Genomic DNA, 72,089 nt, shown 5'->3' on the forward strand with positions numbered 1-72,089 from the left:
CACAATAATCAATTTTCCTGATCAAGAAAGGGGAGAATTACAGTGGATCATTCATTGAGTGCCAATGGTTCAATAAGAAAATGGCAGTGAATGGCATTGGTAAGAGCCATGTGAACTTTATCAATCTGTCACCTCAACTACAACTTTATGCCTGTTTGGATAATTAATGAACACATCCTAGGCAACTCCTGGAGGACTGGTAGTTGCCCAGAAATGGATGTTGAATTGAATTGAATCATAAATTGCCATATGTGCAGAACAACAAAATATTCAATGACATTCTCATGGCTTTTAATAATTAATCACACTCCATCATCATATTCGATCCACAGCAAAAATAATCACAAGACAATCAAGATAATGGTAGCAGTCAACTTTAACATTACAGGCAATTCAAATTTAATATTTAAGTAATTTTTTTTTAAAACTCTGTCTTCCTGCTGGGAATCTGCCCAACCATTGCCCCAGAGCCCTGTAACTATCCTGGCTCTGTATTGGGCTCTCTCTGTTTACACCTGTGTGTTAGATTCCATAAAAATGCTTTTACCATCTTGAAGCAAAATATTACCCTTAAAGACCTCACCTCTTCAACTTTCTAAATACACTATTAACCACCATAGGTATCAGGCATGGGATTAAACCAGTTATGACTAATATGTGAAGCATGTATTTGTTGCACTTCTAAAGATTCATTTACTAATCTACATCTCTGGAACTTTTTGAACTGAAAAATCAAAAATTATCTCAAGTTTTATTTTCCAAATTTGGAGTTGCATTAACAAACCTTATGACCTCATTCGAATGGGACAATTTGATATTTCTGGAGTTGTAATTATTCACCAAAGAAAAATGTGTTGAAGTCATGGCAACCTTACTGATAAACATTCAACTACAATTAAGAGACTTATAAATAATAATTTTATTATTGCAGTTTTAATAGGCTTTGTTTTGGCAGCTTGTCTGTGTTGTGGTCCAATAGATGTTAAGCAAAATTATTGTTCCTGCATTTAATGCACTGAAGTTGTATTCAAGCAAATACATGGTAAGATATTATTCACATTGCAGAAAATTTCATCAAATCATTGTGTTGTGTGAAAGACAGAAATAAAATTGGATATAAGTAAAAGGAAATTGTATTTTATTTTCAATTCATATGACAGAAATATACATATAAAATATTCATTTAAGTGCTTCACAGAACCCTAATTATATTGTTCATGTGATGCTCATTGTTTTCTAACTGGAAATCAATCATCAGTATTAATAGTTGCAGACACTTTCCTTTGGTTTGCAGGAAATGTGAGTTGAAATTTAGATGTTGTCCTTCTGTTTGCTCATGAAATATCACTCCCAGTAACATCTGATCAATAAATGAGATCCTGAAGACTATTGTCCAAAAGTAGCAGGCCTTAATCAAACCACAAAATAAAAAGGTGTCCATTTTTATATAAGGGCAGAATGCATTCAACTTATTTACAGATAGATATGAAATTTCCACCACAACTCAAACCATTTTCCTCAGCAAGATTACCTGGCTTTGTACATTTTGGCCCATATTGAATTGACCAATATCTTTTTTTCCCCCACATCTTGATTTGTAAGCAGAAAAAGAGATGAAAAGAATTGGGGAAAAAAAGAAATGACTAAGGAAGTCATCATTATTGAAATGAGTGAGGGATCAAGATGTTATGCAAATATATACTATGTATATGAGTCATTTTATTGATCATTTTATAGTAACTGCAAACCTTGTTTCTCTTACAGGTCAGCAATTGAACTTCACATGCCATTCTTTATTCAGTGTGATCAACATTTAGTTACTTATCAAGATCTGAGAATCATTCAGGAAGCCAATCATTTAAATACCCACATTTGCTCTCCATAACCAATATAATTTAGATATCTTAAACAAAAGGTTTATACTAACAGAAGAGATGTATGATTCAAGTTACATTTACTGCAAAAATAAGTTCATAAATTGCTAAGTTCAGGTGGTCCCTGACTTAGGACCATAATTGGGACCGACGAATTGGTCGTAAGTAAGGTTTGCCCATCATGCAACATTAAAGAAATTATTTTAAAGATTTTTAACAAATGAATCTTTAATGAAGAAGGTAAAAATATGTACAGTACAGTACCTTCATTAAAGATACTCCCCAATCCCCATATGAACTTCTAGTATATAATAAAGTAATTGGACTCGAGCGGGGACTTAGGGCTGCCACCGGGAGTGGGGAGTTTAGGGGTGCTGTGGAGAGTAGGGACTTCAGGATTGCTGCCCGGAGCGGGGACCACTGTATACAGTACTTTTATAACAAAAATACACTTGCACAGTAGTTTTAATAAAGATTTTTTTTTAAATTTGATTGTACGTAACTCACGTAGGTCAGAAGTTGAGGACTGTCTGTACAGAAGAAAAAAATTAGAGAAGCTGCAAGTGTGTGCAAAATGTAAAAATAGGGTGTTGATTAGTTAAGCTCTTAGAGCTTCACTCAAAAATGGCATATCTCCAAGGAATTTGCAATTCCATTGCGACCTGAGAGAAGATGTGCACACAGCTTCCAGCTGAATCAAACCAATGTGTTTCATGCAGGAAAATGACTTGTTAATCTACTGTTCATTAATAGCTTCAACAATTATTTCTTTTGAATCCAATAGCTTTTACCATAGCTAATCAGATTCCTGATTTATTAAGTCATGCAATATCCTTATATTACACAAATACCTGCATTTATTTATTAGCTTATTACACTACATTGCCTTAATGTGTTTCATGCTATATGATACCTTTGATGGAGTGATGATTATTATGCAAGCAAAATGTTCAATTTACTTATTTCATTGCTGATCAGAAAACAATGCGGGGGGAGAAAAAGAAAAAAAAACAAAACAATAACGGAAGAGGTGCATTATTTCTCAAATTATTTGGCAAATAAAGAGGTCATCCAAATGAAATTAATGCATTCACAAATAATATGTGAAAAGTCTATGTCTCATATCAAAATGTCCAAAAATTGCAAAGCTGATTATAAACAGATGCATTCATAGAAACATTGTATAATGTGTAGGCATGTCTCAGTGGAGAGAAACAGATCATCTAGCCTTAAAAATTCAAGCAATCTCTAATGCCGGCCTGCGATAGTTATTTCTTTTCCTTCCTACATTTTTGCACTGCCTGGCAATCTCAGTGTAACCTCGTGGGACCTTGCTCCATGTTGGCCTTTTCTGCAAATTCTGAAACATTTCCATAGCTAATGCTCTTCAACATGTAGTTTCCTGTGTGAGGAGGAACAGACTAAGAGCAGTTGCCAGGATGGCAATCATTTTGTGGCTGTACTGTCACACATCAACTGCAATTTTACCTAAGCCTTATGCACTCCTGACCTGCAGCAACAATTTTGTACCTGCACAAGGCCAGTCACCCCCTTTTCCATGAATCGTGCCAAGATTTTTACCAGTTTTCATGAGTGGATAAAACCACTCAGGAGATTATGACACTCACAGTAGTGGGCTCAATGACTGATCAAAATGACCTGGGTGCATAAAAATGATGGTAATTATTTGCTGCAAATGTGCTGCATTGGAGATGGAGCGAGTAGAGAATGTACTTTTATTCTAAATGTAACTTTTTGAGAGCTTTTCAAGCAGTTTTAGATTTTTACTCATGTTTATTCAATATGAACTGTTGGCACTGATAAACGTTAATGATTCATCTCTCTTTTCTGTTGCACTATTTTGATATTAAATATAATTTGCAGCATATATATTAAACAGCAGAAATTGTTTGGATAGAAAATTCAGGGTTTTTAAAGGTGAAATGGATGCTTTACAACTTTGGAGTGGTTTTTAATATATCTGCTAAGTTGTGCAGAGTGCACTCAAAGACTTCATATCAATTTGAAAATGTTCACTAAAAAAAGCTGTTTGGTTTCTCGTAACTACGTTTCTTTGACAGCATTAATCAGTCAAGTTTCCTTCTTTCATTTTATAACCCACAATGGTTTATTGAAACAGAAAATAACAAGTGAAAAGGCTACGCTTAGTATCAAAATGTCAGGTTTGTACTTACAGTTGTATGTACGTCGACAGGGTCAAGAGCCTCAATTATTTGTATATGTACACAGCAGTATTACATGAAAGGTTATGTCACCTCCAGCTATTTGCCAGCAGATTTAAAGCAGGACAGATATTCAACTGCACAGTCAGCCACTGACATGGAACTTCGGCTATTTTCAAACACGAACTAGGATGTCAAGATCTGAAATGAGAATTATTTGATTGAAAGGCGTGGCTTAGGGCTAGTCTATACTTTTTAGTTAAGGTCTGTCTTGAATTATTTTCAGGAGTTGACCCCCATTAATAAAGTTGTCAGATAGAATAATCCAAAGGAATACAAATGCCATTATTCTCTAATTACAGATGCATACAGCAAAGAAAAAAAAACTTCTCTTTTCTAAAATGTTAGCTCTTGCTTTTTAAATAAATAAGTGAAAGGATCTAGAATGCTAATTAATTTTAATACATTTGGGATCTACTGCAAATAATATGATAATATTCAAATACTCTGTTGTGAATTTTGTGTAATTTCCACTGAGTGAATCAGGGAACAAGATTTTTATCCAATAAAATTAAGCAACTTTATGTGTAATCTTTAAACTAAAATTTAATTGATCCATGAAATGTCAGATTACACACAAAAAGGACAGTGGAAGAGCCAGTGAAAGCATTGCACTATGCCATGATTGCCAACACTGCAGAGCTCAATTAACTAGTGGACCTACACGAGCATGCCTGGATGCTGTGATATAACTTCGGCTGACTGTACCATTCTCCAGTGAAGGCATTGTTATTTGAGAGGGAATAATTTACAGGACTATGGGGAAAGAGCAAGGAATGAAACTGACAAGAATTCTCAGCATAAATTTGTTAGGTTGAATGACCCCCTTCTGTACCAAAACAATTCCATGATACTGTGATTTATCAACATAAGTGAATCCAGATCTGAATTTTTTTTCAAGTAAAAAGAGATAGGAAGTACGCAGAAGGTTAATTGGCATTTGAAAGGTAAACATCCTCCATTTGAACATAAAATAAACATCAGTGAAGCTTGTGGCTAAATATTCCTTGAATCTATTGTGCAAATCACTCATTTTCTTTCCTGGGTTTTCATAGTATTTACTTTTTTTAAATAGGGAGTAGTCAGGGAATGACTGAAATTCGGCAAAGTAGTTCCTCAAAAAAGATCATAACTTGGTAAACCAGCAAAAACTCAACTGGAGGAAAGCAAGGAGATTTCCGGCCGTTCATGTTAATCAGCTGCATTAGATACTTTCCGGAGAACAAGTATTTTCATTTATTGATGAGTTTTTCAGCACCATCTAATATGATTCCCAGCCCACGCGGCCATACTTGGATATTTTTTAACAAAAGAAAATAATCTTCAATTGACCTTATTGAGCTCTAAATTAATTTTGGAGCCAATTTTGAGAGATCAACTTTATCTCCAACTCTCACAAACACAAACCGGCGTATTCATGCTAAAATCAGGGAGGTTTGATGAAGTTATAAGGTACTGCTACAGCCAATTTTGCTCAGAAGAAGCTCTTTCTGATCAACCTGATAGGTTATATGTAATAGGAGTCAAGAAAAGAATTATTTTCTCTTTCTCCCATTCCACTGCACCCTTCCACTCCCCCCACTCCTCGTTTAGTAAGTACATCTGACATAAACCAGCTCATAATGAGTCCAACAATGCTTCCATTCATGACCCAATGATTTTCTTTCACAACGGATCTTAATGGGTTACTTTCCATAAAATCAAATCATAGGCCCTCACAAAACAACCATGATCTGCACAGAACATACTGTGCTTTTGCAACCAACAATTCACATGTTTATTGGTTAATTTTTGACAGAATATAAATGATGTACAGCCACTTGGCATTTCAGCTGAAAAATGACTTTCTGCTTCACCTGTCAGGAGCTCAGTTCTCATCAAACACAGAATAGAAGAAAAATCTTTAAAATCTGAATTTGATGATCACTGTAGCCTCATTCACCAATTCTATACACATAGAATGCTGCATTTTTTGGCATTCAGGAAATGCAGAATCCTGCATATCATGACAACAGGTTTTTGTTTAAAGGTACAGAAAACACTTAAGAGATCCAGTCACAGCTTTTTGTTCACTGAGAGGTTGAGGAAATGTATTAAATAACCATGACTGATTAAGCATATTGAATGAATTCAGATTAAATTACCACAGCTTCTATAAATTACAAATAATTCAAATTATTCTCATACTATTAGCAGAGAAATTGGAAGCTTCCACAAAGCTAAAACAATTGCTCAAAATTAGGTTGCAAATTAACTCTTTCACACCCTGGCTTTATTTGCACAGCTGTGTTGAGTTTGTCTGATCTGCTCCTCCATGTGCAATGAACCCTTTTATTGTATTATCAGGTTGAAAATCCCATGCGCATAGGTCACAACATGAGAGGTTTTCTTTACTTCGATGTGAAAATAAACCTTTCTTGTTAATTTAAATATGTTCAATTTTTTTAAAAATCTTGCCATCAGGCAAACAGACGAATTTTCAAAGTGTAGAATGTGACGTTCTCCAACAATTGAACAGGTTAGCAAGTGGCTGCCTTATCTTCGGCATCAATTCTGTTGTTCGTCATCTCAGCAAGGCACCCTGTGTCAGTATGAGCAGGATTTCATTGTTTAACTAAAAGATAATGCCCCTCAATATTTATAATAAATTAATAAATCAAATATGCACGCAAGGGAAACAGCAAATCTTCACACAAAATGGCCAGGTCAATGTCTCACCCAACATAAAATGAAACATTGACAATTGGACTGTAGAAATTCTGATTTCATTCTACTGCAGATTTATTAGAATAATTCAACCTTCTATTTAAATCAAACACCACATAGTATACATAGCATTGTTCACTGTACTATTGTGTCTGTTTGTCACACTGAAAATGAATCATAAAACTCCAACGTGCAAGATGCCAACTGTGCTACTATGATATAATCGTGAATGGATGGATGGATGTCTGCCCACCTCCAACCATGTACATGTAGACAATCGCAGAGAAACCTCATTGCAAATTATATGAAACAGGATAAAGGCCACACATTGCTCAAAATTAGAAATGATAATGAGGCTTCATCCTTGAGTATAAAAATTCTATGTAGTCTTAACTTTTTCCTTTGACTGATCACATATCCACAATTATAAATTACAAAAATGGGCCAGAATTGTCTTTTAAGTGCAACAGCCTTCAAAAAAATAATTGTCCATATCACTTGAGAGCTATAAGGGAAAGGATGCACCATACACTCAACATCTGCAAGCTATCTATCTGTCCCCATGATGCATATTGCTCTCTAGCTATAAGGACTTAGTCAGACCTTGAGACAATGAAGCCACCTCCAGCCAAATCAAGCATCAGTGATCAAATTCAGTGGAGAAGAGTGAGCAGAGAGAGGAGCAAGGAAGGAGGAGGGAATGGGGAAGAAAGTGGAGGAAATAAGATGAAACGTTAAATGAAAAACTACTCCATAATTAAAGTAATTTGTTTCTAAGGAACAAAACACACATACAAGGAGGGAAACTTGTTACTTATTTATTCAAGTTTTAGGATGTGGTGTCACTGAATGGCTAGCTTTTATTCCCAATTAAGAAAGTGGAAATGAGCCAACTTCATGAACTACTAAAGCTGTTGTGGTGAAGGTACATTCACAATGTTGTTGGCCTGGCAGATCCAGGGCTCAATCCCAACAGTACTAATGGAACGATGATACATTTCTAAGTCAGCATAGCGCACGAGTTTGAGGGAAGCCTATTATTCGTGAGGCTCCCACGAACCTTTTGGCATTTGTTTTCTTGGTGATAGTCTTCAGATTTCAGATAACCTTCAGAGTGGCCTGAGCAAGTAATTGGAGGGCATTTTGTAGAAGTTAGAACCTGCAGCCATTGCGACCAATGGAAAAGGGAATGAATGTTGAGAGGGTTATATGGGGTGCTAGGCACTTTTGCTTGAATGGTTATCAAGCTTTATAAGTGTTGCTGGAGCTGTCCAAAGGCAGGGGGAGAATATTCCATCAGGTTTATGACGAGTGCCTTTCACGTGGTAGAGCAAGTTAGAAAGTGAGTCATTTATCACGAAATGCCTCATACCTGATCTGTTCTTGTCATCACAGTACTTAGATGGTTGGTCTGATTTGAGTTTCTGGTCATTGATCATCTCCAAGGTGACGATGATGAAGCTCTTGATAATGCTAATATCAGTAAGTGTCAAGCGTCAACTGCTAGACTTCCTGTTATTGAGGATAGTCATTGCTTGAAATGTTGGTTGTACAAGTTTTACTTGCCTCTGCTCACCCCATGGCAGGATGCTTTTTAACCAGCACCCCCCACCCCCCATCACAAAGAGCGATAGAAACAAATGAGGGTGAAGGGGGAGCGATGATTCTTAGTGTACCATTATAGCAAATAAAAGTGAACAAATTTTATGTATACATTTATTCAAGTTTTAGGATGTGGCCTGGTTAAGGCACTTGCACAATGTTGTTGACCAGGCAGTTCCAGGACTTGCTCCCAGCAGTATGTATTATGTACATGAGAATGAAAGAATTTTGGGTGATAATTAGATTAGATTATTAGATTAGTTTCAACTTAATTGTCATTGTGCCAAGTAAAATACAAAGCCAATGAAATACAATTAGCATCCAACCAGAAGTTAAAAAATAGCGCTATATACAAATAACTACGTGTGAATTTAAAAAAAACTCATTCAACAAGCAAACAATTATAAAAGTACTGACAGTACAATGTGAGTGCAGTTCCCATCAGTGCTGTGATTTAAGGTTCAACAGTCACAACCTCAGGGGTAAAAAGCTCTTCTTGAGCCTGCTGGTTCAAGAGCTCTTGCAGCACCTACCGGATGGAAGAAGAGTAAAAGGTCTATAGTTTGATGCATCCTTGATGATGCTCTTTGCCCTGTCCAAACAGCATTCCTGATAGATGTGCTCAGTGTTAAGCAATTGAATGCTGATAATGCACTGGGAAGTTTTCATCACCCTCTGAAGTGCTTTATGTTCCAATACGAGACAATTGCTATAACACACTGAGATGCCATGGGTAAGTATGCCCTCGATGGTACAGCAGTAAATATCTATCAATACCTGGGACAAAGGTGTAATTTCTTCATGCTCCACAGAAAATAAAGGTGCTGCTGTGCCTTTTTGATCAGGATGGAGGAGTTCAGGGACCAGGATAGGTCATCGGAAATGTGGACACCAAGGAATTTAAAGCTTGACACATGTTCCACCTCAACTCCATTGATGTAAATAGAGACATGAGTGTGGCTTTCAGCATGCCTGAAGTCCATAATGACCCCCTTGATCTTCTGAACGTTAAGTGCCAAGTTGCTGTTGGGTCACCACGTGGCCAGGTGCTGGACCTCATCCCTATAGGCTGTCTCATTATCCTCTCTGATCAGGCCAACCACCGTGGTGTCTTCTGCCAACTTGATTATGGAATTAGAACCATACACAGGAACACAGTCATAGATGAAGAGGGAATGCAGAGAAGGCTCAGCGTGCAGCCCTGGGGCACGATGGTGTTCAAGGTGAGAATGGAAGAGAAGAGATTGCCTAACTTACAGATTGGGGTGTTTAGTCAGAAGGTCCACAGAGGGTTGAGCTGATACCAAGCTGCTGAAGTTTAGTGATCAATTTGGAGGGAATCATGGTATTGAATGCTGAACTAAAGTCAATGAACAGCATTCTGGCATAAGAGTTGGAGCAGTCCAAGTGGGTCAGGGCAGAGTGAAGTGTTGTGGAAATGGCATCCTCAGTTGACCTGTTGATAACGATAGGCAAATTGATGAGAGTCCAGGGTGAAGGGCAAAGAGAGTTTCATCTGTGATAAAATCTGTCTCTCAAAGCACTTTGCAATGATGGGGGGAGTGCAACTGGACGGAGGTCATTCAGACTCATGGTGGTGGGATGCTTCGGCACTGGCACGATGGTAGCAATCTTAAAACTCATGGGAACAATTGCCTGGGCCAGGGACAGACTGAAAATATCCATGAAGACCCCAGCCAACTGTTCTGCACAGACTCTAAGCACATGGCCAGCTATACCATCCTAACCAGCTGACGTCCATACTCAGGGTGGCCCAAACGTCACAGATGCAAAGTGAAAGAGACAGTTCATCAGGTGGAAGATCCACTTTGAAGGTGACCTCCTTGTTCTCTTGATTAAAGCGAGCGTAGAAATAATTAGGCTTCTCAGAGAGGGAGGCACAGCTTGAAGGGGCACAGTACCAGGTGGTTTATAGTCAGTAATGATCTGTATGCCATGCCACATGCACCAGGGATCCAAGGAGTTTAAATGTTCCAAGATACAAGAATTGCCGTACACAAGTTCTCAGCAAAGACAGAACACTTGGATATGCTCTAAATGAGTCTCTATTGATTTGATTATCTCGGCTTGTGACTGTTTTGGTTCTGGAGCCTGCTATTCAGCTTTTACAGGCATCAAGATTTGCATTCATGGTCAAAGAAGCAACAGAAATCTTTTCATGTACACGTCCTTTTCAATTTTAGTATCTGTGCTTTTAACTTTGCTTCACTGTAAGTTCAGCTTTGATACTGGTTGTAACAATTAGATGTCCTAAATTTTTTTATTGACTTCACCTTGGTAGAGATACATGGGCTCACTCTGTTAACTCTCAATCCAAAAAGGTCACACTGGAAAATTCCTAAGTGGGAGAGATTTAAGATAGAGTTATTGCTTGAGTGCCTTAACACTGATTTCAATAACTCCATTCAGCCTATCACAAATGTATTTAACTCTCTGTACTCATTTTTCTTTTCTTTCCTGAAAGTCAATATTCACCTCTACGCCTTGTAAGGTAAAACATCATGAGATGGGAATGTGTAAGGAGTTACCCTGTACAGGGCTGTAACAAGATGTGAATGCATCCTTGTACTTACAAGATAAGAGAGACATTGACGGATTGAGAGGCAGGAAGCTAGCAGGGAAAGGATAGCAACAGTTTTAGTCATTGGACAAGTAATGATATGATGATGTTCTAAGCACGTATCCAAGGGTATAAAAAATCATCATTTTGCTGATAACGGCAGAATGCATTCTCCGACTAACATTGTTAGTTGCAAGTGTTACAATCCGGTAATAAAGAACAAAGAACCCTGATTTCGACTCAGTCTGGTGTTTGTCTCACTCATTCATGAACAAAGCAGACCTAACAGCCTTTCTTTCAATTTAATTTCTGGACACTTTAACTTTCCATATCATTGCCAGTCTACCCACTGCTCTTCCCAACTTGGCACCAGCTCAGCCTCAGAAACAAATGTGCCATCACATCTCAATGTTTATTTAACAAGCGAGATTCTTCAGGCACTTTCTGTTAAAAACAATTCCTGGAGGAGATTATTCCATTAAAAAATCTCATTCAGAATCTCCAAAATGAAATGCTTCTGGCCAAAGAATGAAAGATCATAATGATTTCATGGAATCAAGATATGGAATGGAATGGAAGTCAAGTTTATTGTCATCTGATTGTACAAGTACAACCTGACAATACAGCGTTCTCCGGTCCTCGGTGTAAAAGCATGCAGGCATACAATCAGACATAACACACACATACAGACAAAATAATACATATATCTAAAAATAAATATATAAATATTGTTTTGTACAAGTGAGAGTCTTGGATATTTAGAGTGAGCTGTTCCTTTGTTTGCACTCTCCCCAATTTTTTAAAATACAAGTAATTCCATCAAGATTGTGATCTAGCATTGTAGATAATATGTTGCATCATCTTTTGCAATTTTCAGTCATGAGGAAACTGTGCTCACCACTACTTTGTGGGGAATCTTGTCTCAATAATAGACAGTACTCATGGTAACACAGAGCTTTAGACCGATTGGTCAACTACTGTGAACCAAAGGTATTTCCAAACATGTTGATGATTCCTATTACAAAGAGACCCCGTCATACATAGACCTGGAACGTAGCACTTAAATTTTTTAACCAAAATGAGAAATGCATGCTGTAACATTAATACCAAGAATATTCAATAAAAATGATCTTTTATATGAGTATTTCTAAATACTAAAGTCAGGAGAAAGACTGTCTCCATTTAGTAATACAGTATGCTAAGTTTTCACTGGCATAAGGCATATTATAACAACGTCACATATCTAATGATCCTACAACTCAATTTTTGCCTTAACCCAAGGGAAAAAAAAAGAAATACCACTATGTTTCGTTGAAGGAAGAAAACTACATTTGCTCTAAAATGTCCCTAAAAGCAGAAAGTAAATTGCCAATAAAGACTAGGTAATTATATCAGCACATATCATAAGGCATTTCTCTGAAGAGATCAAGCTGTCTTTATCTCCCAACTTTGAATGTCACTACCCGGGGTTTGGAAACGTTGGAGACTACAACTCACTCATTTTATGCCTGCAGTGTTACTGTTACACTGAGGGAATTGCCACTGGTATGAAAGCTTTCTTTAAGTGCGTTACAGCATCATTTTGTCTACATCTACTACATTCATTTTGTCTGTAAGTACCATTGTAGAATATGAAGGACACACATAAGAGTACTGCAGCTTGACAGGTGTTCACAAGTGGCTGCTTAACTTGAAATATTTTTGTACTCGTACTGAAAATTTTATACCTTATACTTCCTGGGAAATGGAATATTTGACATTTAAATGGTTTTAACAGTATAAATGTTTTGATGTGATAAAACATTTAAGAACTGGTTAGCAATTGCATAAAATGAATAGGCTTAGGCCTTTTTTTGGACTGTTTTATTATTTCAGATTTTAAAATTTATATCTCACTATTTAACCAAAGTAATTAAGATTTGAAGATAATTATCATACTCTATTTTTGAAGGAAGGCTGCATTAGTATACACCATTTGAGCTGCTGTTCCAATCTTCCTTGTATGGCAATGCAAGTAGTTGCCCCCCTGTTGAACCCATCCAGTTTACATCTGCCAATCTTGGGGTGCACAGGATTCCTAAAGGTCCCACTGCCTCTTAAAGGATGGAAGCAATGATCAACTCACTTCATGTTGGAGATTTTTTTACATGAAGTTTCTTCAAAAATCATCCACCATCCGCCTTGGAGATGCCTTCAATATGCCAAGCATTTCAATTCTGTGCCATGCTCCCAGGCCAACATGTCTGTCCATGGCCTCATGCACTGCCACAGCAAACCCACCCGTAAATTGGAGGAGTAACACCTAATATTCCGAATGAGCACTCTCCTACTAGATGGCATTAACGTCGACTTCTCCTGTTTCTGCTAGACCACTCACGGTACTCCCTCTCTTTCTTATCCCTTCTGTCTTTCTTTCCTCCTGCTCTTTATCCTCTTCACTCTCCATTCATAGACCACACCCCCTCCCCTTGTTTGCTGTTGTGCCCTACCTCCCTTATCCACCTCTTGCCTGTGAGCCTGTGCTCCTCTCCTTACCCCTCTCAATTTTATTCAGGTGCCTGCCTACATTTAGCTCATACCTTGATGAAGGGCTCAGGCCTGGAACTTTGGTTATGTATCTTTATCTTTGCTACCATTTGACCTGCTGAGTTTCTCTTGCATTGTGTTTTTACTTCAATCATGGCACCTGCAGACTTGCATATTTTACTTCCATATGGGTGGCCTACCTCTGGAATAATGGCCCATCAGCAGAATGAAGTACCTTTGGAAGAAGGACTGTAATGATTTAAGGATCAGTTTGCCACCACCTTTTTAGTTCGGGTGGTGGCAATAAATGCTGCTCTTGTCTTCAAGTCCCAGATCCAGAAAATGAAAAATCCAATAAAACTCTTACTTAGTTCACTTCCCCTTACAGCAGTCTCTAATGACATTTTGTTTTCACCTAACAACAACAGTTCTGCTGACTGCCTTTACATGTTGCATTGGAGTCAATTTCTTTCATGAGCTCACTTCACCATTCTGCTCATAACTTGCCACTTCTCCTTCTCAGCATGCACCGTATGAAGTTGAAACAAAACAGAAATACGAGAAGAATTCAGTCAGTCAAGCAGCACAGATGCAGTTTTTATTTGTTTTCCATTACTGTATGAAGCTGCCTTAATTTCTTCCATCCTTACAGCCCTCTGATATATCTGTGATACTGTAGTAGCAGATTCTAACTCACTCCTGATATTAGTTGCTAGCAGGGAGCCTTCATCTGCCAAAGCATCACATTATGAATTTGCCTCTCACCATACAATATTTCTATCTCACAACTTCTCTTTCATCCTCTAAGATGTCCCTCCCAACATTTGGGTCTTTCGATGCTTTATAAATGTTGCCTGATGGATCTTGGTGGAGCTCCTCCACTTGCAGAAGGCACCATGCCAATCGTGCGCATCAACCTCAGCATCCCCACTACTCCCAACTCGATCTGCCCTAAGAAAATCCTTCCTTCACACAAGTGATGGCTGCAGCTGAGTTTAGCCCTCTCGGGGGTTCTGGTCGTCACCTTGATTTTGTGAGCCAGTTCCCCTTACAGAAATGTGGGGAGTATCACCTTGTCCTCAAGGAATCACACATTCAAATGACCTGTCAACAGTGTTCCCAATCATTTACTTAAAGATTGCTTTTCTTTGTCAACCTGACCAGTGTTCTTTCCACAAGGAAGGATCTCCTTCTGCCCATAGATGATCATGTTATAAAGCCATAGAGCCATACAGCATGGAAACAAACCCTTTGACCCAAATTGCCCACACTTGGCAAAATGTTCCACCCACACTGGCCCCACCTGTCTGAATTTGGCCCATATCCCTCTGAACCCATCCTATCCATGTATCTGTCTAAATGTTTCTTGAACGTTGCAATAGTAACTGTCTCAACAATCTCCTCTGACAGTTTGTTCCATACAACGCACCCCCCCCCCCCAAACCTGTGCGCCAGGGTACGGACCGCTGGAGATTGGTTCAAAGTGGCTCGAGGAATATCAGGCATTGGATCCACGATGTGAGGGGGTGCTGAGGACTCTGAAGGGTCTCTGATCTGGGGCTTGGGTTGCCAATGGTTTGGACTGGACTCTGAGTGGCTGCGGAGGCTGCGGAAGGTTGTGCAAAGTTGACCAGAGCTTTCAGAATGTTGAATTGCATGTGCAAAAAGGTTAATGCAGACGATTAGACAAATAAGGAGCTGCTGGTGCAGAGCCAGGAGAGTGGGGAGCAGAGACACAGTGCTGCTCTGCAGGATCTTATTGCTTAGTCCTGATGCCTACAGCTCCGTACAGGCCTGTTAAAGGAGCCGACTGTGTTTTGTTTTAAGGACCCTTGCAGGCTGAGGGCTGCTGGTGACCGGTTCATGGGAACCAGGTATTGGAACGGGATTCAAGAGAGTGCTGAGGGCAAGAAGGGCTCCTGAAGGGCCTCTGGCACTGAAAGCTTCCTGATCACATTGGAGATTTGGACCTGGAGTTCAGGTAGCCAACGATTGAACAGGAGTCTGTGTGGCAGTAGAGGCTGGGGGCGAACTGGAGGCGAATCCATGAACACTTAGTATCTCTGAAGGGACTCTCTTTGGCTTCTCTTTTTCTCATTGTTATGGGCACCAGGCAATGCTCATGGTGACTTTTTGTTTGCATTATGGGAGGCAAATGTTGAAGTATATCGTGTATATTACATTTTTATGCATTATTCCATGACAATAAAAGAAACCTTGAAGAGTCTCCTTGGCTCCATGGATGCCTCATTTGCTGTTCCCTCTCAGGGTGGCAGCTTATCTGCTGCTTTGTCATCCATTCCACTGGTTCTTTAGTAGTGTGACACAGCCAGCAGATAACCCAGGTTCATGACGAGAGGCTCCCAATGCTTAGGGCACAAATTTGTCCTTAGAAGAATAACATTTTGGTGAATAACCACGCTGCACTAACAAGCACTATAGTTCACTCCTGTCCCCTGATCACCAACATAAAAACCGGATCCGGTCAATCAAGGCTAAATCTGCTCACGGTCACCTTGGTTGTATGAAATGTGCTCAGCAGGTACTCATCTTCTAAATGATAATTTTAGAACATTCAAATCTGTACACAAGATTGGAATGAGAATTTCTATTTACTGATGTTACATATTTGACACTTATTCACAAAGATCATGAACTAAACTTAAAGGAGTGAAAATGCTTTCTACCTGGTCCCTGAAATTTAACTCCATTAATGTCAATGGAAGTAGAATGCTATGCCCTGCTACCATTAGTGTTCCCAACCAAGGCATGATGAACCATCCCAGTCTGCCTAATTACTATTTTGAAGTATAACAGAGAATATTTTTCAATACAAGTTTGTTTTTGCAAAGATTCAAGATTAAATTTATTGTCATAGTAATAAAATAGTGTCCAATAGGACACTTTTTGCCTGCTGCAAGGCAGACTGATTTGCCACCGGCAGAAATTGCCAAAATGCCTCTTACATTTCTTACAGTCAGACCTACAGCAGGCTAACAGTCCCTCCAGTGTCACAAATTGCCCGCAGATACACCTCCAGCACTTCCACAGCCCCCACAGCCACCCAGAGTCCAGTCCAAACTATTGGCAACCCGAGCCCCAGATCTGAATCTCTGACGTGGTCAGAGACCCTTCGGAGCCCTAGGCTCCGCTTCACATCCTGGTTCCAATACCTGGTACTCCTCGAGCCAGTTCGAACCAATCTCCAGCAGTCCGTACCCTGTGGCAAGTCTCCTGACAGAAGTCGCCAGCAGCCTGCAGCTTCTGTGGGGTCCTCACCTCAAGCCAACAGCAGCCCGTTGCTTGCACTAGTCCCTAAGCCGCAGTCTCCTCGCTGGACCACATGGGTCGTCTCTCCCACTTCACCTTCTCAGACGGGGATATTTAATTGGCTGATGAGTAAAGCAAATACTACTTTTGATGAAATGCAAATAGTTTTAAACAGAAACTAGATGGAAATTGCTGAACTAGTGTTTCTTTGAAGATGGATATGGATAAAACTGTAGGCCCAGCTGTTCAGTAGGCAGCCAAATATCATGTCAGACATAATTCAATCAGAAAATAAACCACAAGATGCACGGGAATTAATCGGCTAACTCAAATGACAAGCCAGCAAATAAGCCATAAATGGTGGACAAACCTTTTCAATAGCATTGCTAATAATATTACGGAAGGATCTTCCTGCCATTTAACACCAGGGGCTGCTGAGCAAATTTGTCATGTGACAAGTTCATCCCTGCGGCAAAAAGAAAATCAGAGAAAGACCCCATAACAATAAATTTGCACTTTACCTGTGAGACTATCATCTTGCTGTTTGGTGAAAGGTAACTGAAGCAGTCAGTGTTCATCTCAACAACCATATGAATCACAATGTTTCGCTGGAAGTATTTTTAAGACTTCACAAGGCAGCTAATGCAAGTAAATCATAAATTTCCTTCCCGATCATGAAGTGGCATTGAAAGCATAATCGACCCCCACATTGCAATGTCCACACGGAGATAAAACAGACAAATAATATTGGACATGCATAAGATTTTCAATACTTTCAGTTTCCTTGCTGTCCTTGCTACAGATTCTGTCTACATGGACTTTACCATCATGCTGTCAGTTATAGAGTGTGAAAAGTGGATATAAGAATATAGGAAAAAAAGCAGAGAAAGGTATCCGGCCCCTCATTCCTGCTCTCTCAAGGAGCTTAATGATAGATTTGCATCACCTTCATTCTACATGCACTGTTCTTGATCTACTTCCCTTCTCATCCCTTATTTTGAGCCTGTAGTTTTGAGGATGATTAACATCCACCAAGAGAGGAAAAGTCATGGAGTCATCGTCATCGAGTCCAGGAACTAATACTAATCCAGGAACAACCTGGGTGAACCATAAGAACTGCAGATGCTGGAACCTGTGAGCAAATAATGAGAGGCCGGAGGGTCTCAGTCAAGCAGCATCTGTGGAGAGAAAAGGCGAATCAAGGCCTTTAATCGAGATTGAAGCTGGAAAGCATTGATCCCATTTTTATTATTCCCATCAACACAGGGATGATTTACAGTGAAACACAAAAGTCTGCAGATGCTATTATTGTATTAAGAATACAAAGATGCTGGAGGAACTCAGCTGGTCTCGCAGCATCTATCAGAGGTAAAAATATATTACCGATGTTTCGGGCCTGATCCCTTCAACAAGGTATAAGTTTTTTTTTAAAAGAGTCTGTAATCAAAGTCCGGGGAGACAAAAGGAAGAATGAGAGGGGGAGGAGTGCAGACCAACAGACAAAGGTGTTAATTGGATATAATAAGAAGATAGGAGAGAGGAAAGATGAGAATTTGAAAGGAGATAGAGGGAAAAGAGAAGAGAGAGAGATGGAGACAGAGCTAGAGGACAGGAGACAGGTGCAGTGAGGAGGGGGGACAGTCTAATGGAAACTGGAGAAATTGATGTTATTCCCATCCAGTTGGAGGGTGCCAAGACAGAATAATGAGGTGTTGTTCCTCCAATTTGTGGGTGGTCTCAGTCTGGCAGTGCATGAGACCACGGACAGACATGTCAGCAAGGAAATGGGGTGGGGAATTGAAAGCCATTTAACTAACCAACCTGCATACCCTAGGAATGAATGAGGAAACTGGAGCACCTGGAGGAAACAAATGTGGTCACAGAGAGAACATGCAAACTCCACACTGCACCCGAGGTCAGGACTGATTTCAGATTCAGATTTCATATTTTTTGTCAGAGGGTGGCAGGGTTGGCGTGTTTGTGTGGGTTTTCTCCGGAGGCTCCAGTTTCCTGCCACCATTCAAAAACGTACCGTGGATGTAGGTTAATGAGGTGCAAATTGAGCGGCACAGACTCGTGGGCCAAAATGGCCTGTATCTCTCAATTTAAATTTACAAACGTGACATCACATACAACCCTAAGATTCTTTTTCCTGTGGCCCAGTAGTGTGGTAGTGCAAAAAAAAAACTGTACAATGTGCACATGTAAACAAATAAAAATGACTGACTGTGCAATACTGAGTGGAGAAAAAAAAAGACAAAATGCAGAATTGTCCTTAAATAAGTCCCTGATTGAGTTTATTGTTGAGGAGTCTGATGGTGAAGGGGTAGCAGCTGTTCCTGAACCCAGTGGTGGGAGTCTTGTGGCACCTACACCTCTTTCCTCATTGTAGCTGCGAGGACAGGGTGTGTGCTGGGTGGTGTGGATCCTTGATGATTGCCATTGCTCTTCAGGTGGCAGCATTCCCTACAGATGTTCTTGTTGGTGGGAAGGGTTTTGCCTGTGATGTGCTGGGCTGCGTCCACTACCTTTTGTAGGGCTTTACACTCAGGGGTATTGGGGTCCCTATACCAGACCGAGATGCAGCTGGCCTGCATACTTTCCACCACACATTTGCCAAGGTTTCCAATGTCATACCAAACCTCTGCAAACTCCTGAGGAAGTAGAGGCACTGACGTACTTTCTTAACAATGCCATTAACGTGTTGGGTCCAGGAAAGATCCTCCGAGGTAGTGACTCACAAGAACTTGGGCCTCTGGTACTATGAGGTAAAGCTAAGGTGAGCAGCCAAACACTTTTTATTCACTTACAAAGCACAAATAATTATTTAAATATACTCACTAGATTATGGCCAAATTGTGAATGTTAATAAAATTACCTGAATTATTTCAGGCCCACTAAAGCAGTGATTATGGTTTAGTGTCCCCTTTAATAATGCACAGATGCCATGCAATAATGTGTTAAAAAAATTTTGTAGCATATGGAGGACAGAGAGTTCCTGACAGCTACTTTGAGCTTTCCACCATGTTAATTTATGCATGCAAGGATGCTGAACAGCGTAATGATATTGGATTGATAATTTCCAAATTGGCACATTATTTGGGATTGGTGACTTGGACATCATATCAATTCCACCTACCAATGTTATACAACATCACCCTCTTAATGCCTTCACCTAGTTGCTTATGCTATATCAGCTTTATTTTGAAAGCAGGCTAACTGAGAAGAAAGATAGAAGCAACACACATACAATTCATTATCAATGATTGCAGTGGAGTTAAATTTCAGATGTGCTGAACAACACAGTATTATTTTGTGCCGTTAGCATAAGCACCAGGTATAAATTTCTGCCCCAATGTATCGCCTCCTTTCTTGATTGATTTTTCACTTGGACATCTATTGCAGGCAATGATGTGTTACTTCATTATAGCAAACCATTCAGTTTCACTAAAATGTGGAGTTCTGCATGTATGTTATACAGACACCATTTTTTTGTTGCCTTTCCTTCCAAAGTTCAATTGTCTCATTTCCTCTTTTACAGTGGTCTCGCTGAATAACATCAGCTTACTTCCCATTAACTCTCTTAAATTACATGTGGGAGTGGAATTGACAGCAGCACACATACCAACTTACAAGACTTGGAAAAGCTGACGAACAGCTTCAAAAAGAGCTGACAACTCAAAAACCAATGCACAATTGAAAAGCAGCACCAAATAAGGCCCTAATACCAAGGCAACTGAATAAATTAAATGTCTTGATATTGCATTGGAATTCAGGATTTTTATTAGTATTGTACGGTTGAATCCTCCAATTCAGATGCTCTTTCTCCGTGAATATTAAATTCTACTTGGTGTATAAAAAGAAGTAATCCATATGGGGTTCACAGTGGATGCGCACACCATGAACCTACACACCGTTATTTGAATTATTCAAGTCATAAAGAAGTACATATGATAACAAGTTTTAGCAGCAGAGGATTTAAAATTTTTGAAGGGAAAAATGAGCTCAATGGGCAAAACTGTATTTCTGAAGAGAAACCTTAGGTTTTCTACTTGAAATTGTTGATGCATTTTACGGATTTTGGACAAAGTCTTGGTGGGGGTATCTCTGTAAGTAATGATTTTAACCTGTGTCAGTTTTGTTCTGAATGTTGATTTGCATTCTGAATGACTCAAAATCTTTACAGGAGTGATCTGTTTTTCTTTCTAAGTGTAAAGTTCAAAGCCAGGTCAAAGTGTCGTAATTGACAATAAGAAATTTCAACAGGAGCAAGCAAAAAAAATCAAATGTCTCTTATCTTCGAATTTTCTCTTCCCTATTTCTTTGATAATAAAGATGCAAAGAACTGGGAACTAAGGGGTAAACAGCCAATGGCTCATCCACAAAGCTACAAGTGATAAGGACCAGAGCAAAGAGAGATGGCCAGCCTCCCAGTGTCTTCCAAATGACCTGTGATCTGTTGGGTTCACAGATCATGACACAAATCAAAACTACTGGGAGCAACTGTTGGGGATTGTAAGAATTATAGGGCGAACTTGCCAAGCAGTTCATTTCTCAGCCATATCATAATATTGCCAGTTTCAACACCAGAGATATTCTGACCCAATGGATTCACATCATCGCTTCAGCCAGTGATGATAAGGAGTTTATTACCATCTACATTGGACAATGTGCTATGCACCAAAATTCTTACTTACTGCAGCTGAACATAAACTTCATAAATAAACAACTACAAAACAAATAAAAGACAGCTACAATAATATACTTAATTGAATTAAAAAAAGAATAAATACAAAAAAAGATGATATTCATGAGTGCAGAAAAGGGATTTAGCAATAATGCAGGGAATCCTTTTGTGGTGTCAGAGCAGTCCCTGATTAGTATAACAAGGGAGGTTCCAGAGCCTGAGAGCTGTTGGAAAGAAACTCTTCTTAAACCTAGAGGTGCTGGTCTGGGTAATGGGGCCCTTTATGATGTTAGCTGCCTTCTTGAGGCAACATCCCACATAGATGCATTCAATGGATGGAAGGACGAAGCCTGTGATGGACTTGGCTATGTTTGTTACTTTCTGGAGCCTTCTTGGTTCTGGGCAGTTATATTCCTAAACCAGGCTGTGATGCAAGTAGTCAGTATACTTCCCATATTTCATCTGTTGAGGTCTGATAGAGTATTTGATGACATGCCATTATCTTCTCAGACCCCTTAGAAACATACACATGGAGAAGTTGCCTCATCCTGAATATTCTAAATTAACTAAATTTCAAAGACTTTGTTGCCTGTGCATGTTCCTTATGATTTATTTTTGCTTACAGGTTTTCACACATCTTAAACCATGCAACAAGACACAATGTCTGTCACATGGCTAAATGATCTTTGCTCATGTTTCTGCACAACTGATGAAAAAGTGGTAAAGATTTCTTTCAATACACATAAGTGCTGGAGAAACTCAAGAAGTCACACAGCTTCCAAAGGAAGTAAAAGACAGTCACTATTTTGAGCCTGGCCCCTTCATCAGGAATGTGGAAAAACAAGCCGATGCCTGAATAAAAAGGTGGGGAGAAAGGGAAAGAGAGAGAAGAGGAACACAGTTTAACAGGGAGGAACTGGTGAGCTCCTCCAGGATTTTTGTGATTTGAACTAGCCCCAGCATTTGCAGATTTACTTGTTCACCATTTTTTCATTTTATTTTCAGTTTCATTTTTTGTTATGATCTCCAACATTATAACTTAGCAACACAAAGTTCCTTCAAACTAGAAAGATCATGGACCATGGTTTTCTAAGTTTTTCTCTATTGGCTGTTTGAGCTGCTGTCACAGACACGAAAGTCTTTTACATTCGAACATTCTCCTTTACTGCCCTTGCCCAGAAAGGTGCTGTGGGAGGGACAAAGAATGATTCGGATGAATGAAGAGGAATTAGATGTCACGGAGGTAATTGTCCCAGTGGAATGCCATAACTGGAGGAAAAGATATGGCGACAAACATTATGGGAGTTAATCTGTTGAAAGTGAGTGCCATTTGAGAAAACCCGTCCTAACTCCTTACTTACCTTGCTTTATCCACAGCACCCTCCCATTCATTCATAGAAGATGCCTAATCATTCCTTTCATCTCCTCCTTTCCCATTATGTAAAGACCCAACATGACAAAATATGTAGTTGCGTTCCTTTTGCTTTTGTACATTGAACACAAAATTAGCAATACATTCTCATCTGCATTTGAAAATTCTATATTGAGGGCGGATGACAATTTTGAAAGAATATCCATTCAGTCTGTAAGTCTGAGCCGAATCTTTCAGTGCCCGTCACTTTAATCTGTGGCGTCACCTGTTGATTTTGTCGACTTCAGCCTCCTACAAGGTACAGAGAGGATCCATGGAGTGGGTGAGGTGGGAGCATCAGTGGTTCAGGAAAGGTGGCAGGCCTGGTATCAGACATACATTGAATGTCAAGTGGGAATAATTTTAAATAATCAGATAGTGGTGGCAGGGATTTTCTAATACACAATCATGGCAAGGCCTATGAAGGGAAAGTAGACACACAGTGAATGGAATGGATGGGAGTGACTACTGGAGAAAATAGTTAAAATATGAAGTGGACATTTTTTGCCTCTACACTGTTGGACAAAGCAAGATTTCTCCCTTTTAGTTGAGGTGAAAGCAAGTGTCATCTCCTCCTGTTCAGGCATACTTTGATACGATTGTCATATGCAGTTCACAGGCCTAACACACACAAAGAATTTCCCACAAGCAGTGTCAAAGTGTGTGTACTGTATGCCACATAATACCTACATGATGCCAATTTCTGCCATAAGTAAATGCTTCAATAGCACGGGGGAACCTGATTCAATTTACAGAGGTGTGAAGATCAAGTTTGAAAAAGATGCAGTCACATTATGACTGCAAACCTTTTCTCATGTCAAATCAATGGTATAAAATGGTGAGTTATCCCAGCAAAATATGTGGTCAGACAGCATACCTAATAATCTCAGATATTATTTTGTTGCTGAACATTCAGATGGACTGCAATTAATTTACAATGTGAGCTAGGGAGGTGAATCAGGGCATTGTTTTCAAAAAAGGGGAAGGGCGTCAGAAGTTCAGATGCGCAGGCGGCCGGGGCATCCAGAGTTCGGATGTGTGGAAGGCCGGGGCAAGGATCCACAGTCAGGTGTTATATGTACGGGCAGCCAGTGCAAGGATTTGCGGTCGGGAGCTCGGATGGGCGGGTGGTCATGGTGAGACTGGTCTTGGTGGTCGCCATGTTGTATTTGACGAACGATAAAACAAATACAGTGAATTTCCAACTTACGTCCATTTCCGGTTGATCAGAACAGAACACAGTTGCAAGTTGAGGACTACCTGTACATTTAAAATTCTTCTTTTTCAATATTTTTAGTGGTTTTATCAAATAAATGTTACATAGATATATGACAATAAAATAAAGTATTAACAAATCTTATAGAGCAATGCAAATAATATTGAAATCTATGTTACATGAAAAAAAAGAAATCAAAAAGAGAACCACTATATTAAATATCAATCCCCTCCCTTTGGAAGCCACTGGCTTAATGTACACAGTCCACTACTAATAATAAAAACATTGGGATCAAAAACCAGAAACAATTTCTGTCTTTCTTTATCTCTTTTCTTTCCTTGTTTCTTTCTTCCTATCTATTTCTTTCTTACTATATGGGGATATACTATAGGGGGAGGCGGGTTGGGGGTTATTACCATGTGTATGAACTGATATTCATATTTGATTACTGTATTTAATTAAAAAAATTGAAAAAACAGAAACTAGTAAACCTTACAAATTTTGAAAATAATTAAGAAATGAACCCCATAAAGAAACAAAATTAGGATTCATTTCAGTAGTAGAGCATCTAATTTTTTTCCCCAAAGTCAGACATGCCATCGTATCAGACAGGCATTGAGTATGAGTGGGAGGGACAGCATCTTTCCATCTCATTAATATTCTTAAGCAAAAAGAATTGCAAACTTATTTCATCTCTTTGTTTGCTGGGAATTTCCATTGTGCAGGAATAAAGTCTGATAAAACAGCAAACACCTTTCATTGCCTTCAGAAGTAAAGGAGTAGTGTAGCGGGTGGCAAAACATTTCTTGTCAGTTTAGAATCAGGAAAACCATGCAGGGCACAGGTGCAAACAACATTATTAACTCCAGTATCTTTAATATGGAGAATAAATAGGGCACAGAATTGCACTGGCGATATTTTAATTGTCCTGTGATTAAAAACTAACAGTAAAATAAAATTTAATACTGGCATATGTCAGATTAAAATATGTAGGTTCATAACTAGATTGTTAGCTTTGGTTCATAATCTAATCAAAGTAATTATCTTTCAAAGCAATTGTATTTATAATTAATCTATTCTGCAAAAAAATGTCATTAAATATATGAAAATGCATACACACAATAAATATACATGTTTTTTTCTGGGGAAAAATGGCCAGTTTTAATGTTAACTAAATTAAAATTTGGAAATCCAAATATCATTCAATTATTTATCAAATAATTATCAATTTTTTTTTAATCAGAATATTCATTCAACTGAAAGGAAATGATACAAAGATCTTTGGTGCTCTACATTAATTAGAAGGTTTCTAAAGTTGGAATTGAGGAGAGGGCGGAGCAACCCCCTGTTAAACTGTATACATTTGTCCTGCTTTATCCTGGAACTTACTCTGTGTATTGTAGTAGCATATAATTGGCAGAATGTGACATCTTTGTCTGCAAATCTCTCGATAAATGGAGCATATTTCAGCCTTTATCTAGTGACGGCTGTTACCTGAGAGAATCGCAGGGCCATCTCTGAGGGCTTGTAGTGGCTAATTGTGCCTGTTAGGACTAGCAATTAGTGGAGAATATCTTGCACTAGGCAGATCCAACACCCACTAGCTTTCAGTTCCTTTCATCTAACTAGCTCTGCCTAATACAGAAGACAAAGGACAGGTGGGCAGGTCTTAAGACAGCACTGCACAGTTTCACCAAATAGTTGGAATAGACGAGGACAGGCAGAAAGAAACACAAGGACCCAATAATGAGAGCAGACAGAAGCAGTGCGCCGGCACTTCTATTCCGTGCACTTTGCCAAGAATAAAACCTGAAGAATATGTAAGTGACATGGTACATTTTCTCAAGCACCAGATGATACTTGAAGATGTGCACTGACTCACTCTCAGCAGAAAAAAAAAGAAGGTACACAGCAACACGGCCAGTGGTGGTTTAAAGGGCAAAACTTTGAGGATGACAAGGTGACAACGTAGAAATCCACAGAAGAAAGAGTGTAATGATATTTAGACATAGAAGGAATGATTTTCCACATTACGTCTACAATTAAAAACTGTTATACATAAAGTATTTCTTTATATATTTAATATACATATCTTAATATATATTATGAGGAATAAAGCATTCCTTTTGTGAAAATTGTTTCAATTTCTTTGGACTTAACAGCCAATGCCAGCAAAGACCTGATAGCTATGCAGTGAAAGAATCTGGACCTCAACAATATGTTATTTTACTAACTGGTGTTCTGGGTGTAATGTAGTATTACTATGCAAAGGGACAATCAATACTGGTAAGTTCCATTTTCATTATATAGGACTTTCTAAACTACCACAGTTGACCATATGTTCTCCAAAATCGAGAACAAACTGACAGATAAGCAGGAACACAGAGTACTCGGTGTAAGGCTCCATATGCAATGTGTTGATTTGAACTGTTTTATTTGCAGCAGTCAGGGATTCAAAATCAAGGCCATCAAAGCCGAACATATGGAAAGGCGGGCTTTAAATGGTCATACTGAAGAAGGCAATTGCTCCATCGGCACTGCATCCAGGTGTTTTGAGTGACTATCTTATTAGTCCTATCTGCTAAATTCCTACTTGATGGGATTTTAGTACCTGGGGCCTGACTAAGAATAAACTGAGTGGAACAAGAGCCTAACTGCAAACTTGTCCATAAAGCAACACACATTTTTTAAACAGCAAATCTGCATACTCAACTGGCATATTTAAATGAGGCTGCTTCAGATCTTCAGTCTTCCCACAGAAGGTTAAGGTTAAATCTGTAGCAACCTGCTTCAGATCAACAATTAACAGCTAATTTACATTGCCACTGTCTAGTTTTCAAACAACGTCTCAGTCCCAGATGACACAGGTTGATTGAATGAATAAAATTTATCAGAAGAAGAATCTCTAAATTTTAAACTACATTGAAATTGATAATTTAGTAAAATCATTTTAATTATATATTTTCCAAAATATTTCAGAAAGCATTCATTATATTTGTGAATGCTTGAATGATATACAATATCATTGCATATCAATGCTATAAGGACCTTATAGCGTTAAGGGTCTTGGAGACTTCATTGCACTGCAGTTATTCAACATGGTTACTTCACCACGATTCTCAAACTGTGAAAAGGTTTCTGACTTTGTTGCAACTAAGTTATCATAAGTCATCAGGGTACGGCTGAGGGATTTCAGCGGGACAGTGTGTTGGACATAAACTTCTTCAGCTGCTTCACCAATGGCTGAACATGGTGATTAGGGGTGATAATGGTGTATTTAGAGAACAAGTGTAACAATGTACATTGATGGGACTATCTAGATATCATTGGCTCTAAGGGCATGAAAAGACTTTGAATGTATTTTTTTTGTAAATAATTTATTGTGAAATAAGTATATTTTGAACAAAAATGATTTGAGAGAATTGCATTCACTTAAAATGATTTGCTACATAGGATATTAGTGACAAAAGACTGAAAATTCAAGATACATTGGATTTTGAGATGGCTTTGTTAGGGTACTGCAGTATTAGATGAGCTACATTATGTTTCTTTTTCTGTGAGTCTTCTCATTGTATTACTAACAATATGACCATCCTTTAAGTATTATACTGGTTCTGTTCAACCTTGTGCTTGCTGTTTAGATCTTAGACATAAGGAACACTATATTTTAAAATATTGTTGGAAAATTACACTGCAGCAATGAACTTGATTCACATTGTGAAATTGCACTATGATGTCATTGAGAGTTGTTTGTTAATAAGTCAGGTTCTCATCCCATTTCATACCTTTTTATAAAGTGGGAGGATGGATTTATCAAATGGTATAAAGCAATGGATTTCAAAGAATTCTAAGCATCAGTTTATGATCACTGAGCACACTTCATCAAAAAGTAAATGATTTACATGTGCCACACAGAATTCAAGAATTTTAGATTATGATATTGGTGAAGTTTCAAATTCCTTTTTGCCCCAGACTCTTTGTCTTGGGAGAAACTCTTGGGTTATTTGGGGATAAATACTCTCAAAATGGTAGGAAGACAAATCATACTTAGAGGTTAGAAGAATTTGGGGGGGGGGGGGTGGTTTCAGGAGTTGGTCTCAGAAACGGCCAGATTGGCTGAGTTTGAACACATCTAAGTCGGCTATTATCTTGATACTTTTTGCTATCATGTTTGTTTCAGTTTTATGGATAAGTTTATGTTTTGTAACTTGTGATGTACATAACTTTAACACTGACTCAAGGGTTTTGGGAAACCTTTTTAAAGAACTCAGTAAAATTTTAAATCATTAAAAAAAAGCAAATGATTGTGGGGGATCCTGAAGAGAAGTTGTTTTCATTACTTTAGTGACATAAGATTATCCCAGACTGAAAAGTTGATGTGTCATGAATTGGGATATAGATTTTCTACAGGGTAAAACACAAAGTCTGCAAACATCATGACTAAAATAAAAACACAAAGCTGGAGAAACTCAGCAGGTCAAACAGTGTACTTTATATAGCAAAAATAAAGATACATAACCAACTTTCAGACATAAACTCTTCAGCAAGGTGTGGAAACACGTAGGGATGTGTCTGAACAAAATAGGGGTGAGGGGAGGACCGCAGACCTTGGAAAAGGGAGGGCAGAGCAGCAAGCAGAGGGAGGAGGGATGGCTCTGTGAATGGAGAGGGAAAGGGTATAGAGCTGGAGGAAAGAAGGGAAAGGGAAGAGAGGGAGAACAGAGAGTAGGCTAGCAAAAACCCAGAGACGTCGATGTTAATGCCAAGGGTGCCCTTGGTGGGACAGTACATGAGGCAATGGACAGACATGTCAGCTTGTGAGTGGGCGCTAAATTGAAATGGTTGGCCACAGGGAGATCCCTGTCACTGATGTGGACCAAGCAAAGGTGCTCAGTGAAGTGATCACCTAGTCTGCCCCCAGTCTCTCCGATGTAGAGAAAGACACAATGGGAGTACCTGTTACACAAGTGAAGTGTTGCTTCACTTGAAAGGTCTATATTTTCTCCATGATGCTTAGCTGGTAAATTTGCAGCCTGATGATAGTTTGGAAGAAAATTATATTTGATGTTGAGAATACCTGTTGATATCTTTATCAATTATGTTCAATATCTCCCAAGTTAAAAAAGTTTTTCTTTAGTAACCCTGTAAGTCACAAATGCATCATTTCTTTGTGTTTACAAAACTGCCAGTACATTTAATTAATACAAATCATTTATCAAATCTAATTATTTAATTGGTTATATTACTTGTACATGTATTCTGTTGATGTAGAAATCAAATGAAATATTTTGCATCATTTGAAAGTAGAGTATGCCATATGAATTTCAATATAAAATGTAGAAGAATGCATTAGAATAAGAAAGTTTTCAACACAAATGTCCAAATAATACTTTGCACTTTTAAAAAATTATTTTGTGGGCTATGGGTGACCCTGGTAAGACAAGCACCCATAATTGCCCTTAGAAAGGAAAGGTGAGCCACCTTCTTGAATTATTGCAGTTCCTCTGTTGAGGACACTGTCATGTTGCTGCTGGAGAGAATGACAATGAAGGAACAGTGATATATTTCCAATGGTGCACAATTGCACTGACCTACAGTGATTGTATTACCATGTTCCTGCTCCCTTTGCCCTTCTTGGTGATCTATGTTATGGCGTGTGGGAGATGTTGTTGGAGCAACCTTGATTGGCAACTGCATGTAATTTGTAGATAGCCGCCATGTTGTATCAGTGAATATTGGAGGTGATGAATAGAATACAAGCAGCCTCCTTTATCTTGGATGGGTTTTAGCCTTTCTAAGTTCCATTAGACTTGTACTCATACTGTTAAGTGGAGAACATACCATCACATTTTTGGGAACATTTATAAGCTTTGTGAAAGGAGGGAAATCTCTCAACTTTTTGATGTTCACTTGCAGCCATAATATTTAATATAATTGGCCAATGGTGACTCCGGAATTCCTTGTTGAAATGTAGGCTTTTAAACTGATACACAGGAGTAATCATGAAGGAGGTGAGAGAGACTGAGTGACCAGACTTCTGAAAACTTATGAATCCTTGTCAAGTTTCTTCCAGAGAAAAGATCCTTTCGTCTGAACAGTTGTAACAACTCCACTTTTCCTTGTGTAGGTGAAATGAAATGAGTGACTTCCACGATACATCCAAAACCTAGGTACGGGTCAATCAAAGTGAGCTTTCCTTTGGTCACAGTGTGATTCAACAATTCCCCTGACAGGGAGAATCAGCCAAATTGTCCATTTCACACAGAGTCACTCCACCTCAGTGTTCCATGACATGACTGGTGATCAATAATGTCCTGTTTTTTCAGTGTTTCACCCACATTACTCACTCACCACCTGTGTCATTGAAAAAAATTAACAAATGTTCCTTCTCCTCTCCTAAGTAGTGAAGTTAGGTCCAGTCTGCACTAGTTGTTACCACCCAGTCTCCCCACAGCTGTGAATGGTTGCAGCCAGTACTAACCCTTAAAATAATATTCACACTAAGTGAAACAGGAGCTCGTAATACCTCCCCCCGATAAAGACATTTTTGAGCTGTAAGAGCAAATTTTTAACTGAAACCTACAGGCTGGTGACATAAAATGGCTTTCAGTTTGTCAAATGCTTCCTTACAATGTTCTGTCCAAAAAAACCTGACCCTTCTTCAGAAAGTTAGTCAAAAGAAGCGTAATATCAGTAACATTTTTACAGAACTTTCAGTAATACCCTACCATTCCAAAAAACTCCACAGCTTTCTTACCTGTGGGAACAGGAAACTCAAAAATCATCTGAACTTTCGTCTGAACAGGTGCCAACTTGCCTTGACCAACAACATAACCAAGATAAGTCACAATACCTTGGCAAAATTCACTTTTGGCCAAATTCACTTTTAACTAAATTAACAGTAAGGTTTGCTTTTGAAAGTTTTTCAAACAATTTCTCTAACTCAGAGATATATGCTTCCCAAGTATCATTTCCGTTAGCAAATGATCAATTTAAGCTCTAAACCTTGAATCACAGATCTTTTTTTGGAATGTCCCTGGAGCATTTTTCATTCCAAATGGTAAAACATTGTATTCATAGAACCCTGATGAGGTCACAAATGCAAAATTTCCTCACCTCTTTCTGTTAAGGGAACACACCAGTAACCTTTTAATAAGTCCATCTTAATAAGAAACTTAGCCTTTCCAACCTTGTCCACACAATCATCTACCCTAGGGATAGGATAAACATCTGTCTTTGTTACCACATTAACTTTTCTATAATCAATCCAAAATCTAACCATCCCATCTGGTTTAGGCACCAGGATACAAGGTGAATCCCAATTTGAGGTGGAACATCTAAAACTATAATTCTTTAACATATATTCGATCTTACATTCTGCACCTCAACATTCATTCAATATGGATGTTGGTCGATAGGTTTTGCATCTCCAACATCAACATCAGGACAAGCTATTGGGATTCTTTTAGGCACATCAGTAAACAGGTTCCTAAATTTTAAAAGCAGCTGCTTCATTTGTTCTTTTACCAGGGGCTAAAGATGACCCAATTTAACATCAAAATTCTGCAAAACAATTTCTATTACACGGATGAACTGGGCCAATGTTTTGTTTGAAGTGGCCCACAATAGAGTCACCTTATACCATCTTATGGCCCCTAGACTCCTTAGTTCTATCAATAACCAATACCGCTGGTGAAGGCTGTTCCTTGGTAAAAACCAAATTCTCAAAATAAGGTTTTAACATATTGGCATTTTATGTCTCCAATCAGGTGTACGAACTATGTCGCTGACTTCATTCCCTTTGATTCTATCTCACATAGGCTTGTACATTTTGCCTTAGGGATTGGAATTTGTTGGGAAAAGGATTAACACTTTATCCCCTCATTTAAAAGTTCTCACCCTCGCCTTTTTATCATACCAGACCTTCATCTTGCCTTGAGCTATTTTCAAATTCTCATTTTTTTAAATTTTATTTAATTTTTTTCCGTACATGTAATCATAGCCAGATGCAAAATAGAGTAGTCAAATATTAGTATCAAATCTATTAAACATGATGGTATAAAACCCCAATCCCCTTATCAAAACCCCAAGAAAATAAATGAAATTAAGAAAAATCACCAAAAAGAAAGATAAAGAAAAGTAAGAAAACAAGATCAGAAACCTGGTTGCCGAAAGGCACCCCTCACCACACAGTTCTAATCATTTATAACTTCAAATATTTCCAAGGAAGTTAATGAGGTTTGAAGATGTGGGAAAACATCTATAAGTTAGTTCCCTCAATTTGTAAATATGGGTGCCAAATTTTGAAAAATGCATCATATTTAATTCTCAAATTATAAGTAATCTTCTCAAGAGGAACACAGCTATGTATTTCTGTGTTCCATCGCTCCATACCTAGGAGGGTATTCAATTTCCATATTTCTGCTACTGCTAAGGCAATCTTTACAAATTCTTTTTGATATATAGATATTTTCAATTTTGGTCTTATTGCTTCAATATAACCCAGTGAAAATAACATTGTGTTTTGTGGGAATTTAATTTCTGTAACCCTTGCTAAAACAAAATCACCAAATTTAACCAAAAAGATCTCACTTTAGGACAGCACCAAGTAGAATGTAAAAAAAGTATCTGTCTCCTGACCACATCAAAATACAAGTCTGATAAATCTGATTTCAATCTATTTAACTTCTGTGGTGTGAGATACAATTGATGTAAAAATATTATCTAACATTTATAGTCATGCTATTTCAACATAGATCTGAACAATATTGTTCATTAATGTTAATATTTAGATCCATCTCCCATTGCTGTCTGGACCTATGTATCCCCTGTTTGGAGTCCCCTTCTGCAATAAAGTGCACATAACTGAGAAAAATTTCTTTATATGTCTATTGTAAATCAGCATTTCCATATCACCACATTTCGGTAATAACATTGTTGGACCCAATGTATCTCTTAAATAAGCCCTTAATTGATAATAACAAGAAAATGTATTATTTTGTATCCTGCATTTATTTTTTAATTGTTCAAATGACATTAAATTCCTTCCTCCATAACAATCTTCTATATATCTAATTCTTTTCTGAGACCAAATATTTAAAAATTGATTATCCATATAAAATGGAATAGGTCGATTCTGTATCAAAGGCATTTTAGGTAGGACAACCTTCCTCGTTCCAATTTAGTCATTTACCTTATTCCAAATATTAATTTAATGTTTCAACAAAAGTACTTCCCTCTCACTAGATATTAATTTAAATTCCCATTTATATATAGTCTTCTGATATTTTTTCTCCTAGTTTATCAAATTGAAATTCTCTTGAGCTAATTTACAGACTTTCTGCAAACAAACTTTAAATTTTGAAACATAATCTGACAAATTCAACTGTACATCCGTATTAACCCATTGTTCCTTGAAATAATAGCCAACTGGCACTTTCTTAATTTCATCATCAGAGAGACCCTTATCTCTCACTTCAGTAAGATCAGGATCTTTGTTCTGCCCCATTATAAGCTCTTTTCGGGATAATGACAAATCTTTACACTTGGGTTTAACATCAGAACTCTGGTCCAATAAGGAAGGAGGTAAAGGCTTTGGCAGGTCATTACAAACTGAATGTCTCTTTGTACTATCACAGATTCTGGTCCCTGTGAAATAAGTCTGCACAGCTCCATCTGCACTGGCAAGCATTTTAGCCAAAGCCCGAGTCTCTGCACAGGCTGGATATATATCACAACCTGTCTTTGTCTCATCGATGACTGGCTTAGTAGTCCGCAATGCAGGGACAACTTTACTCTCTGCAAGATAATTTACTAATAACAACGTAACTCCCTATACTGATAAACTTAATCGATCCCTATCATAACAGGTTTATCAACTTATGCTGATTTCAACACTATCCTGTGCAGAGGTATTGACTCCAGATTACCCCCAGACCTCGAATCAAATTTATTTCACCTGTGGCAGTCTCATCGCCAAACTTCAAAACACTGTCCAATATGAGTGACTGGGTGGCCCCAGTATTGCAAAGGATTTTCACTTTCATTTGTGATCCTTCCTTTACCAAAACTAAATCATCTGACACAAAAGTTTTGAATTCACCCCTAATGAACCTTGTTGATTTTTATGTTTTTCATCTCTTTGAATATATACATCTGGCACTGCCTCCTTTTCTTTCTTTTTTTCTCAGCATGAAACAATTTGCTATCACGTGACCAGGTTTCTGACAAGAGTAGTAAAAGGGAACCGAAGGTTTTTCCTTTACTTGCTTCTCTTCATCTTTACACCCAGCACTACTTCCCATGTGTTTTTGAGCTCACTTGGATAGTTCATATTACCCTTTTGGAAGGGTCTACTTGGTACAAATTTAACCTTGTGAGGTAAAGCATACTCATCCAATAATTTATCAGATTCCTGCCAAGTTCCCACTCTCTTTTCATCTAAATATGCCTTTATGCCATTGGGAGTGCACCTTTTAATTTCCTCAGCTAATACCAGCTCTCTCAACCTGTCATAATCATCATCTATTTATCTATCTATCTATCTATTTATTTACTGATGTACACCATCAGTCAAACCACACAGTTTTTTAAAAAAAATATCCAAAATCCATAAAAGACTGCTTCACTGATTTCTTCAAATTCCTTATTTTTTTCCCTATAAGCTTCTCGAACCAATTGATAAGCTTTAAGCATGGTTTGCTTTACTGACTCATAATCTGCAGCTTGTTTAGTTATAAGGGCAGAGTAAACCTGTTGGGCCTTCCCTTTAATCACATTTTGTAACATGAGGGACTAATGGTCTTGTGGCCACCTTAATTTCTCAGCAACTTTTTCAAAATGTTCGAAGTATTTATTAATTTCAGCCTCATCACATGCAGGAACTAACCTAAACTCCCTGCTAGTCACAAACTTCTCAATAGGACCAGAAGGTGGAACTCTGTTTCTATCCTCTCTCTCTCAAACTGCCTTTGCTTCTCTGTTTCCTCCATCTCAAATTTTTCTCTAACTCAAATACACATAGCTCAAACTATATTCTCTCTCTGCCTCAAGTCTACGTTTTTCTAACTCAGTCTGTTACAACATTAACTGCTGCTCAAGGGATTTACTCTAACTTCTCCTCTCCAAACTTCCCCACTGCTATGTAAGTTTTTACTATAATTCTCTGGATCTGCACCTTATTCATAGATGGTTTTATCACAACAAGTCCCAACCTTAGGGCAATAACCATCAAACTCATCCTTTTTAGCCTTCTGCAAACCCACAGAGGATAGAAATTTCAAAAACTCATCAGTCTCCATGGCTGCTGTTTTCCCCACACACACAAGCCTTTTAATTGGCTTTCCAGAAGGAATTCAATCAATCAAATCAAAAATCAATCAATCAATAAGGTTCAATTTTGGTCATATCCCGGACAAGCCCACAATTTATTACATCACAGAGGAGCAGCAATGTAAATTTACCAAAGCAATGTTATATTTGTCTTTTAAAACACTATTTTTATTAATAACTACTAATATCATGCATTAGTCAAATCAACCCCAACTATGCAAAAATGTGTGTGTGTGTGTGTGTGTGTGTGTGTGTGTGTGTGTGTGTGTGTGTGTGTGTGTGTGTGTGTGTGTGTGTGTGGAAAACCATTATAACTTGTGCACAATTCTGGAAAGTCATTCTAAAGTTCAGTCTTAAAAATCCTTTGTAAAAAAAAACAGGCTTTTAAACTGATGCACAGAAGTAATCATGAAGGAGGTGGGAGAGGTTGAGTAAATGGACAGCCAAAAACTTATGAATCCTTATCAAGTTTTTTCCAGAAAAAAGATCTTTTCATACGAACAGTTGTCGCAACTTCACTTTTCCTTGCCCAGGGGACACAAAACGAGTGTCTTCCACGATGTATCCAAAACCCAGGTATGGGTCAAAGTGACCTTTCCCTTGGTCACAATGTGGTTCAATAATTCCCCTGACAAAGAGAATCAGCCAAATTGTCCATTTCACACAGAGTCACTCTACTTCAGTATTCCATGAGATGGCTGGTATCAATAACGTCCTATTTCTTCAGTGTTTCACCCACATTACTCATGCACTACCTGTGTCATTGGAAAAAGCAACAAATGTTCCTTCTCCTCTCCAAAGTAGTGAAGTTGGGTCCAGTCTCTACTAGTTGTTACCACCCAGTCTCTCCACAGCTGTGAATGGTTGCAGCCTTAAAGGGATACTCACACAAAATGAAACAGGAGCTTGTAATATTATTAACATTACTAGATTTTGCACTGTATCCCTTTGTGTATGTATCAACATGACAATACAAATTGTCTCAACCCCTCCCACCTCCTTCATAACCTAACACTGTACATATATATTTTAATGTGAATAAATTTTAGTTTGAAATAAAGAAAGATCCATAACAGATTGGGTCCAATGGGTGACAATGGGTGTACCAGTAACTTGAGAAGAGAGGCAAGGGCATACCCAGCATGGCTCTCATCCTAATGACTACATTCATGTGTGGCCCTATCAATCTGTGTACGAAAGTAAGGTGTGATGGCTCAAGTGGCATGAGTTACTGAGGTCCTACTTGTCCCAGGTCTTGCGAAGGATTGGCGAAGGATGGGCCTGGCCTCGTTGCCATAGAATTTCTTAACAGTTTATCAGCTGGAACAGATCTTGAAATTAACTTTGCCACGTGCTCATCATTTTCCATCTCCCACCTTCAACAAGTTGCCGGGCAGAACACATTAAATGGGCCAAGACCATTCTATTTAGTAGCATGTGGCATGCATTGATATGCTGCATCAAATGTGGAACTGAAGAAATGTAGATTCAAGCTGATCATTAATTGGACTTGCAACACCACAAGCAACTGATTTGCTGAAAATATCAATAGGTTGGTCAGGGGCAGAAAGGGGGCAACAAGAATTCAATGCAGAGAAATGTGAGGAGGCAACATGAGGCGAGAAATAACACAGCACATGGCGAGATGCTGATGGAAAAAGAACAGAGGATCTTAGCTTGTCTAAGATCGTAAAGGAAGGAGGATCAGTGGCTGAGAATGCTTACAGGCTGCTTTTCTTTGTTAGGTGAAGCATGAAATGAAAGAGCGGGGAGGTCATGCTTAAATGATATCAAATGCTACATACTACAACTTGAGAACTGTGTACAGTTCTGGTCACTAACTATATTATAAAATATCTGTAATAGCTCTGGGGCAGGCACAAATGAGATTGACAAGGATGTTGCCAAGACTGGAAACATCCTATTATCTTGAATGGCATGGCTTGTTTTGAAGCAGAAGAACCAAAAAAGAGTGTTAATTGGGGCATATAAACTTTTGAGAATTTAGGACTAATTAGGAGGACATATTTTCCTCAGCAGGCATAGGGAAAAAAAGATTTAATATATTTGGGTAGAAGATTTCAAGGAAGTTAAGGACAGCCACTTTCAAGTTGAGAATGTTGGGAGGATAGAATTTGAAGAAATGGTGGGAAAAAAATGAATCCTCTTGAAAAGTATCTGCAAATGCAATATCTTAACCTACGAGAGTGAAACATGATAGGCTGCAGATGCTGTGATTGTAGTAAACAGACCAAAATCCTGGAGGAACTCAGCCGGTCTTTTCAGCATCTACTGGAGACAAAGATATTGTGCCGATGTTTCGGGCCTGAGCCCTTTTTCAAGGAAAAATCAGAAAAGGCAGAAGCAGGATACATCAGAAAGTCTCAGAATTCAAACAATGGGGGAGGAATCCAGACCAACAAAAGGTGTTAATTAAATATGATAAGGGACAAGGTAGAATTGATCATGTCTGGGGAGAACATGAGAACACAGACAGACATGTTGGTAAGGGAATGGGATGGAGAATTGAAATGGGTGGCCACTGGGAGATTCATGCTATTGCGGCTGCCGGAGCCGAGGTGCTCAAAAAAGCAATCTCCCAGTCTGCTTTCTATCTCTCCGATGTAGAGACCACAGATGGAGCACCTGATATAGTAAATGATCATTGCAGATTCACAAGTGAACTGTTGCTTCACTTGTAAGGACTGTTTGCAGCCACGAATGGTGCTGAGGGGGGAGGGGTGGGTGCCAGGTGAGGATCTCCTGCGGTCACAAGGGTAGGTCCCAAGGAGATGATTAATGGGAGGGAGAAGTGGACATGGGTTTCGGAGGAAGCTGTCCCTGAAGAAGACAGAGAGGGGAGAAGGGTTAATATGTGCCTAGTGGTAGGATTACTTGGTCTTGTAATCCGCCAGGGCCGAAGTGGAGACGCAAGTGGGGACTCCTCAAGGTGAAGTTTCCAATCCTTGAGGATGCCAGTTGTGTGTAGAATTGGCAGTTGAATGTCTGGATCCAGCAGAGGATGAAGTGTAGGTCTGTGGCAGATTGTGGTGTGAGGAACAGAGCTGTGGTAGTGAGAGAACAAGGGTCTGCTGATACCTGCACATCGAGGTGAAGGCATTCCATAGAATACAGTGGGAGAAGTGAAGAGAGCAGGAATCAATGGAGTGTAGGTACCTGAGATCCTGGTGGGGGGCAAACTGGAAGTCTTGGAACTGGAGCTGGAATCCATGTGGCACCAGATGGTAGTGGAGGCAAGTAACCAGGAAAGATACATGTTTGGGTGGTTGTAGCCCCTGAGATCTGCAGGCAGTGCAGATGGGGAGCAGTTAGAAAGAGACACTCTCGCAGAACTCTCTTCGAAGAGAGGAGGAGAAGGTCTTCAGGGCAGGCATCTCTTGAAGAGATTTCACAGTGGATCAACTGAACTGAGTGAAACACAATAGGCTGCAGACCCTGCATGTGGGTTTATACTGGATATTTTCTCTTTTAGCCAGGAGGGACCAAATTGTCTCCTTCTATTTCCACAATTTCGATGGTTGCATAACAAGGTGGATTACATATTTAACCCTGGCTGTTACCTAACATTATAAACAAGATACTTGGCTCAAATTTTCCATCAATAGTGAAGATGCAACACTCCTGTAATCTGCAGAAGTATTACATTGTCAGACACAGTAACTAAAATCTATAAGCTCGATGGCACCTGTCACATGAATAATATTTAAAATGAGCACGAATAACATTGATCATTCCTGTAGATCTGCATTCCTCTGCCCTTGGTATCAATCTGACTGCATCTTTGGAGGAAGAAATTCAAGTTTTCTGAATCTATTTCCACAGATGCTGCTAACCTGTGAACATTTGCCCCTTGGGTAATGTTCACCAAATATATTTTAACCTGTGGCACCAGAAGCTTGTAATCTGAACCAAGGACAACTCTTGCACTTCTTTCACTCCTAACGCCACTTCCCACCTTTTAACCAATTTCTTCTCATTCCATTCTTCCAACAACAATCTCTTTTACAACTGAAGCAATAGCCTTTTTGTTTGTACGTTTACACAAATCCTTAAAGACTTTCATTCATCCTTTCCATCTGTCATCATTATCAAAATGTGGGTTTAAAAATCCCAATAAAATTTTGATTTTTATTTAATGGCTATTTCATTATTCCAATCTTTGGCTTGGCTTCGCGGATGAAGATTTATGGAGGGGTAATGTCCACGTCAGCTGCAGGCTTGATTGTGGCTGACAAGTCCGATGCGGGACAGGCAGACACGATTGCAGCGGTTGCAGGGGAAAATTGGTTGGTTGGGGTTGGGTGTTGGGTTTTTCCTCCTTTGTCTTTTGTCAGTGAGGTGGGATCTGCGGTCTTCTTCAAAGGAGGTTGCTGCCCGCCGAACTGTGAGGCACCAAGATGCACGGTTTGAGGCGAGATCAGCCCACTGGTGGTGGTCAATGTGGCAGACACCAAGAGATTTCTTTAGGCAGTCCTTGTACCTCTTCTTTGGTGCACCTCTGTCACAGTGGCCAGTGGAGAGCTCGCCATGTAACACGATCTTGGGAAGGCGATGGTCCTCCATTCTGGAGACGTGACCTACCCAGCGCAGTTGGATCTTCAGCAGCGTGGATTTGATGCTGTCGGCCTCTGCCATCTCGAGTACTTCGATGTTAGGGATGAAGTCACTCCAATGAATGTTGAGGATGGAGCGGAGACAACGCTGGTGGAAGCGTTCTAGAAGCCGTAGGTGATGCCAGTAGAGGACCCATGATTCGGAGCCGAACAGGAGTGTGGGTATGACAATGGCTCTGTATACGCTAATCTTTGTGAGGTTTTTCAGTTGGTGATTATTCCAATATTGAATTGACAACTCCATACCTTTGGTAGGAGAATCTAATGGCTGTAATTCCATTTCCACCATATGGTGTTGCCTGTTAGAAGCAGGAGTCAGAATCAGAATTTATTGACATGAACGTGTGTCACAAAAATCATTGTTTTATGGCAGCATTACTGGGGAAAAATTGCTATAAATTACATTGAAATAAAATATAAATTGCTGCAAAAGAAAACTGAGGTATTATCTGTGGTTTAATGTCCATTCAGAAATCTGACGGCAGAGGGGAAGATCTTGTTTTTCTACCATTAAGCATTCATCTTCAGGGTTCCAGTACTTCCTTCCTGATACTAATGGTGAGAAGATAAAATAGCCTGGGTGGTGAGGGTGCTTGAGGATAGAGAAGGCTTTCTTGAGACAATGCACCTTGTAGCTATCCTTAACGGAGTGGAGACTGGTGCTGGTGATGGCACTGGTCGAGTTCACAGCTCTCTGTAACCTTTTCCTGTCCTGTGCATTACCAGACAGTGATGCAACCAGTCAGAATGCTCCATGGTATATCTGTGGAAATTTGCAAGAGTCTTTGGTGACAGACTAAATCTCCTCAAACACCTTACAAAGTATAGCCATTGGTGAGCCTTGTTTGAAATTGCATCAACATGGAGGTCCCAGGAGAGATCTTCAGAGATGTTGACACTTAGGAATTTGAAGTCCTTAACCCTTTCAATTGCTGATCCCCCAATGAGCACTCCTGACTTCCCCTTCCTGAAGACCACAATCAGTTCCTTATTTTTATTGACACTGAATGCGAGGTTGTTGTTGTGACACTACTCAACCAGTTGATACATCTCCCTCCTATACGTTTCTTCATTGCAGTTTGTGATTCTGTTGATGGCCATGGTGCCATCAACAAATTGTAGAGGGCATTTGAATTATGCCCAGTCACACAGTGGGTTATGAACACATCCTTTAGGTTGATGGTCAGTGAGGAGGAGATACTGCTTCTGATTTGTAGTGACTGGTGAGGAAGTACAAAACACTTAAGTCTGCAGATTTTGTGAATGCAGTAAAAACACCACAAAATGCTGGAGGAATCAGCCAGTCTTTCAGCATACAAAGGAAACAAAGATATATTGTTGACGTTTCAGGCCTGAGGCCTTCTTCAAGAAATAAACAGATTGAGCAAAAAAACAGGAAATCTCAGAATACAGACAATGGTGGCTGGAGGAGGATACGATAAGGGATGAGGTGAGAATTGATTATGTCTGTGCGAAGGAGACAAGGACAAGGGAGAAAGACAGAGCTGGAGGAAGGCAATGGGATAAGAAGTGGGTGGGGGGGTTGCAGTTTAACGAAAGCCAGAGAAGTTGATATTTGCAACTGGATCCTGGACTTCCAATGAGGAAGAGGGAGGTACAGAAGCTCAGATTTTGAAGCTCACTGACCTCTGATGGTTTGATGGCATTGAAAGCGATGATGTAGTCAATGGAAAGTAGCCGAATGTACATGTTCTTGTTGTCCAGGTGATCCAGGGCTGAGTGGAGAGCCAGTGAGATTGCATCTGTTTTTTAATTTATTTTGGAATTTCCTTGACTATGTTGGCCAAGGCTATCCCAGTCAATTATGAGGCCAACTTAATCCTTTAATTCGTTAGCAAAGAAACATTAACATTGCCATGTACCCTTCAGAGATATAAAGGTCACATCTGGCTCATTTCATAGTACTCTTACTGCTAACTCAGACATCTGTGGAATAATGACGCTCCATAAACTTGAGGTCAAAAGCAATAGATGACACTGAGAGAGAGCTACAATATCAGTGGGGTCATGTTTCAATGAGATGTTAAATCAGGGTCTTGTCTACTCTTGCAGATGGACATAAAAATCCCAAAATGCGTTTCTGAAGAAACAATTTCCTGATCAAAATTTAGCCTTCAACAAGCATCACTAGAAGTACATCAGTCATAATTCAAATGGAAGAGCAGTCTCAATGGGCCAAATGGCCTAATACTGCTCTGATCCCTGTGGTATTATGGTCTAAATAGATATTCATATAATTGTTTGTGGGACTCTTTACAAATTATCAGTCAAGTTTCTGACAGCGCTAAAATGACTACACTTCAAAATTACTTTATTGGTTGTAATATTCTTTATTCTGGGAACATGAAATGTGATATAGTAAACCCCTGGTATCCAGCACTTACGGGGATTGGCAGATGCTGGATAAGTGAATTTTCTGATTGCTTAAGATTGCATGTTGCAAACTAACAGCGCGATGCACCAATTTTAAACGTTCACATTTTCTCCAATTTTTTTGCCAGTTGCTTGAAATCTAGATAACAGGGGTTTTATTGTATATTAAAACAAATCTTTGATTTTTTTTCCATCCAGAAGCCATCAGACTTGAGCTTGTCATATCATTGATCCAAGCACACATGTAAGCAGTGAATGCCCCAATGAGGTGGGTGTATCAACTCCATACCTAGGCAGGATAAGACTGATTCGGATACTAAGGAGTGCTTCTGAATTTAAGGAGTCAAGGCTGCAACACAAAGGAAGACGATTGTGGCTTTTGTATTTCAAGTGTTGAAACATGAGCCTAGTAATGGCGCAACACCTTTACAGCACCAGAAATCAGGACCATGATTTGAATCCTGCGCAGTCTGTAAAGAGTTTGTGCGTTTTCCATCTGTGCATTCTCCAGCCGGATGGCATTAACATTGATGTCTCTGGTTTCTGCTAATCTACTTTCCATTCTCCATCCTTTCCCTTCCCCTGGCCTTCTTTCCTTCAGCTCTCCACCCCCTTTCCTCTCTCTTCATTGACCCAACCCTCCTCCCACTGCTTGCTGCTGTGCCCTCCCTCTCTTCTACACCTAATACCTCCTGCCTTTGGGACCATGCTCCTCCCTAACCCCCCCCCCCACCTTTTCGTTCAGTTGCCTGCCAATATTTTTCCATACCTTGATGAAAAGCTCAGCTCGAAATATTGGTTATGTATCTTTTATTTTTGTGCTGTGTTTTTACTTCAACCACAGTATCTGCAGACTTTTGTGTTTTAGTAATGGGAACTAGATGCAGCTGCAAGTGCTCAGAACACAAATAAGCTGAAACCTACCAAGAAAAATTGTAGATTGACGTAATGCTTTAACTCTTCCACCTTCTTGCAAAGTTTTGAAACTTTTGTTTGAGTTATTCCCTCTTATCGGTGGAGTTCAAAGTGGTTTTATCGCATTTTATTGAAGTCATTTTCAAAAATGTAAGGTCTTTCAAAAGTTTAACTTGCTCTGACTTAACCTACACATTATACCCATCCACCCATCCTACTGCTGTTCGAGATCCCACCTCATAGCTAAGAAAAGACGACCACAGTCTCTTTTCCTGGAACTTCATCAAAATGTCAGGTCTCATTAAAAGCCAAATGCTCTTGAATCTGGGTATCAAAACATTATTTTCCATTATCTTCCCAAATGATTATAAAGGCAAAATGCCAGGCACAACTCCCCTATCTGACCTGATACAAAGCATATTTTCTCTCTCTGTTAACAAAGAGATTTAAAGCTAAGAACAAAATGCTAAACATCACAAGGACTCTTCCCAAGCTTCTATCAAATGCCTGGACAGCCAGATCAGTTTCTTCCACCACCCCCCCCCCCCCCCCACTGTTTTACTAAGCAAAAGCCAGTTCAACTATGCAGAACACACAAAACCTAATAATTTGCCTACTGCCTCTGTAGTTCTTGGAGTTTATTAAATTCACATCATGTTGAGTAAAAGAAATGCAAGATAAATTGGTACATAATTGAACATCAGAATTTTGGCCTTGCCTGGACTGAGTCATTCTTGGAGAATTTGTACTCACTTCCAGCAAAGAAAACAAGATTTATCTAATGTCATAAAATGTGCTTCTCAATTTAAAGATACAAATAATAATAACTGGGTGAGTAGCTCACAGTTCATGTGCAAAATGATAAAAGGGAATCAAACCTCATGGAGTTTTCACTTGCAAAGTGACAAGAGATTATGAATTCAAAGGTAAATCTAATAACAGTTCCAGAACTAGATTCAAGTAACACTACACAATAGAACCTACTGCATGTTATTTTTTTAGAGAGTCAGCAATATTGTTTAAAGCAGTGGTTCTCAGCCTTTTGCTTTCCACTCACGTACCACTTTAAGTAATCCCTATGCCATAAGTGCTCTGCGATTAGTCAGGAATTGCTTAAGGTGGTATATGAATGGGAAGGGAAGGTTGAGAATCACTGCTCTAGACTCAATTGTTACTGAAATATTTTACTTGAGAAAAATTGTCATTGGCCCATTTTCTTTGGAGTTATGAAACCGTGCACATAACGAGTCAATTAGGTACAATTAAAACAGTGGTTTTCAACCTTTTTCCTTTCCACTCACACACCACCTTAAACAATCCCTGACTAATCACAGAGCACCTATGGCATAGGGAATACTTAAAGTGGTATGTGAGTGGAAAGAAAATGGTTGAGAATGACTGGTTTAAAAGAATGGCTTTTACCACCAAGCCATCCTTTATGTGATTTATTTTTAACCACAGAACCATTGTAACTATTGAAAATTTACAAATAAGTGTATTGATTCTCAAAATGTATATAATGGGATAAGGGTCATATTTAGCACATGTAATATTGTATTGAAATCTTCAAAATTGCAGACAGCAGTAAAAATGCCACAAATTCATTAATGTGAAATGACACCAGAATGAAGTGCATAATTCCCTTCAAACAGCTTGACATGTGGAAGTTTAGCAAAACTTTGGGGGAACAAGTTACGGGACCGCAGGAAGGTGAGACTAACTGCTTTTCACAAGACCTTCATTTAACTATCAATTTTAATCCTCTGCAAATTCACTATAATGTAAGAAAATAAGACATTCATATTAATGCATTCTCAAGTACTTTTTAAATATTGGAGTACTTTCCAAATGATGTCCCCGTTGTGATGAATGAAATACAGCTAACAATATTTACTGAGCAAATTCCCATAAAGACAATGTTCTAAAAAGCAGAGAGTCTGTTTTTTGAGTAGTTTGAATGTGAAAAGAGCCAGGACAGTTGGAATAACACTCACTCAAAGTGATGGCATTAACATGGCATGGAATGCTTTGAATAAGAGGCAAGGACACTATTAACAAATATACAGCTGATACTGTTTAGTTCTCACATGGGCACTCTGCAGGAAAATATGGACTACATCACTGATCAGAACTTCCTGAATTTCAAATTTAGGACAGTGCATCAGAATATCTCACATCCAACGCCGTGGAAATACTGATAGGTGTGGTTGTACAGGTTGTACGTGATGGAAGTTTTCTAAAGTGCATCTATTTCAATGCAAGGAGTATTGTAGGAAAAGCAGACAATCTTAGAGCGTGGATTTGTATGTGGAATTAAGACATTATGGTCATAAGTGAAACTTGGTTGCAGGAGGCCAGGATTGGCAGCTCAATGTTCCGAGCTTCCTTTGCTTTAGACTGGATAGAATGGTGCGGGGGGGGGGTTGGTTGGTGAATGAAAGGGGGTGGAGTAACAATTATCAGAGCTGTGCACAGGCAGAACAGATCAGAAGACTCATCTACTGAGGCTATATGGGTGGAGCTGGGGAACAGGAAGGTATGACCGCACTCATAGGGTTGCATTATACACTGTCCAATAGTCAATAAGAATTGGAGGAGCAAATCTGCAGAGAGATTATAGACAGCTGCGGGAAAAATATCGTTGTGATTATAGGAGATTTAAATTTTTCCACATATTGACTGGGTCTCCCATACTGTAAAAGGGCTGGATGGCTTGACATCAGTAGTAGTTAAGTTATTATAAGGTGTTCTTAGCGATCGGGTTTACAATTATTTGGATAGCCAGGGACTGATTAGGGACAGTCAACATGGCTTTGTGCATGTTAGATTGTATTTAACCAATCTTATAGAGTTTTTTGAGGAGGTTACCAGGAAAGTTGGTGAAGGAAAGGCTGTAGATGTTTTCTACATGGACTTGACAAGATAGCATGTGGAAGGTTAGTCAGGAAGGTTCAAATGCTAGGTATTCATGGTGAAGTAGTGAACTGGATTCAACAATTGCTGGACGGGAAAAGCAGTGAGTGGTGGTGGATGACTGCTTCTCAAACTGGAGGCCTGTGACTGGCGCTGTGCCTCAGGGATCAATGCTAGGACGATTGTTGTTTGTTATCTATATCAATGATCTGGATGATAATGTGGTAAATTGGATCAGCAAGCTTGCAGATGACACAAAGGTTAGAAGCTTTGTGGGCAGCAAAGAAGATTCTCAAAGCCGGAAAAATGGGCTGAAAATGGCAGATGAAATTTAATGCAGAAATATCTAGCAGAGTGCTTGAATTGATTGCAAAGACATGGCTGGCTACAGATTAAGCGCTAGTCTGGGATTCCTGCTAGGTATGATGATCAGCATGGACACGATGGGTTGAAAAGCCTGTTTCTGTGCATTATGACTATAATAATAATAATGACAGGGCACATTTAGGTTGAAAACAAGGGTAAAGTAGAGAGGCAGCAGATGCATTTTGCATGGGAAGTTTTAACAAATGCAATAGAATGGCACCAATGGAATTATTGGAAGAAAACAAAATTTGAGTTCCAGAGCAAGGTTTGCAAGTTCTGGCCAGGTGCAAAGTTCTGACCAATCAGGTATGATTGTGTGGAATGCAAACACTTTGCCCTATAATTTAGCTGTGGCATTACACCAAGGACTCAGCAGCCCATTTAGTTGATGTGCAAGAACCAATATATTGATCAATGAAGAATCAAATTGTATATTGCCTGATGTTACTTTTTCTGAATCAACAGCGGATAAATAGTTTTCCATTGCAGTTTTGTATGTTACTGTGCAGAAAATTTACCCATCAAATGATATGAACTATGGATTGATCTTATGAAAAGATCCTTTTATGCCAACATGTTATTAATTTAGCAAAACCCATACTTAATTCAATGCCAGTCATTTTCATCTTGGTAATGTAAATATAGTTCTGTAAGTAAGTTTTAACCAATATGACATTATTTCCCAAATAATTATATTTAAAATTTACTACCTGTGAATGAATTTTTAGATTTGGACAGGAAAATATCTGATTATTGAGTGGAGTGATCCTCAGAGTTCTACAGAAAGCATAACATGCGGAATTTGGAGTCAAACCAAGATGTAGTTAAGATTGACATTTTATTGAAGTGTGTATAGACACACACACACACACACACACACACACACACACACACACACACACACACACACACACACACACACACACACACACACACACACACACACACACTTAAAAAAAATATACAGTGAATTTCATACCAATAAAGCAATGAAATAATATGTGAGACTACAACCACACAATCAACTGTTTTCATGTTTAATAATTATGAATCCTGATATCTAATACATTAAGGAGTTGTGTATACATTATAGTTATTGTTCATTGCCTGAATTGAGTGGAAAAAAGAATTGCTGGTGGAAGCAGTGTATTCCATGGAATCTATGCTTGTAATTATTGTTAGTCAATTCATTATACCATAAGAAAAATATCTGCTTTGCAGAAAGATGCAAATATTGGATTTTCCTTCTGATATGCACTTATACTCACGTAGTTTAAGCACAAACAAGTCCATTTGTCTTAAGTCATCAAAGAAATTACACTTTGCAAGAATTATTCTTCTAACTGCAATATACCTGAGTAAGCGTGTCCATTGTGCCTTGTATCTAAGTGAGCATTTGTCCACAAAATAGTGACGTGCCAACATCACAATTTGAGTTTCCACGTTGGTGCATGTTACCTTTGGCTTGGCTTCGCGGACGAAGATTTATGGAGGGGGTAAAAAAGTCCACGTCAGCTGCAGGCTCGTTTGTGGCTGACCAGTCCGATGCGGGACAGGCAGACACGATTGCAGCGGTTGCAAGGGAAAATTGGTTGGTTGGGGTTGGGTGTTGGGTTTTTCCTCCTTTGCCTTTTGTCAGTGAGGTGGGCTCTGCGGTCTTCTTCAAAGGAGGCTGCTGCCCGCCAAACTGTGAGGCGCCAAGATGCACGGTTTGAGGCGTTATCAGCCCACTGGCGGTGGTCAATGTGGCAGGCACCAAGAGATTTCTTTAGGCAGTCCTTGTACCTTTTCTTTGGTGCACCTCTGTCACGGTGGCCAGTGGAGAGCTCGCCATATAATACGATCTTGGGAAGGCGATGGTCCTCCATTCTGGAGACGTGACCCATCCAGCGCAGCTGGATCTTCAGCAGCGTGGACTCGATGCTGTCGACCTCTGCCATCTCGAGTACCTCGACGTTAGGGGTGTGAGCGCTCCAATGGATGTTGAGGATGGAGCGGAGACAACGCTGGTGGAAGCGTTCTAGGAGCCGTAGGTGGTGCCGGTAGAGGACCCATGATTCGGAGCCGAACAGGAGTGTGGGTATGACAACGGCTCTGTATACGCTTATCTTTGTGAGGTTTTTCAGTTGGTTGTTTTTCCAGACTCTTTTGTGTAGTCTTCCAAAGGCGCTATTTGCCTTGGCGAGTCTGTTGTCTATCTCATTGTCGATCCTTGCATCTGATGAAATGGTGCAGCCGAGATAGGTAAACTGGTTGACCGTTTTGAGTTTTGTGTGCCCGATGGAGATGTGGGGGGGCTGGTAGTCATGGTGGGGAGCTGGCTGATGGAGGACCTCAGTTTTCTTCAGGCTGACTTCCAGGCCAAACATTTTGGCAGTTTCCGCAAAGCAGGACGTCAAGCGCTGAAGAGCTGGCTCTGAATGGGCAACTAAAGCGGCATCATCTGCAAAGAGTAGTTCACGGACAAGTTTCTCTTGTGTCTTGGTGTGAGCTTGCAGGCGCCTCAGATTGAAGAGACTGCCATCCGTGCGGTACCGGATGTAAACAGCGTCTTCATTGTTGGGGTCTTTCATGGCTTGGTTCAGCATCATGCTGAAGAAGATTGAAAAGAGGGTTGGTGCGAGAACACAGCCTTGCTTCACGCCATTGTTACCAGTTTCATTATAATTAACAATGTAAAGGATGGTCCATTCTTTGGCTCTACCACTGGTCCACATGATGCTACAGAGGGTGACATAATTAGTGTAGTGGTTAACACAGTGTTATTACAGTGCCAACGACACAGATTGCAGTCTGATGCTGTCTGTAAGGAGTTTGTACATTCTCCTTGTGTCTTCAGAGGTTTCTTCCAGATGCTCCGGTTTCCTCCCACCCTTCAAAACTGTACAGGGAATTGCAGATTAATTGGGGTATTTGGGCGGCATGGGCTGCCTATGTGTCTACATATGAAATTTGTAAAGGAGAGATAAAATATCTCAGAGGCTTGTTGACCATTGATGTCTGGTTTATGGCAGCATAACTGCAATGAGGCCAATGTTTCTATTGACCAGGCAATTAAGAAAACAAAAAAATATACTAGACTGAGGAATCTGGAGAACACCATGCAGGATTCAAAAGGGAGAGTATTTTGATGTTTATGGTAAACGCCGATGTCTAGAATTTTAACAATGTTGGAAAGTTTACCATCAATATCAATAATTCTAAAGAAGTGCCAGACCAAATAGTAGGTGGTGTGCTGCAGGACCCAGTGCAGAGAGGGGTCCAGAAGGCAAGTGCTCACTCAATAGGAATCCATCGATTCCACTGCCAGGGTAAGGAGTAAAAACACCCACTTACCTTGTCTGTTCAAATTCAAGTAAATCATCACATGAAATGTGATCCCACCTCAATAATAAATGGTAAACCGACAAGAACTGCAATTAGCGTACAAGTCAACGGAAAAGCAATCATTGAATATTTTCATTTGTAAGATCATATCATGTGAAAAGCAAAGCTGTAGTGATCTAAAGTATTTCAACATGAAGAAGAATAGTTAGATACTTGCATGTTTTGAAGCTAACAGTCATTTTCTTTTTTTTCCAATTGAGTTATGTAAACAATGAATTATGGTCTTGGCATTCCCATAGTACCAGCCTGTTCTAAGTGCAACAGGCAGCCTTATCCCACTGAGAGACTTGCCTGCTTGAGTAACATTTTGAATAATCATTGAAGAATAGTTTTTGGGTTGAAATTGGCCATCCTTTTAATTGAACTTTGGAATTTCCAGGGCCTCCACTTCCTCAGCACGTCCACTGCCAGCCACACATCATAAATCAGGAAAACATGCAACTGGGGTTCCCAGCAATTTGGTAACTGTGGCAAAATGTTAAATGGAGAATCTTCAAGCACTTTGAGAGCTGACTGAAAATCTCGTCATTTCTTGCATTTAAAGGTTGATTGAAGTATTTAGTACAAACCAATTTCCATCACCTTAGATAAATTAAATGCCTGATATCTTAAGAATCTTGTTGAAATGGTGGGTTATATTGATAACTATTTCTGTGAAGATACCAGCATTATGATTATTTATGATCTCTCTGCAAAATGCTGCTAAACCTCTGACTGTTTCACTCACTGGTTAAGGTAATGTTATCTGTGGAAAATCACACCCTAAGGACTGTTTGGTTAGTCAATAGCAGCATAGAAAACATGGATTTGTGTGGACACTATTGAAAGGATAAGTGTGAAGCTGAGTATAAATCCAAAAAGGTGCAAATTTGATGTTCTTGACATTCCCAGAATTTAAAAAAAGGTTTGCAAATAGTCTTCACACTGACAAGATTTCTTTACCTTCTTAATGACATGTAAGTACAATCTGCAGTTAGAAGACCAAGCTACAAAAAATATGTGTTTTATGCTATAACAATTCATCAAGATCTCATGATAAAAGAATATAGTTATTTACTCCACACCCCACGATGCTTTCTTTATTGGGGCAGATAAAATCCCAGTCCGGTTTCTCTTCTCGTGATAATGTTCAACAATACTAAAGCCAAGAAATATCTTGAGTGTCATTTTAAAAATGTAGGCACAATATATTAACGGCTTGTTTGACAGATAAATTTTTTCCCATCTTTGTGGGCATCTTGTGTCCAGCAGAAAATTTTACTTCCTTTCTTGATTTTATTGAGCCTGTTTTGTTCATGTTAAGTTCCAGACTTAGAACCATAGTACCATAGAGCATTACAATACAGAAACAGGCCCCTACGTCCCTTCTATTCTGTGATGAACCTTTATTTTGCCTAGTATTACTGATCTGCACCCAGTCCATAACCCTCCATATCTCTCCCATCAATGGACCTGTCCAAATTCTTCTTAAATGTTAAAATTGAACACTGTGTGAAGATGTTCCCCCTAAATTTTTCCATTTTCACCACTAATCAATGTTCTCTGGTTTGTATCTCACCTACCCTCAATGGAAAAAGCTTATCTACATTTACTCATTACTTCATAATTTTAAATACCTCTATCAAATCTCCCCACAACTTTCTATGTTACAGGGAATAAATTTCCCTGTTCATCTTTTCTCTGTAACTTAGTTCTTGAAGTCCTAGTAAATCTTCTCTGCACTCTTTCTAACTTATTGATATATTTCTTGTAGTTAGGTGAACAGAATTGCACATAATATTCTAAATTTGGCCTCCCAACTCCTATACTCAATTCTTTGATTTATGAAGGCCAATGAACCCCTCTTTACGATCCTATCCACCTATGATGCCACTTTCAAGGTATTATATATCTGTATTCCCAGATCCCTCTGTTCTTCCACACTTCTCAGTGCCTTTCATTTACCATGTATATCCTTTCTTGGTTTGTCCTTCCAAAATGCAACACCTCACACATTATCTGCATTAAATTCCATCTGCCATTTTCAGCCCATTTTTCCAGCTTTGAGGAAATATTTAGGTGAGTGCTTGAATTATAGCAACTTTGCATCTGTAATGTTGCTGCAAAGCATCAAATTTCATGACCACAAATTTTTATGTTGATTCTGATTCTCTTATACTCTCTCCCCAGGTTAATGAAGATAACTAACCCATAAGCCTTCTCGCCCACCTTACTACCTGAGCTGCCAACTCCAGGAATCCTCAGACTTGTACACAAATTCCTCCTAAGATTCAGGATTCTATTGACTGCCATGCACACAAAAATGCATAAAATACTTTTACCTTTCTTTTCCCTGTGGTGGACAATGTGGAGATTAAGGAAGAGGAAGTGTTGGATCTTCTCAAAAACATCAAGAGTGATGTCCCAGGGCCGGATGCGATATACGCCAGGCTGCTGTGGGAAGTGAGGGAAGAGATAGCTGGAGAAGTAGCTATGACCTTTGAGTTCTTTTTGGCCACAGGGGAGGTGCTGGCGGATTGGAGAATGGCAAATGTAGTCCTCTTGTTTAAAAAAGTTATAAGGAGAATCCTGGGGATTACAGACCAGTAAGTCTTACGTCAGTGGTGTGCAAGCTATTGGAGAGGTTTCTTAAGGATAGGAGATGAGCATTTGCAAAAGTACAGTCTACTCAAGGATAGTCAGCATGGCTTTGTGAAGAGAAGGTCATGCATCACAAGCCTAATTGAGTTTTTTGAGGAGGCAACAAAAGGAATTGATGAGGGTAGGGCGGTAGATGTGGTCCACATGGATTTTAGCAAGGCATTTGACAAGTTCCTCCATGCAAGACTTGTTCAGTAAGTTATGAGGCATGGGATCCATGGAACCTTGATTGTATGAATAAGAAGTTGGCCTGCAAGTAGAAAGTAGTAGTGGAAGGAAAGTATATTCCCTGGAGGAGAGTGACTAGTGGTGTACTCAAGGATCTGTTCTGGGACCCCTGCTCTTTGTGATTTTTATAAATGACCTGGATGAAGAGGCGCAAGGATGGGTCAGCAAGTTTGCAGATGATATGAAAGTTGCGAGAGTTGAGCACAGAGCTGAATGTTGTCGAAGGCTACAAGAAGATATAGAGAGGATGCAGAGTTGGCCAGAAAAGTGGCAGATGGGCTTCAATCCGGATAAATGTGAGGTGATGCAATTTGAAAAGGTTAATATTAGGTTACTTGAGACTGTGGATGAACAGAATAACCTTGGAGTCCAAATCCATACATCTTTCAAAGTCACCTCACAGGTTGATAGGATAGTTAAGAAGACCTATGGGATGCTGGGCTTCATTAATAGGGGCATTGAGTTCAAGTGCAGAGAGGTGATGTTTAACTCTTCAAATCTCTGGTGAGACCACACTTAGAGTATTGTGCTCAGTTCTGGTTACCTCATCATAGGAAGGAACCATGGAGAGAGTGCAGAGGAAATTTACCAGTATCTTACCTGGATTGGAAAATAAGTCTTATGAGGCAAGGTTAGCAGAGATGAAACTTTTTTCTTTGGAGCACAGAAGGACGAGAGGAGACTTAATAGAGGTCTACAAGATTATGAGAGGCATTGATAGGTGGACAGCCAGCACCTGATTCCCAGGACAGGAATAACAAACACCAGAGGACATGCATACAAAGTGAAGGGAGGGAAGTTTAGGGGAGACATCAGGGGTATTTTTTTTTGTTACACAGAGAGTTGTGGGTGCCTGTAATGCCTTGCCAGGATGGTGGTGGAGGCTGAAACATTAGGGGCATTTAAGAGACTCTTAAACAGGCACATGGATGGAAGAAAAATAGAGGGTTACAGGGTAGGGAGAGTTTAGTACTTATTCTAAGTAATATATGGGTTGGCACAACATCGAGAGCTGAAGGGCCTGTACTGTTCTGTAGTGTTCTATGTTCTATAGACAAACTAAAAGATATCTCTAGTCCTGTGCCATTATCAAGAGAAGAAAGTGTGTCTTAAGAGACTCCCTTCTGAGACATCAAGTGTCCGAAGATCTTGCCACCTCCTTCTGAGCACTCATCGCCACACAGACTCCTGTCCGGTCCAGCAGGGAATGTGAGGCATCCAAGTCACAACACCTCAGGACCTGGTTCTGACCACCAAAATGATGAGGAAACTGTCAGTGACCCAGGTTCTTCGGTTGCCACCCTCATGAATCCCAGTTCCAATGCTTGGTTCACGCGAGCTGATCACCATATCCCTGTGACCAGATAAGAGGCCTTTGGTCACCCAAAATGGGCTTGGTCTTCTGCTGTGGTTTTCTACTTTTTGGGCTCCACTCCAAGCCAATTGCTTCTCAGCAGGCGGAGGTGGTGGGCGGGGGGTAAGATTTTTCTCCCATTTTGGTGCCTTGTGTTGAAATGCTGCTTCCTTGAAGTCTGCAACTCTGAAAGGCTGGGCTGCCACTATCAGCACCCAACCATTCATCGTGCCTGTCTTCATTTTATTAGTCAATCCAAAGTACATCATCAACACTCATCATTCCATCTGTCATTGCCCTGCCTTTCTTTTCAAATGACTTCCTGCAGCTGACAACTATTCCTAGTATCAAGAACACCACTGATTGTCACATCATTTGCAAACTTGCTGATCACATTTGTTACAATTATATCCAAATCATTAATATATATTACAAACTGCAAAGTACCTAGTACCAATCCCAGTGGTGCACGACTTGTCACACTCTTCCACCATTGCCCTCTGGCTCTTATTACCCTGCTAATTGTGGATCCAATTTGCTGACTTGCCCTGGATCCCATGAGTCTAAACATCTGGACCAATCTCCCAAGTGGAATTATGTCAAAAGTTCATCTGAAGTCCATATACACTACTTTAAGTGCATTGCTTTCAATATAGTTTGTTATCTCTTCAAAAAAGCCAGTCAAATTGATCAGGCAGAATCTCCCCCTAATACAAACATGCTGATAATTGATGTGGTATTCACTGTCTTTATCAGTACTAGTTTACCCTCTCCCTCAAGATTGTTTCCTGGAATGTCCCTACCATTGTATTTGGTTGCTTGTGAGGTCCACCATGGAAGGATCTTCCCTGCGGACATTCTTTGCTGAAATCCTCAGGGGATCTGAGCAGGAAAGAGCTATGAAGAACGGTATGAATACATATCCAAATCTTGGGCTTGTACCTAGCTCAGCTAACTCTGAGTCATAGAATTTGTCAGCTCAGCACTGTCGTGTGTGAAACAGAATATTTTAGAATATAAACTTCTATGCTAATCACAATAAAAATAGAGGTAGAAAAATATATATTCATCCATGATGAACACTTGATTTTTTAATTCCTTGTGACCATGTAATTAATTCCAATGATATATTTCAATTTCTCCATTGTAATTGACAACTCAACATATAATCAGCAAACAAAAATTAAATTGAATTGGGGGATATCTTAAATAGAGACACAATGGGGTCAATTGTGTTCGATTTTTAAAAAAAGAATTAAACCATTAGATTAAAGTCAATTACAGCCAAAGAAGGATTTAATTTTTTTTTACAAAATATCAGTTCGTACACTGCCACTGTGAACATGATCAAGACTATGGGTTTTATGTTTGTGGCTCTCCCAAGCAGTATAAAGAACAAAAATATATTAAAAAGTCATATCATAAAGATTAACTATTAATCAGCATGTTTGACCTGTCAGTAAGATTGAAGGATCAGACAGCATTTCTCTTGCATGGTTAAAAATGTCTTGTTGATGAATCATGTGCTGATCACAAGATCTGAGCTGCAGCAACAATAATGAAACTGTATGTACTACATGTTTTCCTTAACACACCAATAACCATCCATCTGCTTTTCATGTCGATGGTACTTTACGCCCAAACGTAGCATTGACACTGGGTTTTCCATGACAAATTGGACTGTGCGGTTCTGTGCCGACTGTACAACTAACTTAGTACAGAAGTGAATGAATAAAAGGCAAACCTGTCACATTTTTAATTTATAAATCAGGAATGAACTTTATTCCTCATGGTTTGAAGCTGCAGTGTATAACATATTCCCCCCCTGCTGGGATCCAAGAGCATCGCTTCCTGTTCCCCTTCATAATCATCATCGAAAAGAGGCGTCACTGCCTCAGTCGAAAATATTCCTAACTGCCTATATATAAATGAGTTAACAATGTTTTAAAAACATTTCCACATGCTCCAGCAGCAAAATATTACACCACTTTTCTCTTTTTGGCAAACTACAAGGTAATTTTATTTACACACTGCTGTAGAGCGCGTTGCTTTAAGTGGGCTCGTTGTACCTTTTCCCAGATTGCAACTGACAACATATTGATAATAAGTAAAAATGCAATGCTGGAGAAACTCAACAGATCAAACAGCGTAGCAAAGATAAAGGTTCATAAACATCGATTTGGGCCCTTCGTCGAGGTAGGGGGAAAAATGTTGGCAGGCTCTCAAACAAAATGGTGGGGGAGGTGCATGGTCCAAAAGAAAGGAGGGAGGGAGGGCACAGCTGTAAACAGGGGGAGGAGGAATGGTTCTTGGCTTAGAGACATATTGATAATAATCATTCTTACAACACTTATTTTAGCTTACATTTCTTTTAAGATTTTAGAATGGAAACTAAGAACAATAACAATCAATGAAGAAAGAAACAAAGACTGTGTTGTAATTTAACCACAAGACTTGCTAAGCGATTTAAGAAGTAATCTACAACATTAGGCAATTTTTACAATTAAATGCAACATCTGAATTGTAGAAAAAATACAGTCCATGATAGGGTTTAGGAGGCCAGTTTCCTGAGCTATTGCCCCACTCAGGGATAAGGAAGGAAGGGGTCATCTCATGTATTCCATTCCAACCAACACGGAGTTTTTCCCTTGCAGGTGCCTCCTGTGTGATGACCACTGAGGTGACCGATATTCACACCCACAGAATTCATACATCGATACACACAATTTTAAGATATGGAATAGAATTTGATCTCACAAAATTTGTGAGATAGAAAGTAAATCAACACAATTATTTTTTGACTCACGTTTCTTGGCACTTGCTCAGATGATGTTGCTTTGTGTTATAGAAAATCGTGATATGGGGGAAGGGGGTCTCCTGTATATGAAAAAAGAAAGAAAATGTTTTTAAAAACCCATTAATATTTCCCATATGACATGTGTCTCACAGATGTTTACAGAAGGGCCAAGTAACAATGAATAAGGGATAAAAGGGGAAAACAAAACTTTCATTAATCACTTGCTAATTTATTGGGTTTCAAACATTTTATTAACAGTTACAAATTATCCAGACAGGTCTGCAAGACAGGAACCTTGTCAGGCCTTCCCTCTGTCAAGAGATGAATATAGCCAGCATGTGGTCAGCTTTCGGGAAATAAACAAACTTGACCAGCTTGTAGGAACTTCACAAACTACCTTTCCTCCAACATTATTGTCCTTGGAATCATAGAATTAAAATTAATACAGTGTAAAGAATGGTTTTCCATCCTTACCATAAATAATGGAGGGGAGAGAAATTATATGATATTGTCACTTCTTTTATTTTTACAGAGGTATTTCAGAGAAAGATACAGTTCCTAACTAAAAGTCCCGATTGAAACATTTTGCAGAGACCTGGTCTCAAACAAGTACTCGGTTTTCCAAAGACTGGGATTTTTTTTAATGTAAAAAAAACTCTTAAAAGCAGCAATGATGCAGCCACTTGAAGAACAAAGGATTATCGACCAGCAGTTTGCCTGAAGCTGACTTCATCCAATACTCAGTTGGTTACAGTCTAGCAATCAACTGTTACTTGGTGCGAATTTATCATTCTCACATAAATAAATTTCCACTGTCAGAATTTGCACCTCGTTGTAAGTGCTGTTGTTTCCTTCAAATTATGTATACCATGTAGATAAAGGCAATTCTTTGGCACTCTCTAAAAAAAGAACGAAAGTAAAATCTGCCAAATAGCAATGCCAGCTACTTCAAATGGTGAATTGTGTATCTGTAAAGTATCCTTTTTTATTAGGACAACTTAAGAAAATCTTCACTAAAAAGCAAATATACTATCTTGTAATGGAAATGAGTGAAGGCTTTTAATGTATAAAGTACCATAGAGGCCAGCCAAACAACTCAGGAACAGAAGTCCTTTTTGGTGCCGAGCCTCAGACTGACTGGTGTTTAGCCGAAATATTATTCCATTACATAATTCCTTATCAGATTATGTCAGAGGTAAAAGAATTTTGGCAGCTCTGCTTGGCAGGACTCAATATTCTGTTTTAATATTGCATTATGATGGAGCAGCCAAAGGTCTCCATTGGAACCACCTTTTTAAAATAAGAATTTCTCAAGTTCAATTTCTGTAAATGAACTGAAAGAATGAGGCATTAGGTGCTTTGAAATTGAAGAATAATCAATTGATTCATGAGTCTGCCTACTTTATAAGAAAACTCACATTGAATCAGAAGACTGATTTTATTAAAACAAAGTGTGTGTGTGTGTGTGTGTGTGTGTGTGTGTGTGTGTTCAAACCAAAACAGGATCCAGGCAATGACACTGATTTAACTATTCAGCAGTGCATCCATTCATTTTACAGATTTCAATGAATCTCTTACTTCAAGATTATTGTGGCACATAAAATGTTAATTACGAATTCTTCCGATTATGATATTTGTAATCCAAAGCATTTTATTTATAATTGATATGAATCTCTACATCTTCTCACCATGCCCACTTTTGGATTCAGTCCAGCTTCAACGAGGATCACACTGCAGTCAGGTGTGTGAGAAGATTGTCACTTCTAGCAGGAGTGTTCTCTTTTAAACTGACAATCATATTTAAATATCAAAGGCAATAGTGGGAGGGAGGTAGTTCTGTCCATTTAATTAGTTGTGATGTTATCCTGGTCATTGAGTAGATATCGCTAATGATCTGGAACAATAATATAGACATATATTAGAAAGAAATAAAGATTTTTTTAAAAAACTCAAATCACTTGATGTAGATGAATAAATGGAAAAATAACATTTGCTTTAAGGAAACGGTTCCTGAAGTAATGATTGTCACGGACTGCCATAAAATCAAAGCTTCTTTGTATCAAGTTAAGACAGGGGGGGAAATTTATAGAGAGTTATCTTGAGTAATAAAGCACTACTGAAGGTGAGGCAAGGGAAAGGCACTGAACTAAATGATATAAATATCCATCTGCTGTTTTATATTTCTACCCAGCTCACACTTATCCAGGTCACAATATTGTGCTCTCAATTTATATCTTTACTGCCTATTTCCCAATCAATCCACTCTACATGGAATTCAAAATTCTTAGTAGAGTTCAAGGCCACTTGACCCAATTGGTGCTCATGTTACACAATATAAGCACACAAACATACACCCACTCACAAACATAGAATAAGGTTCTTGTAAAGAAGCATTTTTTTGTTAACTTAATTACCAAAACTTCATCCAAGGACAAAAGCAATAAATGCAGGATATTGATTGCAACATATTTTGCCTTTGAAGTTCATTTAACTGAAGACAATAAAATGAATGTTTCTGATAGCATGAAGAGTACAATGAACTGATGAAACCATACAGCATGTAGATGTGGAGATCTTCAAGTTTCAATAATATTTCATAACAATCCACACAAAATTATCATCCCTATAATTTGCCGGTTATTCATTTTTTTTGTTTTGGTCTCAGTGAAATTGATAGCAAGGTTTCAAAATGGAACTATCATTGTTGGACAAACCAGATTTTGTGGGAGAAGATATGTTTATTCATAACCAAGGTTCAGGTTCATTGCTTTCACTGAGAGCCTTCACTTATTTATTAACTTGGATTGAGCTTGCACCAAATATAACTTTATGGTTTTAGGACAATTGGGGTGGCATGGTTGGCGTAGTGGTCAGCTCAATGCCTTTACAGTGCCAGCAATCAGGACTGGACTGGGGTTCGAATCCTGAGCTGCCTGTAAGGAGTTCTTACGTTCTCCCTGTGTCGGCATGGGATTTCTCTGGGGCTCCGGTTTCCTCCTACCCTTCAAAACATACCGGGGGTGTAGGTTAATGGAGGGTAAATTGGGAGGTACAGACTCGTGAGCCAAAATGGCCTGTTACAGTGCTGTATGTCTAAAAATATATATATAATCTTTCTCTCTACAGCAGATGGATTTTAACCATGTCCGAGCAATGAAGGGATTTTGTTCAGAACTGCATGTTCTTGATATTATGGTCAATTCAGATGTTGCAGCAGCCAAAGTTTCTTTTAGGGGAGAAATGGGGAAAATCATCTCAAAGGGACTTGTGAATAGAAATCAATCAGGGGAATGTGATTATGTCATTTCCTCTTCATTCTCTACCATAAATACTTGACTTTCAATGAACAGTTTTAGAACTGAAATACTATTTATACTATTTTTCTACAAAAAAATTTAGACAAACACATATGAAAGAGTAACACTTGATAAGATCATTAGTCATAATTGCATGCATGGAAAATATTATGTTAAATGTGGATGGCTTTAAGTCCCTGAATATCCTGTTAATGTAGAAAACATGTTCCAAAAAAACATCATTTGTACCTAACCCAGTTGCAATACCATAAAGGAAACATCATTTGTACCTAACCCAGGTGCAATACCATAAAGGAAACATCATTTGTACCTAACCCAGGTGCAATACCATAAAGGAAACATCATTTGTACCTAACCCAGGTGCAATACCATAAAGGAAACATCATTTGTACCTAACCCAGGTACAATACCATAAAGGAAACATCATTTGTACCTAACCCAGGTGCAATACCATAAAGGAAACATCATTTGTACCTAACCCAGGTGCAATACCATAAAGGAAAATTTTGTGTTGAACCATTTTGGTTGTGATTTATAAACCCAATGTGATTTTATGTGCATTTTAAATGCTCTATCAAAATTAGGTGAAACAGGTTTTCCTTATAACTAATTTTGTGATCTAACTTATTTTATTGCCTCAGTGTGAGCCAATGTACTAAATGAGATACAAATTACTGTTCAATGTCATAACTACATTTTTTTAAATCTCATTGATTTGAAGTTTGATATTGGGGAGTCAATATGTTAGATTTACGTGTTTTTGTTCCTCCCCCAAAATAGGATTGTTCAATGGTTTCTTTTATGCTTCTTCTGGAATTTTCTTTCAAAAATGACACCACAAAATTTATCTCTGGCATAGCTCCAGAATTAGACACCCTGCTGTGAGATACATGTTAATAACAAAGACAATGGAATAATGATTTGCCTTCATTACTTGGTGAATGACCTAGCAGATTGCATCACCTACCTATTGCAGATTGTGGTTGAAGTTAATTTCATTAATCTTAAAGGAATGAGATTAGGTTGATTTCTCAGTGAACAGGAAATCTACTCCCTCAGGCAGTTGAAAAAGAAACTGAGGATGAGCCATTTGCTTTGCTGATATTCATTGCTGGCAATTTTAGTAAAGGCTTATTAAATTCACTGAGATATTTGAAATGCATATCCTAATGTACACCTTGTTAGATTTTTGTGGTGGGAGAGCTACGTTTTGCAGCAAATAGCAGTAAAAATTTTTTGAGCCAACCCCAAGTCAGCTTGAACGAACCAATATTTAGTTTTTCAGATACAATGAGGAGACAAGGTGAACAATCCATTTCCAGGAAAGGAAAGAATACATAAATTGTTTATGGATGCTATGCCTTTTGGATTCCCCTTAGTTCCTTCCACCTTTAACTCTGGCCAAAGTTGATTTCTGTCAGCCAGAGATGAGGCTGCAATGAAGAGCAGAAGGTGCTCTTCCATGTCTGCTTGTGTGTTAGGGAGAGGAAGAAGTCCTTCCCCATCACACCATTAAAGCTAATCACAGAAATCAAAGAATAACTGAGGAACAGAATGAAGTTGTAAGACCAGTCTTGTCCATACTGTTTTTATTGAAAAGAGCAATCTATCTCACATCTAGATTAACACGCTTAATCTCCCCCTACAGTTGTCCTTTGCCATGTCTTTCACAAACACCTACTGTGATTTGCTTCCCTCCTCTCTAATAAATTGTCGTCTTCTCAATCAATTCCTGATCTCCCAAGGACTTCACAAACATGTCCAACTTCGCTGATTTCTCTCAGTCATGACAATGGTAGCAACGTGGCTGGAGTTGGATAAATTGCTTGTCGGCATGCACTTGTGTGTGTATGATGTATATATGTACATTACCTATCTCTCTCTCTCCGCGCACACACACGCACACCCCAACTCCGATTATCCAGAATGGTCGGGATCGGGCCTATGTTAGGCTAACGTTTTTTTTCAGAGAACTGGTCATTTATTTTTAAAAAATAGCCCAGTAGCAACAGCAAATCACTTGTAAAAGTGTTTAAACAACAACAAACAACAGGGGAAGGCTTCTTAAGCATGAAAATAATGTTTAATTCTCACCAAAAAAAATTTGCTGGCTGCCGCCGATCACCAACACCTCCCCTCTGAGGCACCGCACCTGCTTAGGAGCCAGAGATCTATGCTGCTGCCAGGAATCCAACATCCCCACTGCTGCCAAATAAATGAGGATTTTGGAGATTCCAATTTCGGATAATCAAGAGTTGTACTATATTTACACACACACACATCAAAATCAGAATCAAAATCAGGATTTGTTGTCAGGAACAAGTCATGAAATTCGAAGTTTTGCGGCAGTGTCGTAGAGCAAACATTCATATTATAACCAACTTACAACATTACTATAAAAAATAAAAGTGCACAAAAAGTAAGGCAGTGTCTTTGTTTCATTGATTATTCAGGAATCTGACGGCAGTGGGGAAGAAGCTGCTCTTGTGCCATTGAGTGCTCATCTTTAGGCTCCTGTACCTTTTTCCCAAATGGCAGCAGAGTAAAGAGGGCGTGGCCTGGGTGGTGGGCTGCTTTTTTAAGACACCACCTCATTTGGGTATCCTAGATGGAGTGAAGTCTGGTGTCTGTGACATTTATTCTGGTCTGAGAATTGGCACCTTCATACAAGGCAGTGATGCAACCAGCCAGAATGCTCTCAACGGTACACCTGTAAAATTACAAGAGTCTTTGGTGACATACAGAACCTCTTCAGACACCTCACAAAGTATAACCACTGGCGAGCCTTCTTTGTGATTGCATCAATATGGAGGCTCCAGCACAGATCTCTGGAGATGTTGACATCCAGGAATTTGAAGTTCTTGACCCTCTCCACTATTGAGCCTTCAAAGACGACTGGGACATGTTCTCCTGACTTCCTCCGGAAGGCCACAATCATCTCCTTGGTTTTGCTGACACTGAGAGCAAGGTTGCTGTCATTACCATTCAATGAACTGATCTATCTCCCTCCTGTATGCTTCCTCATTTCCGATCAGTTTGTGATTCTTCCGACAACTGTGCTGTCATCAGCAAGTGTGTGTGTGTGTGTGTGTGTGTGTGTGTGTGTGTGTGTGTGTGTGTGTGTGTGTGTGTGTGCGTGTATTTACCTCTCTGGCTTGTGATCAGTTTGTGTGTGTTTATTTTGAATAATTTATAGCATCAGATTAGTTATCCATTTAAGCCAACTAACTTAATTTAGTCAAAAGCAGTTGAATCTTTGCTGAAGAAATATTTTGGCCCACTGTTTGTTGATCCTCTAGACCCAATGCTTGGAGCATTGGCATCACTGCATCTCCACTTTTCAGCAATATTTGGGGATTAAAAGAGAACCACTTGTCTGTCTCAAGCTGAAGGAAGTTTGATCAGAAACAAGAAAATTTTTGCCTTATGTAATATTGCTGAGTTTAGTTTTGACTTGGCAGGTGACTTATGAGTATTCGTTTTGCTTGTGGAATTGTTTGAGTTTCTTGCAGTGTACCGACTCTGTAATTCTCCACTGTCAGCTCATCAACAAAACATCTTGCCAAACAATCACACTTCTGGAATGTTGCGGAGATGTCACATGTTTATATTAAACAGCAAGGATCATAAGACCCTCTACTTGCTATTGTGTCATAGAACCATTAAATATCGCTGAGTTTGAAAGTGAATCATTATGCAAAATTCGTGTTGCATTTAAGCCCAAATATAATTTTTTTGTTATCCCAGCAGAGCACTTTATTTATCTGGAGTAGATAACTAACCAATCCACTCATGCCCACATGGTCCACACAGCTTGTGCCTTGATGAAATTGCTCACATTCCCAATAATCACCATTTTGGCTCTTGGTAATGGACCCCACAAAGGGGATCTATTTTTTACTCCCATCTTGAGGTGTGGTTTATTTTCTTCTTTTCTAAATATTTTTATTGATTTCAACATATAAACTTATGTACTAAATTTTTTCAGGAAAACACATAACAAGTCATCTCATAATACATTACAAGTACAAAAAAAATTGATGGAACTACATTAGACAGTGTGTGTGTGTGTGTGTGTGTGTGTGTGTGTGTGTGTGTGTGTGTGTGTGTGTGTGTGTGTGTGTGTGTGTGTGTGTGTGTGTGTGTGTGTGTGTGTATGGGGGGCTCCAGATTCTTCCCACCCATCAAAAACTTACCGGGGTGTACGTTAATGGGGTGTAATTGGGCAGCATGGACTCATGGGCCAAAATGGACTGTATGTTTACATTTGCATTTAAACATTTAAGTTAATGAATTAATCTATGATAACCACGTTAACCCAATATTTGCCAAGTTAAGGCAAATAAAAATTAATAAAAAGAAAAAAAAAGATAACCTTGATTAGATAAAGGGGGTAGCTTAGCAGTCTGCTTTATTTTTACTGGAAATATTTAAATTATTCATTCACAAGATCTGCACATTGCTGGCAAAGCCTACGTTTCTTGTCAAGACCTATTTATCCCTCAGAATGCTTTTGAATTGCTGCATTCTTTGGGTGACATTTAATCCCACGGTGCTTTTAGGATGTGTTTTCAAGATATGGACCCAGCCACAAAGAAGGGAAGAGCAAAATATTTACATGCTTAAGTGGCATATGGCATAGAGGAAAATTTGTGTGCACGGACTGATGTGGCATTTAATATTTTTGCCACGTTTGTGCCAGGCAATGACCATCTTCAACGTGAGAGAGCATAACAAGCTGCACTTGATGCTTGATAGCATCGACATTGCAAAATCCTCACCTTCAACGTTCTGCGGGTCACATCTGACCATTGTCGAATGGTTGCACGAGAAGAGTGAATTGGAAGCAGCCTCCCAATAGTAAGTCAACGGCAGAACAGTGGGAGGTGTTCAAGGTAGAGAAAGCAAGGTTTCAGACCAAACATTCTCCTCTTAGAAAGAAAGGAGAAACTCCCAATTCTAATCCTCCCATCATCAAGGTGGATAAGACAGAAAGGTAAACCAATGATGGGAAACAGAACACTGCTCACAGCAGGAAACCTGTGAGAGGAGAAGGAGCAGGGACAGCAAAGAAGAAAATGAGAAAAATAAAGCACAGGAAAACATTGACAGGGGAAATGAAGGAAAGTGCAAAAATGTTTTGTATGTGTCTCCTGGAAAAGAGGATGAAAAAGAAAGAGGAAGGCTTTTGGAGACAAAAGATGCAGCATTGGTGAAGAAGTAGAAGATATTTGTCTAGTTCTAAATGAATACTTTGTTTTTGTTTACATACAAAAGGAGAATAAAGGAGATATTAAGGAGGAAATAAGTAAAAAAACAAAAGCAATAATCAAAGAGAGATTATTTTAAGGTAATAAATCACCATGCCACAGTTGAGCAAATGGTCTCCTGTGAGAATACAGATGTTACATTCTGGACCTTAAAGCAGACTGCTGGAAGGATTTAATGGGAGAAGCATATTTTGAGAGGGGAAAAGAAATTTTCAACAGTTGGGGTTGAGATCTTGCATCTAGACTGAGGATAGAGAGGGAAGGTAGCAAATGTAGTGTCCATTGTCCCTCATCCTAATCATTTCTCTGCAGTTGCATTCGAAGCAAACTCTGCCAACTATTCTGTCCTGCAAATGCAAGATGGAATGGATGCCATCCAGCACAGCATGGATCTTACTTGCATTCACCAGTAAAGCTAATCACCCACGTTAGTTAGAAAGTCATTTTCAAGCCTACCTTTAGCAAAGGAGTTGCATGTAACCCTAATGACTTCTATCTTGACCTGAAACCTTTATTCAATAGTCTCTTTATAAGAATCCTGCAAGTCCTGTATGAGAAAACCCCATCCATGCATTACTTGGCTTGAACAATTAACTCTTTGACAACTGAATAATACAATTCCTACAATGGAACTGAAATTGTATATTATGAACTAACTCAAACATTGTAAAATGAGAAAGCACAAAGCTACATTACAAACAGAATACAAATCAGCCAACGGTTTATGGCATTTATACTGCCTGTGACCTCACATCGTATAATCCATTTGCACCTGTGAGTTATGTGGTCAAGCCATTCGATGACATAAAAACCATAGGCTGAACCTCTAACCTGTGATGTGTATACCTTATTTGCTGATTTTAGCCTGATAACATAAATACACACTGTGAATAAATCCTAAACTCTGATTTGTTTTTATGTGGTGTACAAAACATGTCATTCAAAGGTTACAATCTCCCCAATTTTTTTTGTTCCACTGGTTCCAACAGCAGAAGAATATATGATGCCTTTCCCAAGACTACAAAAGGGAAAGAGGAATTCAAATAACTGAAGCAAGCAAAATGGATTCTGTCAAATAAATAATTCACTACTACCTGATTCTGAATTTGGGAACTGCCCTGTAGAAGGACAAGGATTGTCAAACTAGTGCAGCTGCTATAATGTGGTTTAATATCAGACTTGGAGCATTTTGAAAAGAAATGGTTACTTTGAAGAAAAAAAAGGTTTAAAAATTGTTCTAAATATAATTTGTTATATCTTTGGAACATGAAATTGCTGCTTTTTTGTGAATATTTTTAATAGTATTGTAAAGAATTATAACTAAACAAATCTGCCAAAATGTATCATTCTAAGTTAACTGCTTTATATTTTAAAAACAATGCATTTCTGCAGATCAAATAAAATGCCAAAACTGAAAAATCCAGTGAGGCTATTAAGTCTGTTTTATAGTAGATGCAGGCATAACTGCTTTATATCACCTTTGTTCCTTCACTCCTCCTGTCATCCCATCTCATGAAATATTATTTCAATAATTAAGATCAACAACAACTTATTATATTGTAGCATGAAAATCACACAGAATAAAGCTATGTAGCATATATGACCAAAACTTCAATTATTTCACAATATTATCCATAAACAATCATGGACTGACAAGAGTAATTTGGTGTATTGTGCTTTGGGACTATTTCACCGTATGCAGATATTTAGGTCATGACAAATTAGCAATGAGTAAGGTAACACACCAGCCTGCATGAGTAAATAACAGGCAGAAGGGTATGGATTTCACCATCACAGAATATTTTATATTCTGGAATGTGGAAATGGCTATTGTAATTTTGAAATGGTTTTCAGCAAATGAACTTATAAATAATAACATTGTAATTAAACACCCAGGTTATATATAAATATTATACATGTATATTTCTTGTATATTTCACGGTTAACCTACTCACTAATCAATAAATCCCCAATAAGAATCCAATTTTGATTTCAACCCCCCCCCCCCCCCTCCCTGCCCCTGCTCTGGTGAAATGATTCAGAAATATCCATAAACATGGCTTAAAATTAAGAGTTCAGAAAGTAGAGGGCGTTGAAAATGATAACGGATTTAATAGAGTGAATTTCTCCTATCAGGTAACTCCCATTGAGGAAGCATGGTCTTGAAATCTTAGCAACAGTGAAACAACGACACCCTTTCTTCACACAGTGTGAAGGAAACATTTGACCCATTAATGGAGGTCAAGTGAAATTTTCAATTAAAATTTATTGTCATTTGATTGTCCAAGAACAACCTGAAGAAACTGTGTTCTTTGGTCCTTGGTGTAAAACATGCAGACACAACCAGACAAACATTACATATGAAGGACAAGTATACAAACAAACAAATAAATATTGCTTTGCACTTATGTTAGTGCGAGCAGTTCCTTTGGTTATTCAGCGTTCTCACTTCCCATGGAAGGAAGCTGTTCCTCATTCTTGTGCTTCAGTCTCTGATCCTCCTGCATCTCTTCTCCGACGGGAACAGCTGAAAGATGCTGTGTGCAGGGCGCAAAGGGTCATCAATGATTTTGCGTATCCTCTTCAGACAATGATCCCTATAGATCACGTCCATGGGGGTGGATTTTCCCTGGAGTCTCTGGTTTCCTCCCACTGTTCGAAATGTACTAGGGGTGTAGGTTAATTGGGCAACATGAACTCTTGGGCCAAAATGGCCTGTTACTGTGCTCTATGTCTAAATTTAAAATTTAAGATGAGGGGAGGGAGATGCTCGTGACACTCTTATGGTCCTGTAGATTGGTAACCTCTGATCCATTTCGCTGCAGCCACCGTACCACTCCGTGATACAGCCGGCCAGGATGCTCTTGAAAGAGCTCCTGAAGAAGGGTGACATAATGGTGGCCACTTCAGTCTTCTCAGGAAGTGCAGTCACTGTTGCGCCTTCCTGACAAGTGAGGAGATGCTGAGTTTGCTGTGTGTTTGTTATATTTTTTTTTAGGGATAACTAACAGCAGTGGATAACCAGATCTGATGGAATGGTGGACCATGTTAGAATGGATGAACCATTTACTCCAGTTTTTAAATTGCTGCTTCCTGATTCTTGGTTCCAATGTGACCACCAGCTCACCTCTCTCACATCAACCAGCCCCACATCTAACAGCACCACGCCCGGAGCTCTTTAACACCGCCTACCCCCACACCTCTTTAACAGAACCCACTCCCACATCTCTCCATCACCACCCATTCCCACACTTCTCGTACACCACCCACCCACCAATCCCCCACCCCACAGCTTCACCAAAACATAAGAAGCTTCCGTATAAGCCTAATTAGATTCAATTCAGAGCACATGCCCAATTCATCCAAAGGTGATTTTATTAATTCTTCACCCATATCTCAAGTGACTGTTGCATTCACATAAGGGGATTGCTTCACTAACCTCCTGGTGTCAAGTTACTGAATGACACCAATCATCAGTAATTTAAATGCAATGGAATAATGTTATGCATTATTTTCCCTCTGCAAAAAATCCTTCAAGAGATTACATGTGATAATGACCTACATTTAGAAGAGAGAATGTTTTTTTCAATCAAGATCATTATTTATGTTATTAAAAGGCTGATTGAATTCTATCACATTAAACCATGACCACACCATGAATATCTAAGGCTGAAGCTAATTTACACACAGTTTTCTGATTTTTTACTACACAATTTTTGAATACATGACCTTCTAAAACTGGAAAATCCAAGGAGTCACTTACAAAGCTTGCTGGCAACTTCATTCTCCGTATTTGTAGGTGGATTATAATGAAATGGCAAAACTCAAGAAAATAAATTCAATTCCAGGTTTTTGCTGCATCTTTTATATTCGAGAATATAGTTCTCATAATTTTACGTTAATTTGTCAAAGGTCTCAGAACACTTTGATGTCAACTTTGCACAATCTTCTTATTTGCATGTGGTGGAAACCCTGACATATTTCACATCATTTACATATATCTGTGACATCAAAAACACTTGTAAACAGTCCTGACTCTTCCTGCCAAGATGGTTTTCTTGGAAGTATTTACCTAGATTTTCAGACAAGCCCTCCTCCCCTAGATGTTCCCGTCCCTGAATGTGTAGCCACTATATGTCTATGAATCTCATGGGGCAGAGTGAAAAGACCAACTGCCAAGTTACCATCAGTACTTCATCTTCCAACAACAGGTTGTTTAACATTTATGAATGAACGTTGCAATTTTTTCACCTTTCTTTACAACATAGGTCAGTGGCTCCCTAATCGAACTGAGATTTAATTGTACATCACAGCCAGATATGGCTGCTTCAACATCCAGTGTCATTATGGCATCAGCACCACCCTCCAGTCACCACAAAGTTTACATACACTATATCATTGACCACAAAGCCTAGACACCTTATGAATCACTATCTAGCTTCTAGGAAAATATTTTTGCTTTTTCATGGATTTACCCACTTTCTTTTTTTTAAAACTTTATTTATTCGTTCAAAAAACAAATAATATATGACATATACAGCAATTAAACATGAACATGAACATTTTTAAAATATATATAGAAAAAAAAGAAAAGAACCCCCCCCTCAGCCAACTCTCCTAAGGAGAGCCATAAAAAAAGAAAAAATATTTAAAAAAGTTAAATATACATATTAAAATCAAATCAATATAAATTGAAATGTAAATATTCTGAGTATAACAGCCATTTATTAATAAAAATATTATAATTATCATGCGAAACATACGTAATTTTTTCCATTATTAAACGATATTTCATCTCATTATGCCATCTATTAATATCAATCCTATTTGTATCTTTCCACGTACTAGCAATACATTTTTTCGTTACGGATAAAGCTAAATGGACAAAAGTAAGCTGGAACTTATCTAATCCCAAACCTTTCAAAGGTTGCAAACTACCCAATAAAAATACTGTTGGATCTCAAACTATTTTAATCTTATACAGATATTCTAAAACTGATTGAATTTTCTTACAAAAAGATTGTAAATGTATACATGACCAAACAGCATAAAACTTTCTTGATCTGAATATTCACCCAGACTCTTGTTGATGAAGTGTGAAATATTTTTCTTTCAATCACAGGGTGTAGGTGATGAAGGAAAGGTAAGTATTAATTGCCTCCCCGATTCCCCTCAGTAGGCCATTTCAGGAGACAGTTAAGAGTCAACATTGCTGTGAGCCATATTCAGGTGAGACCAGACCAGCACACAAGATGTCCTTCCCCATAGGACATTATGAATCAGATGTGCTTTTAATGGCACTCTAGTGGTTTCACAGTCAGAACTGCCGATGGTACATTTCATCCTGGGAATTTTTTTTAATTTAATTAATTTTAACTTCTGAACTGCTGTGGTGAAATTTGAGATTGTGCCTTTGGATAACCAGTCCAGCAAGTTTCCCAGAATTCTGGAATGGTTACACATGGAAGGAGGCATTCAGCCCATTGAAGAATATTGCAGCGAATCCTTCTGCCCTGCTATTCCCTCATAATTTTGCAAATTCTTTTTTTCAGATATTTATCCAGATATCCTTTGATGTCCAGATATCCTCTATACCTGACCCTGTATTCCAAACTCTAAACATCTCCTGCTTATTTTTTCCCCACATCATGTTTTGTTCTTATGCCAATTGCCTCCATTCCATGTCTCTTGATACGTTTCACAAATAGATCCATTTTCTCCCAATCTGATCTGCCTACATGCTTCAGGGTTTTAAACAACTTTCTCGGAGCTTTTTGCAATCTTCTCTTTCCCAAGTAGAACAATGCCAGCTTCTTTAGTCCATACATATAATTAAGTTCTGGTATAATTCCAGTATATTTCTTTTGCACATTTTCTATTGATTTCCTAAAGTGGGGTTCTCGACTCAATACTCCATTAATGCTAATTGGTAGTTTTTAAAAAAAATAATGATTCACCATACGTTCTTTTATTGTGTATTCTGCGCCTCCACATATAAAGCCCAAGTTCCTATATTTTTTCTTTTAAACCATTTTCCCAACATATCCTGCAACTTTCAGTGAGCTATTCATATGTACCCATCAATCTCTTGGATCTTATACTCCTTTTGGAATTGTTTACATTACCTTTTCTTATTCCACCCATTATACTGAAACACTTTGTAATTCACAGCATTAAGTTCCATCTGTCACATATCTGCCCTTTCTACTATCTATACCTCCTTGAAGAATATTGATATGCCCCTCACAGTTTTTTATCCCTTCAAGCTTTGTTCCATGAACAAATTTAGAAATGTGTTCCACATGCTTGAGTCTAAATCATTAAGATATTTTTAGAAAACCAGTCTTCACCCTGGAGAACTCTACCGTTCACATGCCTCGAGTTTAAAAATTAATCATTCATTCCCACATTTCTTAATATGTAGCCA

General features: G+C 38.9%; 1 long non-coding RNA gene across 1 annotated transcript; it reads right to left on the reverse strand.

Moving 5' to 3' along the window:
• Positions 1–1,221: 1,221 nt before the first annotated feature.
• Positions 1,222–58,963, reverse strand: LOC138744006 (uncharacterized). The gene is made up of 4 exons (XR_011345186.1): positions 58,764–58,963; positions 57,085–57,155; positions 4,070–4,258; positions 1,222–1,408 (listed from the first exon to the last, which is right to left on the reverse strand). It is a non-coding gene; the product is annotated as an uncharacterized lncRNA (long non-coding RNA).
• Between the last annotated feature and the right edge of the window lie 13,126 nt (positions 58,964–72,089).

Source organism: Narcine bancroftii, chromosome 10 (genome assembly GCF_036971445.1).
Source record: "Narcine bancroftii isolate sNarBan1 chromosome 10, sNarBan1.hap1, whole genome shotgun sequence".
Lineage (NCBI taxonomy): Eukaryota > Metazoa > Chordata > Chondrichthyes > Torpediniformes > Narcinidae > Narcine > Narcine bancroftii.